This window comes from Lactuca virosa, chromosome 4 (genome assembly GCF_052849685.1).
Source record: "Lactuca virosa cultivar CGN04683 chromosome 4, Lactuca_virosa_CGN04683_v6, whole genome shotgun sequence".
Taxonomy (NCBI): Eukaryota; Viridiplantae; Streptophyta; class Magnoliopsida; order Asterales; family Asteraceae; genus Lactuca; species Lactuca virosa.
The window spans coordinates 35491788-35563876 of NC_136429.1; the positions used below are offsets into that span (position 1 = coordinate 35491788).

The 72089-nt window shown below is 41.4% G+C and overlaps 1 protein-coding gene across 1 annotated transcript; it reads left to right on the forward strand.

The window, feature by feature from the left end:
• The first annotated feature begins 20836 nt into the window (after positions 1-20836).
• On the forward strand, positions 20837-21202 carry LOC145104285 (putative mitochondrial protein AtMg00860). The gene has a single exon (XM_079041549.1). The coding sequence runs from the start codon at positions 20837-20839 to the stop codon at positions 21200-21202; it is 366 nt and encodes a 121-aa protein (XP_078897675.1).
• Positions 21203-72089: the final 50887 nt, after the last annotated feature.

A 72089-nucleotide genomic window follows, 5' to 3' on the forward strand; every position in this document is an offset into this window, starting at 1 on the left:
TATTAATAAAACATAAATATCCTCTCCTTATAAGTCCATCCTTACAAATTGTTCCGATGCCATGCAACCCAAATGGACCATGCTACTCTCGGGTCAAGTGCATACCAGTTATAGTTATGGGCTTAGACACTAAATCCAACAATATTTAGGGTTTGCACCCTATTTAAATGCCTTATCTTGTCCCAACCCAGCCTCCATCGTCTCTCTCAGTCCATAAAATCCCTAACTCGAAACCCTAAACCATTTGGAGTGTTCTTCAGCCATTTTGTGTGTTTTTTTGGTTGTTTTAAGCTTGAAGAAGGAAGTAGAAGCTTGGGGGTTCCAGAAGAAGCAAGTAGATCCAGAGGTTTTGCTTTATTTTCAGTTCATTCAAGGTAAAAAGCTTCAACCTTGAACATCTATCTTTTAGATCTCTAGTTAGGGTTCATTTCTACCTTTTCTAAGATTTAGTAGAGCCATATTTGGTATTTTGTGGTGCTAAGGGGTATTACTTCAGATCTGGAACCATTGAGGGTTCCCATGGCATAAAGGTGCCAACATTATGGCTATGGGAGACCCATTTTTGAGCCAAAAACCCCATGCATGAACGTCAAGTTTGTAGCTTTACGTATAAAATGGACCCTAAGAGGTCAGATATATGTTTTGGATGCTTTAAGACCATCTGAAATCGACAGAACAGTTTTAGACATTGAGGGACTCGACGAGTCGCTTATGAGACTCGGCGAGTCAGGTAGCATTTCCCCCCAAAACCCTTCTGATATCGAGCAGTGTGTGAGTTGGAAGAGAACTCATCCAGTTGGGTCCATTATGGACCTGAAGACCAACGTACTCGACGAGTTCAAGGATGAACTCGGCGAGTTCAAGGCAATATCCCAACCATATGAAGATGAACTCGACGATTTCAAGGATGAACTCGGCGAGTCAGGACCGAACACCTTAGAACGGATGAAGATGAAATCGACGAGTTCAAGGATGAACTCGGCGAGTCAGTTGTAGAAGGTCCCGAATTTGTATGAAGGATAACTCGGCGAGTCAGTTGTAGAAGGTCCCGAATTTGTATGAAGGATAACTCGGCGAGTGCGTGCAAGACTCGGCGAGTAGGGTCGAGGTTCTAGTGTTTTGAGGATTTGGGAACTCGGCGAGTTGTTGGGTCAACTCGGCGAGTTAAGTCAACCAGACGTTGACTTTGAATTAGAGTTGACTTTGACCAAGGTGTTGACCTTGACTTTGACTTTGACCAGGAAATGGTAATTAAGGAAGATTGTTATGTGTAGGTTCTGAGAGGAGTTGATTCCGGCAACAAGTACAGTTCAGACACTTACGACATTGAGGTGAGTTACCTTCCAGTAGCGGTGAGTCTACGGCCACAATGCCGACCCACTAGTAGGAGTTGTTGATTAGATGATTGTCTTTGTGATAATTATCTAGGTTTGCTACTACTTGATATGTTTTATGTGTTAGCATGATATGATGATATGTGATAGTAGTAGTAAGGGGAAATGTCCCCGTGTCATGGTCGTAAGGACCGAAGGGTAGGTCGGGCACCCCAGAATTGCCTGGCAGTATGTTCATGCTATGTTATTATATGGTAGTAGTAGTAGGGGTGAAATAGTCCCCGTAGTCGGTTCAGATGAACCGATGGGTAAGTCAAGCACCCCAGAATGGCTTGACCTGGGTAAGTTAAGCACCCCATAATGGCTTGACATGAGTAGGTCAGGCACCCCAGAACTGCCTGGCAGTATGTATGTTGTATGGTATGTGGTATGATGGGGGAACTCACTAACCTCTGTGCTTATAGTTTTCATTTTTGTTTCAGGTACCTCATCAACGAAGGGGAAGGAGTCGGCACGGTAGCAGCGCATCGCACACATATGATTTCCGCATTTTGAGATCCATGGGATTGTACTCTGACATTATTATTATTTCATGACATGTTTTTATGACACTTGACTTATGGGTTATGAGTTTGATAAGACATTGAGGTTGTTTTTCAGTGAATGGTTTTATAAATTACTTAATAAAAAACGAAATTTTTGGTCTAGAAAATTGGAATGTTACACATTGGTATCAGAGCCCTGGTTTGAGGGATTCGGACACACATTCGGGGGTGTCTGAACTCAAATCGAGGGTATGAAATATTTTTACAAGAAAATAGTTTTCTAAAAGTTTAAAATAAGGAGTTTTGAGAAAGAACAAAGTATGTGATGCGTGCGACCGGCAGAGCTCAAGTAAGTTTTTCCCAAGATACCCATACATGTTATGTTATGATATGATTATGAGAACTGCATGCTAGATTAGGGTTAAGGATCTAGGAAGGATGCCTTGTATTCATATTATATGTGTATGAGAACTGCATGCTAGATTAGGGTTAAGGATCTAGGAAGATGTCTTATATGCATGTTATATGTTCCTATTGAGTTACATGCTAGAACTGATTACTTAGTAATATGATGACCGAATAGGACATGCTTGGTATGGTTACTCAATGCACGAATGCTGCTTGCTTTGTGCTTTTAGGAGTTCTAGTTATCTTTAACTAACTAGTAAATGAATACGTTAAGTTACATATTGCAAGGACTAAGTAAGTTCAAAAGATTAGGTCTAGCCCTATTTCGCAGCTCTTGTTTGAGTCCAACCGTTGTAGGGTAGGACCTCTCATTCGAAGAATTATCTGGTCTTGGTGATATGTAATGGTATTCGGTAGCTAGTTAGGTAAAGGTAGTAGGGATTCCTTATGCAGCTGATGGCGGAGAGTAAGACGGAGAGTTACCCTAGGGTAAGCCTAGGATGAGATTAGTGCAGAGAGCAGTGGAAATAGAAGGGACTTGGTAAAGCCAAGGCAAAACTTGAGGAAAGTACGGATAGATGTGGAAGGTAGTATGGGCCCGTACTACTGAAAGCAAAGGATCCGTACTCGAGTCAAGGAGGGCCAAGATAGAACCAGGGAACTTCTAGTATGTGAGACCTTCTGAGGTTACGTATGACGCTGACGATTATGTGTTTGTTTCAGAATGGTGATGATTACGTGACACGGAGGAGGTTCAGGGTCAGGATCAGGTTCAGGATCAGGTGTCGAGCCCGTTAATGAGGGACTACGTGAGTTCATTGCTTCAGAGATCACTAGAGGAATCCTTGAGTCGACCCCGGTGATTTTCGGGTCGATCAAGGAGGGGATTATTGAGCTGATGGAGGATCGCCTCAGGGCGTTTAGGAGTGACTGGGCCGCTAGCCAGTCAGGGGCACGCACACTGTCCTTTAAGGACTTCAGGGGATGCGGTGCACCAGACTTCCACAGGGTGAAGGACCCCATTGTTGCCAGGAGATGTATTGCAGACATGCAGTCTGCTCAGTTGACTAGCTTCTGCCCTGAGGGGTCAAAGGTTCGGTACGCTGCTGGATGTTTGAGGGACAGGGCTAGATTTTGGTGGGAGTCAGTTCGTGATTCTTTGGGAGCCTTAGCCGTTGAGGCGATAACCTGGTCTGACTTTGTGACCAGGTTTAGGGCTGAGATTGCGCCGACTGTGGAGCTTCAACATCTGGCCAGGGAGTTTCTTGACATGAGACAGACCACTGAGACGGCGGCGGAGATTACCGCCAAGTTTCGGGAGAGGGCCTTACTGGTGCCTTAGTATGCAGGAGATGAGGAGATGCGGAGGACCCGCTATCATGATATGTTGAGAGCTGATATCTGGGAGCATGTTAGCTACTTAGCATGCCCGACCCTGGATTCCATGATTGACAGGGCGAGGGAGAGGCATATCGAATTAGAGCACATCAGGGAGATTGTAAGGGTCGAAGTTATATTGCAAGGTGTCGAAATGTAATGTTATTTTACAAAGGCATTTGGTGTCGAAACTAAAAAGCTTAGTCCATTGTAATTTTTTGTATGCTTTACTGTTTTCCTATAAATAGGAAATGTTACTGTTAGGTGCATTTTGTGCACCTTTTTGCACACCTTTTAGTCCCATTTCATGCATCTATTTAGCATAATTGTTCTTCCTTTTCTTGCATTTCATCATATTCATGTTAGTCTCTAGAATAACCTTATTTGCACACTTTCATGTCTTTTTCAGGTAATCCGGAGCTTGGAATGCGCTTTGGGAGGTGCCGGGAAGCATTGGTAAAGATTTCGGGATGATCGGGCGAAGAACGAAAAAGTTGAAAAAATCAAGTTGGGAGTCGGAGTCAGAAGGGTACACGGGCCGTGTTGGATTTACACTGCAAAATCAACACGGGCCGTGTCGACCAAAAAGGAAAGCTGTTGACCAAGCTGAACACGGGCCATGTCCTTTTTGCCCTATGCTGAACACGGGCCGTGTTCGACCCAAGAAAACTAACTTTTGGCAGTTTTTCTATTTTTCATATTACGGGAAATTGGGTCATTTGGGGACACACACAACATATCAGAGCATATTTTGAGAAGGGAATTCGAAGGTTATTGCAAGGGATTGATCAATAATCATTTGGAAACATTAATTCTAGCATTTTGTAAGTTGTAATCACACATTTTTCCATCTTTTGTTCTTGTGATTTGTTCTTAGTCATGTGTGGCTAAGAAACCCTAGTTTCTAGTTCTTGTTCAAAACATGTTGATTGCTTGACTTGAAGCATATGATTTGATGTTTGATTTGTGATTCTATTCTAGTGATTATGTTTCTGTTTAAACTAGAACCCTTAAATTTGATTTGTGTTTGATTGGCCACTTTCATGAATTGAATTTTTGTGCAGTTAATTAACTTTTAGGGCACCTAATCGTTCTATTAAGTTAATAATCGGTAACAAGCAATAAGTTTTCTTATTGTAAAACATATATCACATGTTTTCACACTTCCGAGCGTATGAGAAGAAATGAACATTGTTGGGAAGCTTGTATAAAGCTTAATGCCGTTTTTCAATACAATCTAAGAGCGTGTTTAGGTTGAATTAGTAAAGCTAGGTTTAGTCAAAGAGCGTGTTTTGGTTAGATAATTTGGCAAGCGAGAGGTGTTAGAGCATGTTAATATCTTTCAGTACCAACTTAGAATAGAAATCTTGAATTACATCAAGTCATAATCAAGTTGAACAACAACATTGAGAACTAGAACTGGAAGCACTTTTACAACTTGTTTACAAATCTATTTCATTTTCTGCGTGTTTCAAAGTCGATTGTTATTTTCATTATTTGACCTTTGCAAAACAAACCCCCCCTTTGTGACCAAAGTACCTTACGCAAAGAGGTATAGAATTTTATCCCGTGTCTCTGTGGTTCGACCCTGCTTTCCCTATACTACCTTTTTAGTGCATTAAAGCAGTGTATTTGGAGTCTGTTGTACCCCTATTATTTGTTGGGTTTGACACGCCTAACAAATTGGCGCTGTTGCCGGGGACACGGTGTTACTAATTGTTTATGCCTAGATCTTTCCGTACATGTACACCATTTCCAATTGACTCCGAGATAGAGAAGACTGCAAAGAAGCTACGGAAGCAAGCAAAGCTTCGAAAGAGGCAACCGGTTTCCGGAACTTCTTCATCATCTACCCCTCCGGTCATCAACATTTGGGAGGAGATACCCCTCTCAAGTGTGTCCGCATCCGAAACAGAAAACCCCTCATCATAATTATCTCAACCATCCTCACCCATAAATACCACCCCTCTCTCTTCATCTACTCATAACATCCCAAACACTACACCCACAGAAACCTCAATTCCTACTCATACCATGGGAGATAACCATGGAGGGAATCCACCTCCAAACCCACCACCCGAGCAAACTCTCCGTCAATGGTCGAGGCAAGAGGTTACTCAACAACCTCTTTGCATCACATATCCAGCAGCCACAAATCTTGAACTTAAATCTGGACTCATCCACCTACTCCCTACCTTTAGAGGTTTGGAAAATGAAGATCCTCACAAGTTCCTCACTAAGTTCCATGTTGTATGCGTGGGCATGAAACCACACAATGTCACGGAGGATCAAATCAAGCTTAGGGCATTCCCCTTCGCAGTGCAAGATGCAGCCAAAGACTGGCTTTATGACCTCCCACCGGGGACGGTAACTACTTGGGTAGATCTTGCAAGGTTGTTTTTGGATAAGTACTTTCCCGAGATGAAAGCTTCAGCCCTATGGAGGGAAATCATTGGAATCAAGCAACACAAGAGAGAAGCTTTTCACACATATTGGGAAAGGTTCAAGAAACTTTGTGCTCGATGCCCAAAGCATGGAATCACCGAATACCAGCTCCTCTAGTATTTCATTGAAGGCATGAATCCAATGGAAAGAAGGCTTCTTAATGCCTCCAGTGACAGATCTTTACCCGACAAGACTCCCACTGAAATCCGGAACTTGATCAAAAACATGGCTGAAGATTCTAAAGATTCAAGTCATGATGAAGAATGGTACACGGATGCACCCCGAGGTGTAAAGGAAGTCCAAACTCCTCAAATTGAAGCTCAATTGTCCGATCTTACTAAAGTGGTTATGATGCTAGCCAAAGACAAAGGTGTGCAGCCCACACCCCGCCCGTGCGGTATTTGCACTGTGACAACCGTCAATTTTTGACCAAGTCAAAGTCAACCAAAGTCAACGAGTCAAACCGGTCAACTCATCTAACCCTTGTACATTAGGGTTTCCATTATGTTTCTTATTGAACAACTCGCAATCTTAATACAAAGTATCACTTAGAGTTTTCACGTGTTCGGAAATTCTAAACCCTAATCAGGGCAAGTGATGAAACTACTCGATAAAACATTATTCCTTAACCCTCAGGGGCATATAACAATCATAACGAGACTTAACGGGATGTACAAACCTTGCGTTGCGAAGCCAAACACTCAAAAAGGTCACAAAAGAAGTCTCTCCCAATCTCTTTCACTCTAACTCTCCCAAAACTCTCTAAGTAGGAGAAATCGCTACAAGTGTGTGTAATCTCTCCCAAATCTCTCCAAGTATGTGAAATCTCTCCCAAATCTCTCCAAGTATGTGAAATCTCTCCTAAATGTCTCTCTGTATGAGAAATCTCTCCAAGTATGTGAAATCTCTCCCAAATCTCTCTCTGTATGAGAAATCTCTCCAAGTGTGTGAAATCTCTCCCAAATCTCTCCAAGTATGTGAAATCTCTCCCAAATCTCTCTCTGTATGAGAAATCTCTCAAAGTATGTGAAATCTCTCCAAAATCTCTCTCTTTATGAGAAATCTCTCCAAGAATGTGAAATCTCTCCCAAATCTCTCTCTGTATGAGAAATCTCTCCAAGAATGTGAAATCTCTCCCAAATCTCTCTCTGTATGTCAAATCTCTCCAAGTATGTCAAATCTCTCCAAAATCTCTCTCAAAATCTCTCTCAACTCCATATAATCACTCGAGGCATCCCGGCCCTTAAATTAGTCGAAAACCGCTCGAAAACGGAAGTCTACGCGAAAAACAGCCTTAAGGAGCCGAAACCCCTCTTAGGAGCCGAAACTCCTCTTAGGAACCGAAACCCCTGTTAGGAGCCGAAACTCCTCTTAGGAATCGAAACTCCTCTTAGGAGCCGAACCTCTTAGGAGCCGAACCTCCTGAGAACCGAAACCCTCTCAACCGAAATGGACCGAGCGCTCTGTCTATTTCGGTCCCCTGAAAATTTCGAGCCGAGACTTGACCTTCGGCTCTCCCTTCCTACCTTCGGTCCGAGAAGACTTCCCACCTTCTGTCCGAAGAGCGAGCCTGCGCAGCCGAACCCCTCCACTCTCGGTTCCTCTTCTACTCTCGGTTCCCATGCACAACCGAGCCTCACCTTCGGTTCTAAGCTCCTAAGGAGCCGAACCTTCGCATCCTCGGCCTGAATTTCGGAATTTCGCATTTTTGCCCGGTTTTCGACCACGACTCCATTTTAAGCCCGTTTTTAATTATTTTAATGCGAGATTTTCGCCCAAACTCGTATTTTAACATAATAAATCCCAAATATTCATATTTTAACTATATTTTGGGGAAAATCATTGCCTAAGAATAAAATCTAATTGGTGAGATATTTAGGTGGAGCGTTGACTTATCCTTTGAACAAGGACACAAGCAACCTCCCCATACCTTAATAGTACAACCCCTAGTCACTATTCACCCATACCTAGTCAATCATTGTCCTTTTCCCACTCTTTTTCAGCCATAATCTTGAACAAAAGCTGGAGATATCATCCTCTCTCCTCCCACTTTATTCACTATTTCTTAAGAAAAACAAACACATCTCTCCCACTTTCTCTCTCTAAAAATTCGAGATTCAAAGGCTGGTCTTGGGTTTTTCCTCCGCATTTGGTAAGTATCTTCCTCCTACACTTAGATATTCTACTATCCTTCATCCAAATCATAGATTGCTTACACAAATATCGTCATATTTGTGTTAGATCTTCAAATCTTCAAGCATCTCCCAAGTATTCTTGAGTTGAACACTACCTTTCTCCATCATCCATCTACTGAAATCACTCAAGGTGAGTTCATACCCCTATCTTTTCATGTTTTTCTTAAGTTTTAAGGGGGGGAATACAAGTTAAAACACCAAGAAGACAACTAAACTCATTTAACAGCCTTCATCAGAAAAGTTCAACTCCATTCACGGACTGTTTTGGTCAACTTAAACATTTTAGTTTTCAAAACTGTATTAGGTGCACATAGTTCAGGTTCATACCTTTAAAATGACTACTTGCACATCACCAAACGATTTTTCTACGATTTATGGTGATTTTTACAAAACTGCCTATCATTTCAAAAACGAATTCGGACCAGTCTGTGAATATGAACATTTTAACACAAGTTAAAGACTTCCAAAAATCATAATAAAAATTATGAACAAACTAGACACATTTTATGAACTCTCAGGATTTACGGATTCAGTTTTCGACTTCGTATGATTTTTCTAAAACAGTGCAGAACGGTTAAAAACTAGTTAACAGCTTATAACTTTCATAACACTTTGTAATATGTTGAGCAAAGTGTATAACCATAAGTTCTAAATATTGAATGTATTATCTTGTTAGTTTATCATCTTAAACTGAAACTTAGTCATTTATGATAAGGTTTACTCATTCATTTCGAACACATATAATAAACTTCAATAAGTATAGTTTATGGATTTTACTACACGAAAAAGGTTTTACTCTCAAAACAAATGGGTTTTTCATATCCTACGTGATAAACTATAATAGTAATAGTTTAAGGATTTCATATCACTAATTTATTCAGAAAAAGTGATTTTTCTTCCTCCACGGAAGAGGTTTTAATATCAAACTATGTGTAAACTAGTTAACTTAGGTTGTGAGGCAATTCTCTCCCCGTACGTCCGAGTACGGGATCCCAATTCCTGTAAGTTATAACCAGAGTCTCTTGTAGGGAGAGCATGATAATTGTGTATAGATCTATATTGGGTTTGACACCCCACACCTTGCTGCTAGCTACAGTGGGACCTGCAGGTCTACGGGTGACAAGAGTCATAGTATCTTAACTTCTGAAAAACGTTGTACAGGTTATTTCTCATCATAGTATGGTTATAGCGACTCACATAGGTAGTTAACAATCTTTTAAGTTTACATGGAAACTTCTACTTTGAAAAAGGGTTTTACTTCTAAATTAAACGAGTTTATGCGGATTTAAACTTGCAAGAATTACTTTAAGTATGGTAAAATACTTGTTTATTTTCGGTCCTGGGATTTAGGACTACCTAACTTTAAAAAGGGTTTTATGTCGATTTAAAACCACTTTTATATCTTTAAGTATGGAAAATACTTGTTTATTTTCGGTCATGGGATTTAGGACCACATAACTCTTATAAGAAAAATATAGGATTTTCTTTGGAATCATATCTCTATTAAAAACTATATTTCATCTAGAATTGTTAGACTTCAACTATAATTGCTAAGTGTATATGCTAGAGTTATATAAGAATCTAGTCATAATCGACTTAGAATTGGTGGGCCCGCCTTACTTCCTGTTCCTTGTTTGGTTGTGGACCTAGGGCAGACCCATTATATTCGACAGTTTATTTAACTTAAATTTTATATAACTTATATACATTGGGCGATTATAGAAGGAATTTATGGGTCTTTCTAGGGTTCATTATCGCATAACATAGAAGCATTCATGTCACTTAATAAAGAAAATATTGGATTTTCTGGAAACATACTTTGTCGCTTTTACAAGGAAAACGGTTTCTTTCTCAAACAAAACTCTTATGAACTCACCAACTTAATTGTTCACACTTTTTCAAAACTCCTTGTATTCTCAGGAAATCAGTGAAACAGGAAAACCAACAGCATTTTGAGGATGGGACGATAAATCGTCAAATAGTTCATTTTGTCATCATAATGTAATTGATTTTGAAACATGTAAACTTATTCTATGGTGTAACCTTTTCAATTATATTTATGATGGCTGTATTTACTTTGAGCACTATTATACTCGTTGTTGTGATACTATACATGAAGTCCTCCACCCCCGAACGTTTCCGCCATCCTTGGTTTGTTGGTGTGACATGCACTCTAGTGGGGCACCCAACCGATATGTTCCCACAACTTCAAGACGAGGATTATGCGGAAGCAAATGCGTTAGGAGGATATTCCGGGTCAAACCAAAGGGGATTTGAGCACTCACGAAATGACCAAAGATGGAACAACAATCAAGCTTGGGGAGGAAATCAACAGGGAAATTATCAACCTAATCAACCACATCAATACCAACAAAGACCACCATTTCCTCAAAATCAACAAAGACCACCTTTTCAACCTCAAAATTTCCATCCAAGGCATCCACCACAACCACCTCCACAAGCGGGTTCATCAAGCATGTCACTAGAAGATATTGACAAGAGCCTTGCCACTAGCACTCAAAGCTTCCAACAAGAAATGAAAGCAAGCATAAAAAGCTTGGAGCAACAAGTTTCACAACTTGCTCAATCCGTGAGTAAGATGGAATCACAAGGCAAGCTACCATCTCAAACCGAGAAGAACCCGAAACACAACGCATGTGCCATTACCTTAAGAGGTGGGAAAAGCTATGAAGGTCCAAAGATGTCGGATGAAGAAGAGGAAGAGAAAGAGATTGAGGTGGAAGAAGCTGTCAAAGAAGAGGAAAGGAAAAATACTTCCGAGTCAAAGAAACCAAGAGAGACCGAAGTGAAACTCACACCAGCTCCATTTCCTTCAAGGCTAACAAGTACAAAGAGAGAACGGGAAGATGACGAAATCATGGCAATGTTCCGAAAGGTTGAAATCAATATCCCCCTTTTAGATGCTATTACACAGATTACTAGATATGCTAAGTTTGTTAAGGAACTTTGCACATCTAAGAAAAAACTTAAAGGAAATCAAACTGTAAAAGTAGGGGAAACGTTTCAGCCGTGTTACAAAAACGGCTACCAAAAAAATGCAAGGACCCGAGTGTTTTCACGGTTCCTTGTAAAATGGGTAACCTTTTTGTACCACGCGCCATGCTAGACCTTGGAGCATCAATTAATGTCTTACCATATTCAAGCTATAAGACAATGGGAATTGGAACTTTATCAAAAACCAGAGTTATTATTCAACTTGTCGACCGGTCTTTGGTACACCCAAAAGGTGTATTGGAGGACGTGTTAGTGCAAGTCAATGAACTTGTATTTCCTGCTGACTTTTATGTTTTGGATATGGGTGAGGACAACACCCCACAATCGAGCTCCATCCTTTTGGGGAGACCCTTCATGAGTACTGCAAAACCAAAAATAGACGTAGCAAATGGTACTTTGTCTATGGAGTTCGATGGTGAGGTGATCAACTTTAATATCTTTGAAGCTATGCGTTATCCTAGTGATATTCATTCTTTAAACTTCATAGATGTTATTGATTCATATACTAATGATTGTTTCGAGTTGTCATGCCAAGATGTGCTAACCACCATCTTGAGCAAGCATTTTGATGAAACAGGGATCAAGAATCTGGCTGATAAGTATATGTTGGAGGATGAGTTGATTGAAGCAATCAACTCCTTGGAAAAAGCACAACCTTTGAGAGTTGAACCAACCCGCATGAAGCTCAAAAATCCCGAGTCGAAACTCCTTCCATCCATAGTACACCCTGATGGGTTTTAAGCATTCTAACACTTCCTAAGTGTACATGCAACCCTAATAACCTTGGATCTATGTTTGTCTAATTATCATGCAAAGTTGAAATTCCAAGGTTATATTCCTATCTAGCATACATGGGGAACATTTATAACTTGAATGAAAGATAGAATAACTTACCTTGTTGTTGATTATGATCCTTGAAACCTTGTGAGCCTAGCACCCCAAGTGTGATGCCTCAAATGCTTCACACAACACCAAATGCAAAGGAGTAAACTTTGAGAGAATCTTACACTTGCAAAATCGGCTCTAGCCCTCTTGTTTCTTAGTGTGGCCGATTTTGGGGAGAACACCTTTGTTTATATAGTGTGTTGTATTAGGTAAACCCTAATGTAACATGACTCTTCATTTCTTGATCCATGGGTTAACTCCATGGAGCATCCATGGAGCATCATATGGGTGGAACCCAACTTGATAATCCATGGAGCCTCTTAGCCCACTATATAAGATATGGAAGATTTACATAATCTACCCATATATTTAATTAGTTATCTTTTGATCACTTAATTAATTCTAAATTAATTCTTGATCAAACTAATTAAATAATATTATCAATATATTAGAACTTATAATATATTAATAAACCATAAGTGTTATTTCTCTCATTTTAGTTTATCCAATTGCATGGTGCCATGCAACCCAAATGGACCATGCCGGGTCGGGTCAAGTACATACCAGAAATAGTTATGGACTTAGACACCTTATCCAACAGTCTCCCACTTGGATAAGTCTAATAACTATAACTGCAATACTTCAGGAACCGATCGGCAATCGTAGCTCTTTCAAGGTCTCTCAGAACTAAGAAGATGATGATACGCCATTTAAGATAAGTGATCATATAATCCTCTGTTCTAGATATCAGCCGGACAAATACATGGAACAATGTCTTACTTATTGTCCAGCAGTTTGTTTCCCGATTTCCGATTTGTTTGACAAAGAACTTAATTGAACACATCAACTTAGTTCTAACGGGGCCCGGTACATAGGTCAAAACAAAATCATCGAGGGGCCCAGATATCAGCTTCTAATCCAAGAAGGAACAGATAAACTTCGACTCATATGTTTGTTCTACTACTCATTGAATTATACACAAGAGCACGTTTTATAACATCGAGTTACCAATGCGTTTTCGTACAATCAATGCATAATCAACTCATAAGTAACAAATCATATCTCTAGGTTTGAAGACTTATATGATATTACCGTCTCACGATCACTCGAGATAAATTCCATGAAGTGATTCCAGTGAGCGTGGGTTGAGTCCAATGCTCAGAACTTATGAGCACTCATGAGTGTTGTAGCCATGTCCAACAACTTAGACCTCTGCAACCAATCATGACAGTCTTGATTCATACCTACTTCCGACATATGACCGACTGTGGAGGTTCGAATAATATGATATAACAAACATAATTATTCTGGAAGTCAAAACATGTAAAAGAAATATAGTAAACGATCGACAAGAGATAGCAACACTTTACTCATAAATAAAACACCTTTTATTCATCATTTAATGTCAATTACACTTTACAAATTTCAAGGTTATCTAACTACTAAATCTAATATCATCCTTCAGCCCTATGCTCTGAGCATGCTGGAGATGCTTAACCCGAGTCAGTCCCTTCGTGAGGGGATCTGCTGGATTCTCATCCGATGATACCCTCTTTGCCACGAGGAGTCCTTCTTCTATTCGATGTCTGATGAAATGGTATTTTCTGTCGATATGTCTGGATCTCCCGTGATCCCTTGGTTCCTTGGCTAAGGCAACTGCACTTTCACTATCACAGAAAATTTCCGTTGGCTCTTTAATAGATGGTACAACTCCAAGGTCTCCAATGAAGTTCTTCAGCCATATCGCCTCCTTTGCTGCCTCGCTAGCTGCTATATACTCTGATTCGCAAGTTGAATCAGCCACTATCTCTTGCTTGGAACTCTTCCAAGAAATTGCTCCTCCGTTTAAGGTAAAGACCCAGCCTGACTGAGAGCAGAAATTATCCCTATCAGTATGAAAGCTAGCATCACTATACCTACAACTCTCAAGTCTTCACTCCCTCCGAGGGTAAGGACCCAGTCCTTAGTCCTCCGTAGGTACTTGAGGATATTCTTTACCGCAGTCCAGTGTGCCTTTCCAGGGTTCCCATGATACCTGCTAACCATGCTCAAAGCAAAGGCTACATCAGGCCGAGTACACGTCATAGCATACATGATCGATCCTACAGCCGAAGCATAAGGTATTCGACTCATTTCTGCTATCTCAGCCTCAGTACTAGGACTTTGTGTCTTACTCAATCTGGCGTTACTCTGGATGGGTAACTCTCCTTTCTTGGAGTCCTGCATGCCGAATCTCTTCAGCACCTTATCCAAGTAGGTACTCTGACTAAGTCTAATTAGTCTTTTACTCCGGTCTCTCAAGATCCTTATCCCTAGAATATAGGCAGCTTCTCCTAGGTCCTTCATAGAGAAACACTTCCCAAGCCAGGACTTAACTTCCTGCAGAGTTGGGATGTCATTTCCTATGAGTAGTATGTCATCCACATACAATACCAAAAAGCTAACTATACTCCCACTAGCCTTGACATATACACAAGATTCATCTTCACTCCTAGAAAAGCCAAATTCTTTGACTTTCTCATCAAAGCAAAGATTCCATCTGCGAGGTGCTTGCTTTAACCGATAAATGGATTTCTCAAGCTTACACACTCTATTAGGGTACTCTGTATTGACAAAACCCTCTGGCTGACTCATGTAAACATCCTCAACCAACTTTCCATTAAGGAAAGCGGTTTTGACATCCATTTGCCATATTTCATAGTCATGAAATGCAGCTATGGCTAACAGAACCCTAATAGACTTAATCTTGGCCACTGGAGAAAAGGTCTCATCATAATCAACTCCCGGAGTTTGTGAGAAACCCTTTGCAACCAGTCGCGCCTTATAAGTGTGTACATTACCATCCATGTCGGTCTTCTTCTTGAAGATCCATTTGCACCCTACAGTCTTACGACCTGGTACATTCTCAACCAAGTTCCAAACTTGATTGTCATACATGGACTGTATCTCGCTGTCCATTGCCTCTTTCCACTTGGCTGACTCAGGGGCTGCCATGGCTTCCGCGTAACTGTTAGGTTCATCCAGACCTATCAGTGTCTCATCACTGATAAGTGTATCACCTTCCGCAGTAATATGGAATCCATAGTAATGCTCAGGTGCATTCCTAACCCTTGTGGAACGCCTCAGACGTACAGACTTGTCAATTGGCTCAACAGGAGTTTCCTCCACAAGTTGAGTGCTAGGGTTTGAAGTTCCTTCACCACTTGACTCTTGAATTTCTTTAAGGTCAACTTGCCTCCCACTGTCGCCTTGGCTTATGAACTCTCTCTCTCTCTCTCTCAAAAGAAAGCCCTCCTAGCTACAAAGACCACATTCTCACTAGGTCTGTAGAAGAGGTAACCAAAGGATTTCTGTGGGTAGCCGATGAAAATACACCTCTTACTTCGAGGTTCAAGCTTATCATGAGTCTCGCGTCTCACGAAAGCCTCGCAACTCCAAATCTTAATGTGGTCTAGTTTGGGTACTTTACCAGTCCACATCTCATGAGGAGTTTTGGCAACTTTCTTTGTGGGGACTAGATTAAGGATATGGGCGGCAGTCTCTAAGGCATACCCCTAAAATGAGATTGGTAGCGAAGCTCGACTCATCATGGAACGCACCATATCCAAAAAGGTTCGATTACGCCTCTCAGCTACACCATTCAACTGCGGTGTCCTGGGAGGTGTCAATTGTGAGACAATCCCACATTCCCTAAGATAGTCGAGGAACTCTGAACTAAGATACTCACCACCTCGATCAGATCGAAGCATCTTAATGTTCCTGCCCAATTGATTCTCGACTTCCTGTTTAAACTCTTTAAACCTCTCAAAAGTCTCTGACTTATGCTTGATTAAGTAGACATATCCATATCTACTGTAATCATCAGTAAAAGTCAAATAATAACGATTAGCATCCCTTGTGGCATGTTTGAAGGGCCCACACACATCTGAGTGTATAAGATCCAACAAACCTTCACCCCTCTCACAAGAACCTGTGAAGGGTGACTTTGTCATTTTTCCAAGTAAGCATGATTCGCAACTATCATCTGACTTTAGGTCAAATGACTCCAATACTCCATCCTTTTGGAGTTGGCCTATATGTTTCTTGCTTATATGTCCAAGACGACAATGCAATAATGATGCTTTATCCAAGTTATTATCATTAACATAATCAATACACAATACATTATTTCCTAAGTTATCAACCACAGATACAGTTTCATACACACCATCACAAGGTAATGCTTTAAAATAAAGAACATTATTAAATAAAAGCATTAATCGAACCAACTTCATTATCAAATGAAAAGGTGAAACCTTGTTTATACAATGCATGAAAGGAAATAATATTTCTTGCCATTTCTGGCGAATAACAACATTTATTCAAATCTAAACTAAACCCACTACTTAGCGATAAAGTATAAACTCCAATCTTGGGGACAGGTAAAGCTTTCCTATTCCCCACGATTAAGTTTATTCTTCCATGCTCCACATTCTCACTTCTTCTTAGTCCCTGCAAATCAGAACAGATATGAATAACACAACCGGTATCAAGGACCCAAGAGTTAGAATGGGGTGAGTTATTAGATAAGATAGTGTAAATACCTGCATGGTTGGGTTTAACTTTCCCATCCTTCACATCTTGCTGGTACTTTGGGCAGTTCCGCTTCCAATGTGACTTTTCATGGCAATAGAAGCATTCAGCCTCTTTTGGGTCAGAAGAAGGAGTGACGAAACCTTTCTTGGTTCCACTTGAAGAAAAGCCATCAAGGGTCCTAGCCTTGGTACCCTTCGAAGAGCTCTTCCTCTTCTTCCCTCGACCTTTCCCGATTGCCAAAACCGGGGCGGAGTTTGGAGTAGGAGTGTTAACAACCGACTTACCCTTAAGACCTGTTTCTGCGGTCTTGAGGAGTCCCTGAAGTTTGCTGAGTGTGACCTCTTCCTTATTCATGTGATATGTCATGCGGAATTGATCATAGCACGATGGTAAGGAGTGCAAAATGATATCTATTGCAAGCTCCTCAGGGAAGTTCACATTAAGCTTCAGCAACCGATCCACATACCTTTGCATTTTCTGCATGTGGCTCGTGACGGATTCCCCATCCTTCATCATGGTTGTTATGATAGAGCATATGATTTCATACCTCTCTTGTCGTGCACTTTGATGGTATCTTTCCATCAGATCTTGGTGCATTTCAAAAGGGTAGAAGTCCTCATAGGACTTTTGGAGTTCCGCTGTCATGGTGGCCAACATGATGCATGCCACTTTTGTAGCATCCCTTTCATGTGCCCGAAAGTCAGCGATCTCCTGGGGAGTTGCAGTGGTCTCATCAATCTCCTTAAGCTCCTTGTCAAGGACATATTCTTTGTCCTCGTAGCGGGTAATCATCCTGATGTTTCTGATCCATTCATTGAAGTTGGATCCATCACAAATGACTTTCCCACACAAGTTCATAAGGGTAAAGGAGCCATTAGGATTAGAGCCAGAAGCAGCATTGTTTGAAGACATCTGAAAGAAGAGAACAATATTAGTTTAGATATTAAGAGAGTCCTTAATAAAACACCCAAATGTAATATTAAGGCTAGGATCCAATCACAATATATTATAACTTAGAAGAGGTATGCCGTAATCCAAGCTATAACATATTTGAAAGGTAGGTGAATGACGATTCACCAATTTCCACCATGAAAAACGAAATATAGATATTAGGTTTTTAATTGGTTCTTAGAAATTCCTAGATTCTTTTGAGATTCAATGAACTTTTCAAAGGCATGTTTCGATCTCGAGTGTGCCCTCCAAGTTTTGTGACTGGGATACCGAGGATCACAAAACGAGGTGTGAAGTAACCATGCAAATCACTTGGTACACTCAATGTTTATTACTCAATCGATGTGCCGGTTAACCACACGAGCTCCACCGACCTATAATAAACTTTAAGTCACCCTTTACCTACCTTGTTAAGTCCAAGTTAGTGTGCCGGTTAACCACACGAGCTCCACTAACGACTTAAACAAAGTGTAAAGTGTAATTTCATGGATTAGCACCTTATTCACATTTTCCTAAAGTAACTAAGATTGGGAATTTAATAAAAGTATTTAGTTACTTTATAATATTCATCATACTTTTAATGAGAATTTATAAGTCCTTGTCCTACCCGTTCGGCTAACGACCCTCCACCGATCAAGGAAGCGGTGGGTGAGAGTGGACATCCATTAAGTTGCCATTTTATAGGCAACTACCTTATACCCTCCTTATAGACCGGCTTCGTGAATGAGGCGTACTAGCGGTAAGACGACTTGATCTTATACATATATATATATTAGTAACTTATAATATTATAAAGTATAAGGGTTGAATTTTAACTTTTAAAATTCTAAGGGTTGGAACTAAAGTTTTAATCAAGACTTTACTTGTTCCAAAACTTGAGGGCAAGTTTTGTAAACTTCCAAAACTTTTCATTTCTTATAACTTATGAATTAATTGAGTAATAAAAATGAAGACTCTTCATTTCATAACTCTTGTGTTCTTTTAATGGCTTTAATAAAAGTGAGACTTTTGGTTTTCCATAACTTGAGGACAAGTTATGGACTCCATTAAAACACATTATGATCATGAATTAAACTACCAAGAAGGTTACAAACAATTCCTATGATCATCTAATCTTCATAAGTTCAAGAACATGAATATGAACACTTTCAAGAATCAAAAATTACACTTAAAAACTTGTAATTTTGATAATTGTCATTGTAAATGGATTAGCATAAACATTACACCATCTAAAACAAGTTTTAAAACACCAAAACAGTTTAGGGTAATGTTTCTAGTCCATTTCCAGCAACAAATGTCGAAATTCTGAAAACTGCAGCCTCTACTCGTCGAGTGCAAGAACAGACTCGACGAGTAACTTGCATTTGTTCATGGACTCGTCGAGTCCCCCCATGGACTCGGCGAGTTCATACGAGCAGAAAACAGAAAAACAATTTTTTCAAGCAGTTTGCACAAAAAATCAACAAACAAACCTGGCTCTAATACCACTGATGGGTTTTGAGCATTCTAACACTTCCTAAGTGTACATGCAACCCTAATAACCTTGGATCTATGTTTGTCTAATTATCATGCAAAGTTGAAATTCCAAGGTTATATTCCTATCTAGCATACATGGGGAACATTTATAACTTGAATGAAAGATAGAATAACTTACCTTGTTGTTGATTATGATACTTGAAACCTTGTGAGCCTAGCACCCCAAGTGTGATGCCTCAAATGCTTCACACAACACCAAATGCAAAGGAGTAAACTTTGAGAGAATCTTACACTTGCAAAATCGGCTCTAGCCCTCTTGTTTCTTAGTGTGGCCGATTTTGGGGAGAACACCTGTGTTTATATAGTGTGTTGTATTAGGTAAACCCTAATGTAACATGACTCTTCATTTCTTGATCCATGGGTTAACTCCATGGAGCATCCATGGAGCATCCTATGGGTGGAACCCAACTTGATAATCCATGGAGCCTCTTAGCCCACTATATAAGATATGGAAGATTTACATAATCTACCCATATATTTAATTAGTTATCTTTTGATCACTTAAGTAATTCTAAATTAATTCTTGATCAAACTAATTAAATAATATTATTAATATATTAGAACTTATAATATATTAATAAACCATAAGTGTTATTTCTCTCATTTTAGTTTATCCAATTGCATGGTGCCATGCAACCCAAATGGACCATGCCGGGTCGGGTCAAGTACATACCAGAAATAGTTATGGACTTAGACACCTTATCCAACACACCCACCAAGTCTTGATTTGAATACTCTCCCTGATCATCTCAAGTATGTCTATCTTGAAGAGGAAGAGACATTACCGGTGATAATTTCAACCAAGCTAGCAAAGGAAGAAGAAAAAGAGCTGGTTGGAATTTTGAAAAAGTACAAGGAGGCTATTGGTTGGACCATTGTGGACATAAAGGGGTTGAGTCCATCATTATGCATGCATAAAATATTGATGGAAGAAGACCTTTAAGCCAACCCGTGAAGCCTAAAGGAGATTGAATCCACCTATGATGGAGGTGGTTAAAAAAGAGATGATGAAGCTCTTGGATGCACGTGTAATCTACCCCATTTCTGATAGTAAGTGGGTAAGTCCCGTACAAGTTGTCCCGAAAAAAGCCGGAGTCACCGTTGTCAAAAACTCCGAGGGGGAATTGGTACCCACCCGTGTGCAAAACGGGTGGAGAGTTTGTATCGATTATAGGAAGTTGAATGCTTCCACCCGCAAAGACCACTTCCCTTTGCCATTCATCGATCAGATGTTAGAACGATTGGCTGGGAAATCCCACTATTGCTGCCTTGATGGTTTTTCTGGTTTTCACCAAATTCCGGTTGCCCTGGAAGACCAAGAGAAAACCACATTCACATGTCCCTTCGGCACCTTTGCGTATAGACGCATGCCCTTCGCCTTGTGCAATGCACCCGCGACCTTCCAAAGATGTATGGTGAGCATATTTTCAGAATATGTCGAAAATATCATAGAGGTTTTCATGGACGATTTTACCGTTTATGGAAATTATTTTAATGAATGTTTGCAACCAAAATCTTACAAAGGTGCATTGACACGAACTTAGTCCTTAATTATGAAAAATGTCATTTTATGGTTGACAAGGGCTTGATACTTGGACATGTGGTGTCACAAAAAGGTTTAGAAGTTGCCAAGGCCAAAACAGATGTTATTAAGAGCTTACCATACCCGACAAATGTTCGAGAAGTGCGTTCTTTTCTTGGCCATGCAGGTTTTTATCGGCGGTTTATAAAGGATTTTTCCAAGATCACGGTGCCGATGTGTCAACTTCTACAAAAGGAGGCCGATTTTGAGTTTGGTGATGCATGTAAAAGTGCATTTGATCGCTTGAAGGATTTGTTGACATCCGCCCCCATCATCCAACCGCCAAATTGGGATCTTCCATTTGAGATCATGTGCGACGCTAGCAACACCGCGGTTGGGGCAGTTTTGGGATAAAAGGTGGACCGAGCCCACCATGTCATCTACTATGCATCCAAGACTTTGGATAGTGCACAAAGCAACTACACCACAACAGAAAAAGAGTTGCTTGCTATTGTGTTTGAACTAGAGAAATTCTGGCAATACCTCCTTGGAACTAAAGTGATCATATATTCGGACCATGCAGCCATAAAGCACTTACTTACAAAGAAAGATTCGAAGCCAAGGTTAATACGGTGGATGCTGCTTTTGCAAGAGTTCGATATTGAGATCAAAGATAAAAGCTGGAAAGAGAACCTAGTCGCTGATCATTTGAGCCGAATAGTCCAACCCGAAGATGCGACTCCCATTCATGACGCATTCCCAGACGAGTACTTGTTTGCTATCCAAACACCACCTTGGTATGCGGATATATGCAACTTCATGGTCACGGGAAAATTCCCACCCGATCTCACGAGGTCATAGAGAGATAAGATCAAGAAAGATGCAAGAAGGTACATTTGGGATGAGCCGTACCTTTGGAAACATTGTGCAGATCAGGTAATAAGAAGATGTGTTGAAGAGCATGAGGTACAATCTATCCTCAACTTTTGTCATAGTTATGCTTGCGGAGGGCATTTTGGTCCTCAAAGAACTGCCAGGAAAATTTTAGACTGTGGATTTTATTGGCCTCGACTCTTTCATGACTCTTACACTTTTTGCAAAAGTTGTGAGAGATGCCAAATGACAGGTTCTTTGAGTTCCCGAAATCAAATGCCCTTGACCCCTATCTTGGTTTGTGAAATATTTGATATATGGGATATTGATTTTATGGGTCCTTTTCCTTTATCTTTTGGGAATTTATACATCCTTTTGGCTGTTGACTATGTTTCCAAATGGGTAGAGGCAAAGGCAACAAGAACTGATGATGCTAAAGTTGTTGTAGATTTTGTCAAGGCTAACATTTTATGTAGGTTTGGAAATCCAAAAGCCTTGATCAGTGACAGAGGCACACACTTCTGCAACAAAACTCTTGGATCGTTTCTCAAGAAGTATGGAGTCCAACATCGGGTGTCCACGGCTTATCACCCGCAAACAAATGGACAAGCTGAAGTGTCAAACAGAGAAATCAAGTCCATACTTGAGAAAACAGTGAACACAAACCGCAAAGATTGGAGTTTGAGATTAGATGATGCTCTTTGGGCATACCGCACTGCATATAAAACTCCAATTGGGATGTCACCTTACAGACTCGTGTTTGGCAAAGCTTGTCACCTCCCTGTTGAACTGGAACACAAAGCTTTCTGGGCTATAAAAAAGCTAAACATGAAGATTGATGAAGCGGGTGTTCACCGAAAGCTAGAGATTCAAGAGTTGGAGGAGATAAGAAATGAAGCATTCGAGAGTTCACGCATCTACAAAGATATAACCAAAGCATTCCATGATAAGTACCTCTCCTGTAAGACCTTTCAAATTGGTCAAAAGGTATTACTCTATGACTCTCGACTTAAATGGTTTTCCGGTAAGTTACGGTCCCGGTGGGTGGGTCCGTTCATTGTTACTAATGTATTTGATCATGGTGCAGTTGAGATTAAGAGTAACAAAACTGGAAAAGTGTTCAAAGTTAATGGTCACATGTTAATGTTTTTCTATGAAGGTGTGACAACCCGAAATTTCTATTCTGTACAACCATTCACTTCAATAGAAGTCAGAACAGTTTCTGCTAACTTTTGAGCTGTGTAGAGTCAGTTTGAGTGTTCTAAAGCCTAGTACTTCAGGAGATAACAGGAGAGAGGATGCCCTAGGGTTTATTGTGCACCAATAAAGTTCCAAAACTCCAAGGGTTTGGAGTTTATGGCCTAAACAAGGTGTTTACGGCCGTAAACCCCAAGGGTATAAATATGGCACTTAGCCATTTTATTCACTTTTTCACAATTTCAAAGCTAGAACTCAAATCCTCTCAAGTATCATCCGACTTTTCCTTCTTGATCTTCAACTTGTAAGTGTTTCTTACCCTAATAAGTTGATATCTTACTTAATCTAGTGATCTTACATGATTCCATCCGTGAAATCATTCCATATGTGTAGATCTTCAAGTTTCACCAAGAACACACACTAGTGTTCTTGGACTTTTAACACCCTTTCAAGCTTCTACATAGTAAGTACTCTTACCTTGGCTTGTTATAAGGCTTGTTACACTTCTTAATCATCTAGAAAACACAAGGAAACACAAGATCAAAGGTGTTTACGGTCAAAGATGTTCTTGGACCGTAAACCCTAATGAAGGGGCCAAAGTGTGCCCTAGTCCCTTACCAAGCCTTGGATACTAGTCTAGATCATATCCTTAAAGTGCTTAGGACCTTAAACACCAAAAATACCATAAACCATATGGGTTTACGGCCATAAACCCAAGGAGAAATGGTCCATGGACCGTAAACTCCACAAAGGGGTGAAATGGTGCCCTAATCACTTCCAAAGGCTTAGACTTGAAGTAGGAATGCTTCTTATGACCTTTAAAGCTTCAAAACACAAAATGGTAAAAGTACCATGAGTTTACGGCCGTAAACTCATGTGTTTACGACCGTAAACTCAATAAGAGTTTGTCCCAGAACCGTAAACTCATAAAGAGTTTACCCTTGGACCCCAAACTCAATAGCCAAGTCCTACAACCCTTAGATGCAATCCTTAGGACTTATAGCACTTAAATCAAGTGTTTTACATATCTTAGGATGTCTTAACTTGGTTAATTAGTTGTTAAATGACTAATTGGATACATATATGTGTTATTATATGTTAACTAGGATCCTTGTGTGTGTTCAAGTCTTCACTTGACACTTAGCATCCTATAACATCCGTTCATCCAAACCACTCACTACAGGTGAGTTCATACCCCTTAATTAACCTTTTAAATGTTTTTAAATGCTTTTATGGGGGTAATACAAGTTGAACTATTATAGTTATTATATCAATCACATGTGATTAATAACTACCAAACAAGTGGATTTCTTACTTTTCAAACTGTGTTACCAAACTGTTTTACAAACTCTTTTACATACCAAATGCTTTTATCAAACTCTTTTACATGTCAAACACTTTTACTTAAACTCTTTTAAACTTATATTCTGTTAAATGTGTATCTATATAGATATAGTTATATAAGTAGGATTGAAAGGACTTAGGACTGATAGCTCACCTTACTTCCTGTTCCTTGTTTGGTTGTGGACTTAGGGTATTCAGGTTATTTGTCTGAAGGTCGTTTGAATCCTAGTTATATATTATGTATATGTATATAGGTATAAATGTTCCTTCGTGCATTCAGTTCAATACCTTTGGGTAGCAAAGGTATACACACATGTTCATACATACAAACAACATTACTAGTAAACTATAATAGGTATAGTTTAGGGAGATACTAATACTATTACTAGAACAGTGAAACATACAAAGAGTCAGTTCATACATGAGTCAATACCATACAGAGAGAACATACATACATGCTAGACAGGGAGAGAACACACAATACAACTAGCACATACATATACTAGAACATTACTACAGTTATGTGAGCCACGTAACGGGGCATGGCATTACCTGTCATGGCCGTTTTGTATCCAGAATCTCCTTAAGTGGGGAGCGTATGAGTTTGTGTATAGATCTATACTGGATTGACTATCCTACACCTTGCTGCTCGCTACAGTGGGACTTGCAAGTCTACGGGTGCCAAACGTCATTTCTTCCGACGTCTTACATCGTCGCGTTTATAGTCGGTAGCAGGATACAGGCCGATCACATGGTACTTTAAATAACAATTGGTTTAAGGTAGTTAGTACAACAATAGTTACTTAATACAACACTACAGTACTATTTCATTTTCCCATTGCATTCAAATTGTGATATTCACACAATAAACAGTAATGTAAAAACTATATTTTTGGTAAATGATAGTCAGATTTGGGAAAATACATACTCTAACAAGAGACACACACACATACACTAGATGCCTTGGTAGAAGGCTACTTTTAGTAGAAAACATAGGGTTTTCTAGGAGAGTTCAAACAATTACAAACTTTTACAAACTTATACATTACAGACTTACAAACACTTTCATACAAATACAGATACTAAAATACTTATGAACTCACCAACTTTAAAGCTGATAAACTCTTTCAAAATAACTTGTATTCTCAGGTCACCAGTAGACAGGTACCGGTGCCAGGTTTTGAGAAGATGGAGCTCGTTCAAGACTCATCTTTTATTTTGATTCATATTTTTGGTGTCTATATAACTTGACAGAACACACTTGTATTAAATTATATTATTAATGCAATGGATGATGTTGTTGCTTGTTTACTACTTTTCATTGTTGTGATACTATACATGACGTCCTCCACCCCCGAACGTTTCTGCCGCTACGCTTTTTTGGGGTGGATACACTAAGGTTATATGTAACTAGGATGTCATAGACTTAGAATCTGTGATCTTGGCTTTACTTCCTGTTCCTTGTTTGGTTGTAGGCTTAGAGTTAGGGTCACTTATTCGAAGGTCTATCTATCTTGGTTACATATGACTAGTATGCACTACGCAAATGTTGAAGTAACTGATAAAGATCATCTTATAATTATCTAGATAGTTCGTCTATTAATTATTTCTTTATCCCTTTTCTCGCGTAGATATAATGGTTGGATTCCATCTTCCCGGAGACCCGTACTATCCCAACCACGACAATGCAGGATGGCTTGGAGAAGAGCCAGAAGATGATCACCCAATCCCATTGGATGATCACGAAGCTGAAGGCTTTTCTGATGATTCTGACTCAGAGCCAGAAGTCAATAACCTACCCCCAGCTGCTCAAGACCCAAACCCAAACCCCCGTCCAGCATTTCAAGGACTCACGCCTCTGTGGGCCACATACTTGAACAGATGGAGTCAGGAACAGGGACAACCCATTCCCTACAATGGAGACAGAAGCTTCTACAACCTCACCGAGGGAGGTTCAGCTGACAGGGTCCTACCCATCATGGTTCGTAGGATTTTTTGGAACACGGAACAAGCTCGAGCGACTATCGACCGGGTCATAGAGATTGACGTCAACTCTAGCGTTAACACAGTCCGCATTCGCCAGCTAGAGTCTGCTCATGAAAGGACTCAGGTCCGCAATGCAGCCCTACAGAGGGAACTTGCTGAAACCCAAGCTGAAGTCAGAGAACTTCGAGCTCAGCAAGCAAGGTCTGAAAGGCGTATGAGGGACATAGAACGTCTTCTGTCGGAGTCAAGAACTCACTCTAGTAGTTCTCGTCGCCGATAGAGTCTCATCTACTTCTCTCTTGGATATAACCTAGTTTGTGTAAAAACTCTAGTCTAATTTCCTATCTTTGTAAATCTTAGACCTGTTAGGTCTTGATTAGGTCGTAGTTCTGTCAAAATTTTCCCATCTCGGTTGATGTAAGGCCTACTTCTAGGTCATTTTTCCCGAACTCATTACATCTTTAATTCCAGTATTATTGACAGATATCTAATCTCATGGAAATTATTATCCAAATGCTATCATCTGTTAGTTCTAGATCTACATTCAATCGTGCTATTCAATTGTGCTGTTGGGCTATGGAGAGTTAGTCCATGAGTCATTTTCATCAATTTTCCTATTAAATTCTTATCAATATCTTCATCTTTGTAAACTTATAGTTGAAAGATGCCTCCACGTCGATCAATGAGACGCGATCCTCCGATAACTGCAACACCACCTGCTCCTCAAATCGATACGACAGCTCTGAATGCTGTTGTAGCTGCGGCTGTGGCTACAGCCATGGCACAATATCATTCTTCTGGTTCCACTAGAGGAGGAACCCCGGTTCAATCTACTCTTGGTGAAGCTCCTGTGCGCTTGAGAGAGTGCTCCTATAAGGACTTCACTAACTGCAAGCCCAAGTCCTTTAGAGGGACTGGCGGAGTCATTTCCCTCTCGCAATGGTTCGAGAAGACCGAATCGGTTTTCGAAATCTACTCCTGTCCAGAAGGGAGCAAGGTCAAGTTCGCCGCTTGCACCTTTGAAGACAAAGCCCTGACATGGTGGAATAGCCATGTCAAGTCACTATCTCTTGTGGTGGCTAATGCTATGGGCTGGGAAACTTTGAAAGACCTCATGATTGAGGAGTACTGCCCGAGGGGCGAAATCCAAAAACTAGAGGAGGAACTGTGGAGCCTAACCATGAAGGGCTCCGACATAGTCTCCTACACCGCCAGGTTCTGTGAACTGGTGGCCCTCTGTCCCAACATGCTTCATACAGAGGGGAAGAAGATAGAGAGATTCATATGGGGGCTGGTGCCTCCATTCCAGGGAAATGTTTTGGCTTCAAACCCCACTACATTCGATAGTGCCAAACGATTGGCACAGCGGCTTATAGACCATGGGGTTCGTACCCCGGCCGCAACAACAACCCTGGCCATCTCAGAACCCGCCAGAACCGCTGATTCCAAGCGGAAGTTCTGGGATGACAAGAAAAAGAAGAAGGTTGCCAAAAAACAGCAAATCATGGCAGTTCATGCTGCGTTAGCACCTGCCACTGATGCTGCTCCGGTAAAGCAGTACGCTAGAAGTTTGCCTAAGTGCAACCAGTGCAACTTCCACCACATTGGAGCCTGCCGGGAAATGCAGTGTTCGAACTGCAACAGGAAGGGGCACACCGCCCATTTCTGCAAAGCTCCGGCGAGGCCACTCAACCAAGTCCCCGGCGCAGGAGTGGGCCAAGCTTGCTACGGTTGTGGTGAGGTGGGCCACTACAAGAGGGACTGCCCTAAGGCAGGGAATACCGGTAGAGTGGGAAGGGTTCTGGCCATAGGCCACGAGGAAGCAGTTGCCTACCCCACAGTGGTCACGGGTACGTTTCTCCTCGATAACTCTTATGCATGCATACTGTTTGATAGTGGAGCGGAGAGGAGCTTCGTGAACCAAAAATTTGCTCATTTACTTAAGCAAAAATCACGAGCCCTTAAAGAACCGTTCACTGTAGAAATGGCTAATGGAAAGACAGAGAGCACTAGCAGTATATTCATAGGGTGTACCCTAACACTAGATAGCCATTCATTTTCGATCGACCTCATGCCGGTCTCAATTAAAAGTTTCGACGTCATTATCGGCATGGATTGGATGAGTCTTCATCGTGCCGACATCATGTGTTACGAAAAGGCTGTACGCCTTAATCTGTCGTCTGGCGAAACTCTAGTAGTATATGGCGACAAACCCGGCACGAACCTTCGTATCATCTCGAGCATTCAAGCTCAGAAATTCTTACGAAAGGAATGTCGCGCATTCCTTGCTCATGTGGTCGATGTGAGCCAAGAAACGAAAGACATTCAGAACATTCCAGTAGTACGTGACTTTCCCGATATCTTTCCAGAAGAACTCCCAGGATTACCTCCGCAACGACAAGTCGAGTTCAGAATCGACTTGGTTCCAGGGGCTACCCCCGTAGCCAAATCGCCCTATCGTCTAGCACCTGCAAAGATGCAAGAACAGTCCTGTCAATTTAATGAACTGCTCAGCAAGGGCTTTATAAGACCAAGCTTCTCACCCTGGGGAGCTCCAGTCTTGTTCGTCAAGAAGAAAGACGGATCGTTTCGTATGTGCATCGACTACAGGGAGCTCAACAAACTGACCGTCAAAAATCGTTATCCTTTGCCTCGTATTGACGATTTATTTGACCAACTTCAAGGGGCGAACTTCTTTTCAAAAAGCGACTTAAGGTCCGGATATCACCAACTACGAGTGCTAGGGGAGGATGTTCCGAAGACAGCCTTCCGAACTCGTTATGGGCACTACGAATTCGTAGTGATGCCGTTCGGATTAACTAATGTGCCCGCAGTATTCATGGATTTAATGAATAGGGTGTGTCGTCCTTACTTGGATCAGTTTGTCATCGTCTTCATCGATGACATACTTATCTACTCTCGTAGTAAGGAGGAACATAGTCAACATCTGCGACAAGTCTTAGAAACACTGCGTTCAGAGAAGCTCTATGCTAAGTTCTCAAAATGCGAATTTTGGATCCGAAGAGTCGAATTCTTAGGGCATGTGGTTAGCGAGGAGGGAATACATGTGGACCCTTCCAAAATCAAGGCCATTGAGAGCTGGTCAGCACCAAAGACGCCTACAGAAATTCGTCAATTTCTAGGCCTCGCTGGCTACTATCGCAGGTTCATTCAGAACTTCTCCCGCATTGCGAAACCTCTTACAACACTGACCCAGAAGGGCATGGCCTTTGACTGGGAAGAGAAGTAGGAGAGAGCGTTCCAAACGCTCAAGCGAGCCTTGTGCACCGCACCTATACTATCCCTCCCCGAAGGGATAGAAGACTTCGTTGTCTATTGCGATGCGTCAAATCAAGGGCTCGGATGTGTTCTGATGCAGCGAGGTAAGGTCATCACCTATGCCTCGAGACAGCTGAAGACACATGAGGTCAACTACACTACCCACAATCTTGAGCTAGGAGCAGTTGTGTTTGCTCTGAAGATCTGGAGACACTACCTGTACGGTACAAAAAGCACTATCTTTATAGACCACAAAATCCTACAACATATATTCGACCAGAAGGAGCTCAACATGAGACAACGACGGTGGGTCGAGCTACTCAGTGATTACGAATGTGAAATTCGTTATCATCTGGGTAAAGCTAATGTAGTAGCTGACGCCCTAAGTCGGAAAGAATATTCTGGTCGTAGAGTCAAATCATTGACTATGACTATCCATTCACACTTGTCCACATAAATTAAGGAAGCTCAGTTCGATGCTTTGAAACCTGAAAATGTGGCGGGTGAATCTCTGAGAGGGATGGATAAGAACTTGGAAGTTAAGGGTGGCGGAGCTTATTATCTCATGGATCGGATCTGGACCCTAAAACATGGTGGTTTCAGAGACTTGGTCATGAACGAGGCGCACAAAACTCGTTATTCCGTCCACCCGGGTTCAGATAAGATGTATCTGGATCTTAAAAAGCTATACTGGTGGCTTAACATGAAAGCAGAGATTGCTACCTTCGTGAGTAAATGCCTTACTTGCGCTAAGGTCAAGGTCGAATACCAGAAACCTTCAGGTCTTCTACAACAGTCGAAGATACCGGAATGGAAGTGGGAGCGGATCACTACGGACTTCATAACCAAGTTTCCCAAGACAACGGGTGGACTTGATACCATATGGGTCATCGTCGACAGATTGACCAAGTCCGCACACTTCCTGCCTATCAAAGAAACATACAAGATGGAGAAGCTTACAAGAACTTACATTCAGGAGATTGTACGACTGCACGGTGTTCCCATATCCATTATCTCGGACAGAGATAGTAGATTCACTTCGAGGTTCTGGCAGTTGCTACAAAGTTCCCTAGGAACTAGGCTGGACATGAGTACAGCCTACCATCCACAGACCGACGGACAAAGTGAGAGGACTATCCAAACCTTGGAAGATATGTTGCGAGCCTGTGTGATCGACCTTGGGAAAGCATGGGATACTCATTTACCCCTTGTCGAATTTTCCTACAACAACAGTTATCACACGAGCATAAAGGCTGCTCCATTCGAGGCCCTCTATGGCCCAAGGTGCATATCCCCTCTGTGCTGGGCTGAGGTGGGTGATACCCAGTTAGCTAAAGGACGAGTTCCTGAAAACACTCTCACGGGTCCGGAGATCATTCGGGAAACGACAGAGAAGATCGTTCAGATTCGTGAACGATTGAAAGCCTCTAGAGACCGACAGAAAAGCTACGCAGATAAACGAAGGAAACTGTTGGAATTCCAGGTGGGCGACCGTGTTCTATTGAAGGTCTCACCCTGGAAAGGCTTGATACGCTTTGGAAAGCGTTGAAAGCTAAATCCAAGATACATAGGGCCTTTCGAGATTCTTGCCAGAATCGGCCATGTAGCTTACAAACTTAACTTACCACGCGAAGTCAGTAACGTACATTCTACTTTCCACGTCTCGAACTTGAAAAAGTGTCTGTCCGACGAGACTCTTGTAATCCCACTCGACGAGATCGAGATCAAGGAGAACCTCAACTTCGTGGAAGAACCTATAGAGATCATGGACCGGGAGGTCAAACAAACGACACAAAGCCGTATCCCGATAGTGAAGGTTCGCTGGAACAACAAGCGAGGACCTGAGTTCACTTGGGAGCGAGAGGATCAGATGAAACTGAAATATCCTCGTCTTTTTACTAAGTTATTTGTAACTACTTATTTGCTTAAACTCTAATTTCGGGACAAAATTCCTTCTAACGGGGGGATGATGTGACAACCCGAAATTTCTATTCTGTACAACCATTCACTTCAATAGAAGTCAGAACAGTTTCTGCTAACTTTTGAGCTGTGTAGAGTCAGTTTGAGTGTTCTAAAGCCTAGTACTTCAGGAGATAACAGGAGAGAGGATGCCCTAGGGTTTATTATGCACCAATAAAGTTCCAAAACTCCAAGATTTTGGAGTTTACGGCCTAAACAAGGTGTTTACGGCCGTAAACCCCAAGGGTATAAATATGGCACTTAGCCATTTTATTCACTTTTTCACAATTTCAAAGCTAGAACTCAAATCCTCTCAAGTATCATCCGACTTTTCCTTCTTGATCTTCAACTTGTAAGTGTTTCTTACCCTAATAAGTTGATATCTTACTTAATCTAGTGATCTTACATGATTCCATCCGTGAAATCATTCCATATGTGTAGATCTTCAAGTTTCACCAAGAACACACACTAGTGTTCTTGGACTTTTAACACCTTTTCAAGCTTCTACATAGTAAGTACTCTTACCTTGGCTTGTTATAAGGCTTGTTACACTTCTTAATCATCTAGAAAACACAAGGAAACACAAGATTAAAGGTGTTTACGGTCCAAGATGTTCTTGGACCATAAACCCTAATGAAAGGGCCAAAGTGTGCCCTAGTCCCTTACCAAGCCTTGGATACTAGTCTAGATCATATCCTTAAAGTGCTTAGGACCTTAAACACCAAAAAGACCATAAACCATATGGGTGTACGGCTGTAAACCCAAGGAGAAATGGTCCATGGACCGTAAACTCCACAAAGGGGTGAAATGGTGCCCTAATCACTTCCAAAGGCTTAGACTTGAAGTAGGAATGCTTCTTATGACCTTTAAAGCTTCAAAACACAAAATGGTAAAAGTACCATGAGTTTACGACCATAAACTCATGCGTTTACGACCGTAAACTCAATAAGAGTTTGTCCCAAAACCGTAAACTCATAAAGAGTTTACCCTTGGACCCCAAACTCAATAGCCAAGTCCTACAACCCTTAGATGCAATCCCTAGGACTTATTGCACTTAAATCAAGTGTTTTACATATCTTAGGATGTCTTAACTTGGTTAATTAGTTGTTAAATGACTATTTGGATACATATATGTGTTATTGTATGTTAACTAGGATCCTTGTGTGTGTTCAAGTCTTCACTTGACACTTAACATCCTATAACATCCGTTCATCCAAACCACTCACTACAGGTGAGTTCATACCCCTTAATTAACCTTTTAAATGTTTTTAAATGCTTTTATGGGGGGGGGGAATACAATTTGAACTATTATAGTTATTATATCAATCACATGTGATTAATAACTACCAAACAAGTGGATTTCTTACTTTTCAAACTGTGTTACCAAACTGTTTTACAAACTCTTTTACATACCAAATGCTTTTATCAAACTCTTTTACATGTCAAACACTTTTACTTAAACTCTTTTAAACTTATATTCTGTTAAATGTGTATCTATATAGATATAGTTATATAAGTAGGATTGAAAGGACTTAGGACTGATAGCTCAGCTTACTTCCTGTTCCTTGTTTGGTTGTGGACTTAGGGTATTCAGGTTATTTGTCTGAAGGTCGTTTGAATCCTAGTTATATATTATGTATATGTATATAGGTATAAATGTTCCTTCTTGCATTCAGTTCAATACCTTTGGGTAGCAAAGGTATACACACATGTTCATACATACAAACAACATTACTAGTAAACTATAATAGGTATAGTTTAGGGAGATACTAATACTATTACTAGAACAGTGAAACATACAAAGAGTCAGTTCATACATTAGTCAATACCATACAGAGAGAACATATATACATGCTAGATAGGGAGAGAACACACAATACAGCTAGCACATACATATACTAGAACATTACTACAGTTATGTGAGCCACGTAACGGGGCATGACATTACCTGTCATGGCCGTTTTGTATCCAGAATCTCCTTAAGTGGGGAGCGTATGAGTTTGTGTATAGATCTATACTGGATTGACTATCCTACACCTTGCTGCTCGCTACAGTGGGACTTGCAAGTCTACGGGTGGCAAACGTCATTTCTTCCGACGTCTTACATCGTCGCGTTTATAGTCGGTAGCAGGATACAGGCCGATCACATGGTACTTTAAATAACAATTGGTTTAAGGTAGTTAGTACAACAATAGTTACTTAATACAACACTACAATACTATTTCATTTTCCCATTGCATTCAAATTGTGATATTCACACAATAAACAGTAATGTAAAAACTATATTTTTGGTAAATGATAGTCAGATTTGGGAAAATACATACTCTTACAAGAGACACACACAGAGACACTAGATGCCTTGGTAGAAGGATACTTTTAGTAGAAAACATAGGGTTTTCTAGGAGAGTTCAATCAATTACAAACTTTTACAAACTTATACATTACAGACTTACAAACACTTTCATACAAATACAGACACTAAAATACTTATGAACTCACCAGCTTTAAAGCTGATAAACTCTTTCAAAATAACTTGTATTCTCAGGTCACCAGTAGACAGGTACCGGTGCCAGGTTTTGAGAAGATGGAGCTCGTTCAAGACTCATCTTTTATTTTGATTCATATTTTTGGTGTCTATATAACTTGACAGAACACACTTGTATTAAATTATATTATTAATGCAATGGATGATGTTGTTGCTTGTTTACTACTTTGCATTGTTGTGATACTGTACATGACGTCCTCCACCCCCAAACGTTTCCGCCGCTACGGTTTTGGGGTGTGACAGAAGGTTTCCAAGAGAAATACATGAAGGTTGATAGCTTGGAACACCCGGACTACATTGAGTGAATCTAAAGGGCAAAGTCGAGCCAACGACTTAAAACAAGGGCAGCTTATCGGGAGGCAACCCGGGGGTATTTCTGTCTTTTCTTTAAAAACGATTTCCATTTCTTTGAGTTTTTGGTTTTCAATGTTCCAAATGCATTTAAACATGATTTAAAATCACCAAACGGACCTTGGGATGCAAAAACATTTCATTTGAATGAGAGGGAAAATTTTTGGTTCAAAAAGTGGAAGTGGCAATCAGAGGCTAACACGGCCCGTGTTACTCTTGCCTTATAATGAACACGGGTCGTGTTCATCAAAGGGAAAACAACTCCGCAATCAGAGGCTAACACGGCCCGTGTTACTTTTGCCTTACAATGAACATGGGTCGTGTTCATCATAGGGCAAACAATTCCGGAGTCAGAGGAGTACTCGGCCCGTGTTCCTCTTGGCTTATAATGAACACGGGTCGTGTTCATGCATATCTCTGGCATCATGACCCCAACACGGGCCGTGTTCGCGCAGCAGAGCCTGTGGGTTTTAATGCTAAAAATCGGGATTTTGCCTCATTCTTCCACACATTCATTCCCAAACAGCCTCTCTCTCCCAAGAAAACCCCAAGGTCCGATTTTCATCAAAAATCCCTTGATTCTTCACGATTTAGGATTAATTCTTCAAAGAGGTTTGATTTTCATCTTCCCCACTTCATCTCCTACATCTAATACACCATCTTCTTACACTTTCATGGTGGATTTGGGGGTTTTTGACAAACCCTAGGTCTGAAATTTTCTAAGAATTTTGGTGTTTTTGTGCTTAAATCTTCATGTAGGCAAGCTTAGGGAGGTTGAAGAAGGTCTTTCTCATCAACAACAACGCATTTCCACTAACGATTCGGTAAAATATTTCCAACTCTTCACTTGTGGATTTTGTGTTTGTATGGTCAAATTGCACTCATTTTGGTTGTATTGGACTTGACAATCACTTAGAAATCACCAAGAACCGAATTTCTCGCGAAATTTTGGTGGTCAAATTCGTGTTGACTGGACCCGTTGACCAGTTGACTTTTTGACCAGTTGACTTTTTGACTTTACCTCTAAATTTTGCATATGGAAGGTGAGAGTTCTAAACGACCTCGGCACACCAAATCGTCGGCCCGCCGTCGTAGGTCCCCATCACCGCCGTCCAGGTCCCCGTCACCCCCACCTTCATCTCCACCCAATCCGACACATTGTGGTGTGGTTTGTCGTGGCCCAATTCAAGCCGCCAAACTTGAGGCCTTTCTCCAACGCGTGCACACTACCCAACAATTCGCGCATGTGCCATCTCTCCATGAGTTGCACATCTACAACCAAGTCCACACACTGTTCCAGCACATTGAATGGCAGGGGTTGTTAAAGGTCCACGAACTCAGCTATAAAGTTCCAACTGTCGAGTTCTTATCTTCATTTGATTTGGACCACGGTGTCCTAAGCTTCCGACTTATGAACCAAGATCATGCCCTGTCCTTATACCAAATCAATGCCATAGTTGGAGCCCCCACAGAACACACCTTTGGCCCCTATGACCCAATCCCAGGATACAGTGATCTTACGTGGTGGACCGACCTTACGCGTTAGCTCCCCTATGTCTCAAGTTCTGCTAAGGCCTCATCTCTCATCCACCCTGTGATGAAAGTGGCCCACATGATCGTTGCTTCACTTGTCGTCCCTAGAGAAGAAAGAAGCACCATTAGCGCCCTTGAGCTCAAAATACTCTACGCGATGGCCCACCCGGACGATAATCTCATTCCTCACTATGGCTCATTCCTTTGTAACAAACTCACCCGCCTCAGTACATCACGGTCCGGAAAAATATCTTGTGGTGGCATTGTCAGTTTATTGGCCAAAAGTGCTCCATTCCAGGCCCCATACCTCGGAACTCACCAACCCCTGCTCGTTGAAACCTACCTGACCACGGGAGTTTTAGAATCTATGAGAATGTTTCGGGCGGAGGACGGGAACCATAATTGGACCGTGGGTCAAAACCACGATCCAAGGCTCCTCATCACCCCGGAGAACAAAGACATCCTTGCCCTCAGGCGTCCTAACAATTTCACTGACTGGAAAATCAAGCCATATCTCTTCCCCGGAACCTTCACGGAAGAGGAAGAGGAGGAAGATAAGGAGAGTGACGGGGCGACACCACAAAACTCCCCTCCCATGGGTGGTGCTACCTCATCTCATCATGCTGGATACCTATCATATCACCAGCAATATTTGGATCAATTCCAATCGATCCATGCCCACCTCGACACCAACCATCAAGATGTCACGAACCTAACCCAAAGTTTTTCCGCCTTCACCACTCAATACGCTCGAGATCAAGAGCGTCAGCACAAACATTAGGAGGACTTTTGGGCTTGGACCTGAAATCCCAGCTACTATCCTCCTCCTCCTCCGCAATAGGTTGTTCCGCCCTCTCCAAGCATCGGGGACGATGCTTATATTTAAGCTTGGGGAGGGGTAGAGTTGTACATTAGGTGCATTTTCATGTTGCATTTTCATGTTCACATCCATATTCATGCATGCATTGTTTAAAAAAAACTTTATACGAGATGATGGCACTCTTTACATACAATAGCTCCATGAAGTGGGAAATCGAGAGCTCAAATGAGAAAAAAATACTGAAGTGACCGGATAGTTGCCGGAAGTGTAGAATCAGCTATCATAACTAGGGGACCCAAACACCGTAATTCGAGACCCCCGCCTTAGATAATAAAAAAAATGGAATACTGAAACGTTTTTGTGGGCGGTAATAACAGCTTTAGGATGATTTGCTTCTGAATGTTTAAAAATAATCTTTATCTGCAACTCTGGACCCACAGAACACGGACCTATTTGTTGACACGCGTTACCCTCGCGGTGACAGAGAGCTTAAGTATCAGATCCACACAGTCAAGAAAGAAGAAAGGGTACAACTGTCACATCCAGTACCCCAATCAGAATTTCAAGTGCCAAAACGAAGAAACTTTCAGAAATTCAAAAGTTGATTGAAGAATTCAAAGTTCAAAATGAAGATACAAATCCAAGTTCAATCAAAATCAAAAGCCGCCTCAAAGTCATATCTGGCGAATGAAGAACTGTGTGATATGATACTTGTGGCTCTCAAAAAAGTGAAAGCAAAGGAGCTGGGCCCCTTCCGGTGGGCTCACTGTTTCAGCGAAAGCTGATTCGTCGTGACGGGTTCTTAAGGATGCGTCGATCCTGATTCTTGGCCATCTAGTCTTAAAGACATGAGATCCGGACTGTGTTATTTTCGCCCATTAAGCTAATTAAGGTATGAAGTTTAACTAAAACTGTGGTTGGATTATTGGGTTACACCGTTTAGGGTCTTCTTCACTTTGGGAGTCTGTGATATGTGGAAGGTAGCATGATGGTCGCTTAGGTATTAATGATTGGAGCCCCACTGATGTAAGGTCTGATCGTATATGTCCATATTTATAAAAATAAAAAAAAATGATTACTTGTGTTCTTAAATTTTTCTTTGGTTCATTTTTGTCTGTAAGTATCCTTTGTACATATGTTTCTTTTTCATAGTTTTCATTGCATGCATTCATTCCTAGCCTTTAGGATCTTTCTGTCCCTTTTTGTTCTATGTTCCTTTTTGTCATCTAGAAATCGTCCTGTTTCGTCTGATTCTTGTTCTTCCTTGAGGACAAGAAAGGTCTAAGCTTGGGGAGATTTGTTAGGTGCATTTTGTGCACCTTTTTGCACACCTTTTAGTCCCATTTCATGCATCTATTTAGCATAATTGTTCTTCCTTTTCTTGCATTTCATCATATCCATGTTAGTCTCTAGAACAACCTTATTTGCACACTTTCATGTCTTTTTCAGGTAATCCGGAGCTTGGAATGCGCTTTGGGAGGTGCCGAGAAGCATTGGTAAAGATTTCGGGATGATCGGGCGAAGAACGAAAAAGTTGAAAAAATCAAGTTGGGATTCGGAGTCAGAAGGGTACACGGGCCGTGTTGGATTTACACTGCAAAATTAACACGGTCCATGTTGACCAAAAAGGAAAGGTGTTGACCAAGCTGAACACGGGTCGTATCCTTTTTGCCCTATGCTGAACACGGGCCGTGTTCGACCCAAGAAAACTAACTTTTGGCAGTTTTTCTATTTTTCATATTACGGGAAATTGGGTCATTTGGGGACACACACAACATATCAGAGCATATTTTGAGAAGGGAATTCGAAGGTTATTGCAAGGGATTGATCAATAATCATTTGGAAACATTAATTCTAGCATTTTGTAAGTTGTAATCACACATTTTTCCATTTTTTGTTCTTGTGATTTGTTCTTAGTCATGTGTGGCTAAGAAACCCTAGTTTCTAGTTCTTGTTCAAAACATGTTGATTGCTTGACTTGAAGCATATGATTTGATGTTTGATTTGTGATTCTATTCTAGTGATTATGTTTTTGTTTAAACTAGAACCCTTAAATTTGATTTGTGTTTGATTGGCCACTTTCATGAATTGAATTTTTGTGCAGTTAATTAACTTTTAGGGCACCTAATCGTTCTATTAAGTTAATAATCAGTAACAAGCAATAAGTTTTCTTATTGTAAAACATATATCACATGTTTTCACACTTCCGAGCGTATGAGAAGAAATGAACATTGTTGGGAAGCTTGTATAAAGCTTAATGCAGTTTTTCAATACAATCTAAGAGCGTGTTTAGGTTGAATTAGTAAAGCTAGGTTTAGTCAAAGAGCGTGTTTTGGTTAGATAATTTGGCAAGCGAGAGGTGTTAGAGCGTGTTAATATCTTTCAGTACCAACTTAGAATAGCAATCTTGAATTACATCAAGTCATAATCAAGTTGAACAACAACATTGAGAACTAGAACTGGAAGCACTTTTACAACTTGTTTACAAATCTATTTCATTTTCTGCATGTTTTAAAGTCGATTGCTATTTTCATTATTTGACCTTTGCAAAACAAACCCCCCTTTGTGACCAAAGTACCTTACGCAAAGAGGTATAGACTTTTATCCCATGTCTCTGTGGTTCGACCTTGCTTGCCCTGTACTACCTTTTTAGTGCATTAAAGCAGTGTATTTCGAGTCTGTTGTACCCCTATTATTTGTTGGGTTTGACACGCCTAACAGTTACTTAGAGTTAGATAAGAGTTTTGGGAGTCTGTCTTGTCTATTCTCTCTTTGTAATTGCGAAGCATAATTGAGCTGAAACAAGATCTTATTTAATCTCGGTGTTCTTAATTCTCGTTACTCTGATTCTACGTTCATTACTCGATTCAATACTTCATCACTTAGGTGCCCATTAATAGGCTTGATAGGTTCCGAATACTATTTATTTATTTATTGGGCCTCACTGACCCATTAACATGCGCGACAGACCTTGGATACTAATTGCGTGCTATTTGGGCTTGTAAATACCTTTCATGTGAAATGGGCCTTAGTTGTCCTTTTACATGTATTTTGGGCCCATGTTATATAACCTCATTCCTTTCGGGCCTAAAAGTGACTTACATGCTTCGTGAGCCTTAGTTGCTCGCTTACATGGTTCATTGGGCCCGAAATGAGTTTTATATGTTTCTCTTCGCGCAAAACTCGATTAAGGATCTAGTGAGACTTGTCGGTTGACACCTATTGAGTGTACGATCGTAGCCTGTAGTTATAACCAGAGTCTCTTGGAGGGAGAGCGGGGTTTTGTGTATAGATCTGTACGGGGATGACACCCCACACCTGAGCCGTTCGCTACAGTTAGACTACATCAGTCTAGGGTGACGATAACCTTATCCTATTTTTCCGTCGGCGTTCACCAACGCCAAGACAAGCGAAATTGTCATTATTTAGTATGGTTATGACGGCTCACTTGGAGGAATTAACGTTATGAAGTTTGTGGAAGACCATTCTCTTTTCTCTTGGATTACTCGAAACCTACTCACACTGGTACTAAACCTCGGGGTTGGTACGACAACATTCTCTTTTCATCTTTTACAGGCAACATAGGTTTGTCTGGGGGCATTCTATTTACATTCTCTTCATTCACTTTTGGCATTCTATTAATCAATAACACACATGCATTAATACAAGATAGGACACAAACATACTAAACTATTTTAAGAAAATACAGGATTTTGTTGTGATTACAAAGTTATACAAATCATTTTCTCAAACATGCTTATGAACTCACCAACATTTTTATGTTGACATTTTTAAATTAACTTGTATTCTCAGGAAACCGTTGAAGCAGGGTGGACTGAACAAACCTATGGATGTTTTGTTATATTTTCATTCCTCGGACTTTAATTATTTTGGCATGTAATATTCAAACACGATACTCGATGTAAACAATGAATGTTATTATATTACATGTGTGGTGATGATGATGTTATGTTTCAATTATATACTTTGTGATGATACTTCAAGGATAAAGTCACGCGCAAGCCCCCAGACGTTTTCGTCGTCTGGTTCGGGGGTGTGACAGATTGGTATCAGAGCATTGTTTATAGTGAACTGACATATCTAATCATACAAGATATGCAACTATAAATACAATGGGACTAAAACACTCTGAATAAAATACATACCTAGGTGTGCATTAATGCTACAACCCTAAAGGTCTATGGAGGAAATTGAACACCATGATTAAACGTGGACAGTTATGTAGTTGTATTTGGGATAAAATATAGCCTGATCAACTATATTTATTCAAAATACAACCAACATGTGGCTGTGAGTGATCATGTTGGGAAATGAATCTAGAAACTTACCTCATATCCAAAAAGCTTTTAGAGAACTCAAACATAAACAAAATTAAAATACTATAGGAGTATTTGGTGTGCTATTTGTTTCTAGTATATATACACTTTCGTGCAGACACTATGGTCGGGTATCATTAGCCAGGAGACCCCTATCTCCCTAGGCAGGGGAATACAGGGTGGCTTGACCCAGAGGAAGACCCAGAAAGATACTCGGGGGAAGAATCAGGGGACGAACATGAAGTAGAACTTGCAGATGGACCCTTCGAGTTAGTGGTGGACCTCGAAGAGGGAGAGCTCGAGGGCAATGACGATGATGACTCGGGTATAGAGTCCGAGGTCATCAATCCTCCATACATGGCCAGAGTACCGACTTATCGTATGGGCCCTGATTTCCCCACGCCTCATGGTCATACGATATTGGAAGATGGAGTCACCAACAGGGGGTACGACCGCCCTACGATATGAACCAAGGTCCCTTCGATCTTAGTCATGGAGGACCAGCTGACCGGGCCCTCTCAAACATGGTCCGGCGCACCCGAGATATTGATAACCAAGCTCAGGACACCCCAAATCAAATGGACCAAATGTAGGCTGCTGTTGAGAGAGAGATGAGAGACAAACACAGGGAGCGATCGGGCACTTCCAAGCGAGACATTCAGTTTGGGAGGCACGAATACGAGACACCGAGCGACAAGTAGCACATCTCCAGGGTGCATCCACTTCATCAGCACCACCACCAGACACTTTCCACCACAATTAGGATCAGCTCCCCCCCCCACTACTACCCGTTATGACTCTCTTTCGTGTACTAATATGGTACTCACTAATGAAACAACTATTTGTTCTTCTTATTTCGTGTTATTGCATGAGTCCACTTATATGCACAACCGAACCCCCGAAACCGCTAGATACTCAAGGGTCTCGAAACCAAAACAACCTATATACTTTATGGATAGACTTAATATTTGTGCCAAATCTACGATTACCCACTACCATAAATACATCATAGGGATGTAGATTGGATCATTGTGAATCATACGACGAAACGCGAAGTTTATAGAGTACAACCAGAAATGACCATCGTTACTTACGATCTTGCTTATCATCATGCATCAGAAAATGTCATCCCACAGAAATAACAAGCACACCCGTGAGACACCGATCCTGCACATGGACTCTGCTACATTCCAAGCTGCTGTAACAGCTGTCGTAACCGCTGCTATGGCACAACTCATCGCAAACAACACCAACAGAGGTGGAAATAGTGTCGACCACTCCAGCCGAAGTAACAACCCTGGAAAGCAATGAGTGACAGCTTATCAAGGCACTCCAAACCCCAAACTTAAGAGCAGGAAGCGAGAGTCTGGGAGTACGAGAAAGGGACATCTAACTCAAGGGTCCTCGAAGAAACAACATGTTGTTGATGTCCATGCGGCCATGACACCTACTACATCAACACCAGCAAGACCATATGTTGGAAGCCTTCCGAAATGCAATAAGTGCAATTTCCATCATAAGGGAGGCTGCCGGAAGCCGTATTGCAATAGATGCAACAAGAAAGGACACACCGCCCGATACTGCAGATCTCAACCACGACAGAACCAACAGCCAAACTACAACAACAACAACAACAACAACAACAACAACAACAACAACCGCAACAACAATAACAACAACAACAATGTTGGGGCCAGTCACACTTGTTATGGGTGTGGAGGAGCTGGTCATTTCAATCGCGACTTCCCCAAAGCAAACAACCAGGGGCAGGAACATCAGGAAGAGTGTTGGCAATAGGTCCAGGTGAAGCAGTTCAGGACCCAGCAGCTGTTACCGGTACATTCCTACTTAACAACACTTTCGATTGCATCCTATTCGATAGTGGAGCTGAGCGAAGCTTCGTTAGTAACAAATTCAAACACTTACTAAAACAACAACCCCAGAAGCTAAACGAAGCCTTCACGGTGGAGATGGCTAATGGGAAAATCGAAACAACCAAAGATGTTTACGTAGGGTGCACATTAACAACTTAATGATAGGTCTTGTTTTCTATTACTTGTTACTTTCATATTGATATCTGTTTGAATCTATCGATCTTAGAGAATATTATTATCATCAATTGGTATCAGAGCAGGAGGCTGTGTAAAACATACGCATCTCTTCTGTTTGAAGAATTTTCTTAGGATTTCCTCTTTTATTGGATCTGTTAAGCCATCATTGTTGAATCATGAAAAGTGACCTTCTTGAACTTTAGCTACCGCAGCCTACAAGCACCCGCAGTCAAGCTCCCTCATCAGCAACCGCATCCGGAGTCATAATCTACCGCAGTCACTTTTACTAGATTACTTTACTTGTCTAATTTTTGTAATACTCTCTATTGTCCAGTATGCCTTGCATGGCTACTCTTAGAGACGTAATCTAGTGTATTTCCTGAGACTCTATAAATAGAGCTCATTCGTTCTTATTCAATATAACTTGGATCTTATCTTTTCAATCTCTCTATCTTATCACACATCTCTTCTTACTCTCAAATCTTACTAGAATATAACTGATTATAACCTCTCTTCGGAGCAAGTCTTTTGTGACTTAATCACTAAGTTTGATCTTCCTTATTAACTTGGTTTGAATGCATTCCTTGTTATGAATCAACTTATGTGTATACTTGATATAACAATTGTTGTCATTTCCATTTCTTTACTTTTCCACAACTAACTCTCTAACTATCTAACTCTAACTTATTAATATTATTGTTGAGCTTTTAGATCCTTTGAGATTAACTATTCCGCAATCTACTTGTTCTAACGTTTGTTCAAGTGTGTCTCAAAGTTTTTCTCTCAACAATTGGTATCAGAGCCATAGTGGTTGCTTTTTGAAAAACAGAACTCTGATTTTCAAAGGGCCTTCTATACCACTGAAGCTCATTTCTTAAAAAAAAAAAAACTTCAATTGTTGAAAAACGGAACTCTGATTTTCAAAGGGCCTTCAAAGGGCCTTCTATACCAATTGGGGTTGGTCGAATGGATATCCTACCGCAATGGATTCCTCACCCCGGTTTAACAAAGATAGACTGTATGTCCCTCCAGACCGAGAATTTCATTTCCCAGTCAATGACAAGACTTTTCCCGAAGACATCAGAACACACTTTGGTAGACTCCATAATCTAAGCAATAATTGTGTCATTGAGGAAATCGTGCCTGAGGTTTCGGGTCACACAAGTGATCAAACTCTTATCTGTGGCACCATATACCCAAATTCTCAAACTTCATCTGAAGTTGATGAAGAAATTGTTGTTGAGGGTCCGGAAGTCTCGCAAGACTTTCCATCTCTACCCTCAGACCGCAGTGTCTCTCACTGTAGTCATGAATCACAGAAGTCCCATAAAAGTCCCATAAAAGTCCCACAACAGTCCCAACTAAGACTTACTCTGTGGTAGTCAAATCATCCCTACCGCAGTCCTCGAACAATAGTTCTGCAACTCTTCAACCGATTCATCACGAATTACCCATAGAAAACTTTGAAGTGGGTCAATGTTCTCAAATCCCTGAATCTTCAAGTTCTGATGACTCAAGCCCTCGTTTTCATAAACTTTCAAAGGATTCCAGGAAACCGCAGTTGAACAACAAAGACTGCGGTTCACCAAAATCCTTAGCTAAAAAGGATTTCAAAGAGGAAATTCGATCCCGAGGCACAAATAGACAAAATTTTTCGAAAAACAAGAAGCATGTCAGATTTCCAAAGTCCAAGAGTCCAGAAAAATTTGTTTTCTCACACTACTTTTCGAAAAACTCTCCCATCAAGAAAATATACAAAAAGGAATGTCCAGTTTCAACAGTCATTCCTAATTCATCTGACACAACCCAAAAGAGTGTAAAGTCTTTTCAAAACAATGGTTTTCAAGTCTATTCCTCAGATGATCCAAAATGGAAGGGTATCTTACCCACTCCAACACTTTTAAAGTCACGTCAAAATTTTAACAAGTGGAAGGGTATTCTACCAAATCCATCAAAAAGGACTCAAAGATCTACACGTGCTAAACCTTTTCAAAAACAAACTTTTTCAAAACCCAACAACACTCATGTCAAATATTACCAACCTCATACCGGTCACAAGTCCAATTCATCTTCTAGACCGCTGACCAAGCATGGTGTCAGAACAAAAGACAAAATCACAATCTGTAAATGTCAATGTAATTGCCAAAAAGATTCATCCTATGTCAAATCTAGTCGGAGTCAGAAACCTCGTAATTTTTCAAAAAGTCACAACACTCCAAAACTGCACAAACATCTAGGACTAGGATTGAAAGTTGACAAGAAACCCGTCCCTGCAACCTCGGTCCATGCATCATTCAGAAATTCACAAATTGCCCCGGGCTCCAAACTAGTTTGGATGCCTAAGCTAACCGTGTAATTCTCAGGCTATATGCAAGGAGGAACAAGAAGATGAATGGTTAATTGGCAGTGCCTGCTCCTTGCACATGACCGGAAGGTTAGAATACCTTCGGGATTTCAGGCCAATTTGCAATGGTGGAAATGTCACATTCGGCAACAATGCGAATGGGGTCATCCGAGGTTACGGTGTTCTCACTACGGGGAACTTCTCTATTCAGAAGGTTGCGTATGTAGAAAGCCTTAAACACAATCTCATCAGTGTTGGCCAACTATGTAAGGCAGGCCACCGAGTTGAACTTCAGTTCATCAAGGAGATAGAACTTCAGATCAAGCTTCCAGTAAGACGTATCCGCAGTGATAATGGAACCGAGTTTACTAATCATCTCCTCAACAGTTTCTTGGTTTCCAAGGGCATCACTCACAACTTCTCAGCTCCTTATACACCACAACAAAATGGAGTAGTAGAGAGAAGGAATCGCACTCTAGTAGAAGCAACAAGATCCATGCTCAACTTCGCACACCTTCCTCTCTACTTCTGGGCTGAATCAGTAGCCACCGCATGATTTGTTTAAAACCGAAGCATTGTGTGCAAACGTCTCAACAAAACACCATATGAGGGCCTTAACAACCGAAAGCCAAATGTCCGCTTCTTTCATATCTTTGGGTGTAGATGTTTTGTGATCAATAACTGAGATCATCTTAACAAGTTTTCACCGAAGTCTGATGAAGGCATCTTCCTTGGCTATTCCACTAACAAAGTTGCTTACAGGGTTCTCATCAGACGTACAAGGCTAATCATTGAAAGATTCGATGTAAAATTTGATGATTCTCACATCCGCAACGCCCCTCCATCCACTGAAACCACAGCAATCATGGAAAGCGATATTCCTGCCTCTTCAGGTCCTTTAAATCTAGTTGAAGTCAATTATGACGATCTTTTCGACCCTATTGAAACGGCGAAATTATTCGAAGTTCTTGTGTCTCCGGAAGCTCAACTGCAGCACGCTGATATATCTGGTCCATCATTATCCGAAGTAGCATCTCTCAGTACTTCCACCTCCCCGGTTGAGGGGGAAAGCTCTACTTCGGATCAAGCAACAACCGTCGAGGTTCTAGTACTTGATGTTGATCAAGTTCCCATCCGCAGAGAATCATTACCATCAAACGTATCCTCGAATTCGGATGATGAACACATAGAGAACATTGACACAAGAACTGACTCAAGGATTATCACTCTCCCATCCGCAGTCCAGGGGGAACCTTCTCAGGTTCCAGAGGAACTCCCATCAGCAATCCAGGGGGAACCTCTTCCAACTGCTCAAGAAAATTCCATTGTCGCTCCAACAATCCAAGATGATTCCGCAGCATGTTCTCAAATCCAGGGGGAACTGCCATCTCCAACTGGAGAGACTTCTGATATCGAAGACATTCCCTCTACCGAGCTGCTGATCATCAGCAACCTCGTCTACACGTATGGACGAAGGACCACCCACCAGGTCAAATCATTGGCAACCCATCCGCAGGTATTCAGACTCGATCTTCCAAGGACTTATCTGATCACTGCCACTACGCAACATTTATGTCCTCGGTTGAGCCCCGAACGATCAAAGAAGCATTACTTGAACCTGACTGGATATCCGCAATGCAAGAAGAGCTAGAAGAATTTCAAAGAAACAAAGTGTGGCAGCTCATTCAGAAGCCACGTGGTCACACCATTGTTGGTACTAGATGGGTATTCAAAAACAAGGTGGATGAATCTGGTGCGGTAGTCAGAAACAAGGCAAGGTTAGTTGCAAAGGGATATAGTCAACTTGAAGGCATTGACTACGATGAAACGTATGCTCCGGTAGCACGCATGGAAGCTATCCGAATCTTCCTAGCATACGCAGCCCACAAGAATATCAAGGTTCATCAAATGGATGTAAAAAGTGTCTTTCTCAATGGTGAACTAAAAGAAGAGGTTTATCTTCAGCAACCTCCGGGCTTTGAAAGTGTTGAATTCCTATACCACTGCTACAAGCTTGAAAAGCAGTCTACGGTCTGAAGCAAGCCCCAAGAGCATGGCACGAGACTCTTTCTGGATTTCTTGTCTCGTCCGGTACAAGAGAGGAGTGATTGACCCCACTTTATTTAGAAAAGCAAATGGTAATCACCTTATGCTAGTACAAATATATGTGGACGATATCATCTTCGGATCACCTGATCAAGGAATGGTGAATGAATTTGCTAAGCTCATGACAAACAAGTTCCAAATGAGCATGAATAGAGAGATTAACTTCTTTCTAGGACTTCAAGTGAAACAAATTCCTCAAGGAATATTCATTCACCAGGAAAAATACACCACAGAACTGCTAAAGAAATATTCTATGGACAACTGTTCTTCGGCTAAGGTCCCCATGGCTTTTGGATATAAGATCTCTGCTGATCCCTCAGGCGAATCTGTGGATCACAAGACTTATAGAGGTATCATAGGCTCTCTAATGTACCTCACCGCAAGCCGACCAGACATCGTCTTTGCAACTGGTGTATGTGCAAGGTATCAGGCTGACCCAAAAGTGTCTCACATGACCGCAGCCAAACAAATACTACGGTACCTTAAAGGAAGCAAGTCTCTTGGATTATGGTACCCCGCAGGCAATGACTTCAGCCTTCAAGTATTCACAGATGCGGATCACGCCGGATGCAGATTAGATCGCAAAAGTACCTCAGAAGGATGTCAATTTCTGGGAGGAAGACTCGTCAGCTGGTCATCAAGGAAACAAAGTTGCGTTTCTCTGTCTACCGCAGAAGCCGAGTATGTGGCCGCAGCCAGCTGTTGTTCTCAAGTCCTTCGGATGAAAACACAACTCATGGACTACGGATATAGAATGTTGCGGATACCGATCTATTGTGACTCTGAAAGTGTTATTGCTATTTCTCACAATCCAATTCATCACTCCAAGACTAAGCATATTGAGCTACGATATCACTTCATCAAAGACCACATCCTGAAAGGTAACATTCAACTCATCTTTGTCCATACTCATGAAGAGATTGCTGATGTGTTCACAAAAGCGCTTGACTCTACAAAACTTAACACCTTCCTGAAAATGTTAGGAATGATGAATCCGGACCCGCAATTCTTTTTGAATTGATAAGTACCGCAGACCATCCTTGGTCTCTGTTGCGGTCCTAACTGAAAGTTACTTATGATAGATGGTTTTGGTATATCCTGTGTACCGCAGTCTATGTACCGCAACCATATATCATACTTATCCTTCATGGGTCCTTATTGTTTGTTATTACTAACTTCTTGTACAAGTGTTCTCCTCAATTCCTCTACTGCAGACATTCATCTGTTCATCCGCAATGACATCTGGTTATCCGCAATGAAATCTCCATCCGCAACTGCCTTGATGGTTTGTCAACTGTTTCATTAATCTTTGATTCCTGGTGTGCTATTTAATGATCCTTCATTAAATAAGAAAACATTAAATAAAAAACATTCCTTGAGAAACTGTCCCCTCACCTTTTTGAATAAACCTTGTGTCAGACCTATTTTAGGTATGATGACAAAAAGAACGTTTTTCCATAAACAAATCCTTAATCTGTCTTTTCCTCTTAACCAGCACGTCCAATCCGTTACAACTTGTCTTTGCACAACGGATTAAACCAACCCCATCCACACGATCACCTGACGTGATGTTGTACGTCTGACAGTTCATTAAATGGAAACCCCTTTTTGGTAAATCTCAAAAAACATTTTTAAACTGTTTCATATTATGTGGCTGAGATTTAATCTCCCAAATCAAAAGAACCCCCCCAAACGTCCTTTTTACCTTATCCTTTTTTACCTACGGTAAAAATAGTTACTATTCAAATTCATCCCTATAAAAACCTTTCTTCTTCCCCAAGAACACTTTACGCTCTCTGAACTTTGAATCCTTTCTCCTTTTTTGCACTCTGTTTCTACACTTTCTCTCAAACTCCTACAATGGTGAAATCTGGTGTATCCAAGAAACACTCCAAAGCATCTAGATCAGTGAACCCTACTGGTTCAGACTCTGCTTCAAGACATCCCACACCTACAATTGCCTCAAGCAATTTCAGAGCCGTGTTTGAAGATCATTCATCCTATAATGCTCCGATCAAGCTGATGATCAAGTTTCTGAAAAATCACCCCCTGTTTGGCCCCTTCGATTCGTTCACAGACGTTTTCCCGCTTTCAACCCTATTCAAATGTGCCTTTTCAGCCTATCGACCACTCGAGAACCCACAAGAAGTGCATCTTAACCTTGTTAACGATTCTTTGGTCATTCTGTCTAAAGAAAAGTTTCTTTCTGCCATTAACCTTCTTGTTCATCCCTCAATCAAGATTTTTACTCTATCCATGGCGGACATCACTTATTCACTTTACCAAATGGGATATCAGAAGAAAATTAAAGGGATTGGGGAATTCAAGAAAAACCAACTGCCTGCGGTCTGGCAATTCATTTGCCATTTTGTCATCCGCAGTCTATCCGGCAGAATCGGAGGCACGGATAACATGGGACTCAAACTCCTAGAGTTAGTATGGAGTATCTTCACTGGCCATGACGTAAACTACGGTCAGATACTATGGGACGATTTTCTGCAATACATTCCCAAGGAGAGCCCAAGGGAGAACCCTACTGAACTTACATTTGCAAGGTTCTGGTTCCTCTGCATTTCAGACCTCCATGCGGATGCAGGAATCAACATGGGCAGCGACATCAACTTCTTTGTCACCAAGGATCTCAAAAGGTACAATACCTCATCTGATCAATCTGTTTTTGGACCTATTCGAAGACTTCCAACCCACATTCTTTCCACTCTTGGTCTTGAGACTGCTGATGTCTCAGATCATATTGAGGCTACGGAAGGTATTGCCCCATACCTTCCTACCCCGCCTCTTCAAAACCCATCTGCAATCATTACCCCTGGAAGTACCGCAGTCCCATCTTCCACTACTCTCTCCAATCTTTCTCAAAGAAGAAAGAAATTAGCCTCAACCCATCAAGTCCCCTGCAACGTCTCCAAGAAACAAAGAACCCCAAAGAAGGATGCGCCCAAACCAACCGCACCCACAAAGAAACGTAAAATCACCCCAACCGCACCCACAAATGATAGTGACTCTGATGAGGATGTGCAACCAATTGCCATCCTTAAGAAAAGGAAAACCAATCCCACTGGCCATATGCGTGACCGGACAAATACCGAAGCCTCTCAAAAGGCCCCGGTAGTCCTTGGGGTGGCTGTAGACCCATTCAACACCACTATCCTCTTCCAATCAGACTCAGAAAGTGAGTCTGATTCACCGCATCATGGAGACTCCCCCCTAGTTCACTCCCAAGAGGATGACACTGGTTTACGCCCTAAGGTCTCCAAGGCTTCCCGACTTCATTTCTTTTCTCCCGAGGAGTTGAACTCCATCCTCTTGAACGTAACCCAAACACTACAAACACCTTCCCAACCGCAGGACATTTCTTCCGCCCTTGCCAGAACTGAGCCGAGGCCAAACTTGACTACGGGTCAAGGAGACCGAGGAATCTCAGGAAATCCTACTCTGCTTACATCAGTAACAGGTGGTTTAGGCACGGTGAGCACAAATGTGCAAGGATCCGTGGACCCGAAGGACACTTCGGTGCGATTTCAAGGATTTGACGGAGAAGAATCTAATGACTCGTGGTTGCACTACACTCCGGTGTCCGAGTTAGATATCAAGAAATATGCCGCTTTCCGTAGGGCATTCCAAGCACGCAAAGAACAGCAAATCAAGCAACAGCAACAGAAGGAACAGGAAATCCAATCAGTGGCTAAGTATTGGGCAGACGCAATAAACAATGCCAATACCGTAGCCACCATACTGAAGGTTCAAGACTGGATGACTGAAATGGCTGAGACAATCCTAAAAGCTCAATCCACTGGTGAAGGTGCAGGCCCCTCCAAAGTCACTCCAACTCCAACTCTAACTCCAACTCCAAATCCAATCCCAACTCCAACTGTTCAAGAATCACAAGACGAAGGAATCGCAATAGAAGTCAGCTCTGCTCCAACCTTCGGTTTTGATGATGTTGATCTTCAGGAGGTAAATAAGCCTAGTCCTTCTGATGATGATCTCATGATATTTGATGAAGAAGAAGAATCCAGTGGCTCTCATCATTCAACTTCTAAGCCCAAAGAGAAGAAGAAAAAAAAGAAGAATACGGTCACAAGAAAAGAATTTTTGAGCCTGCAAGCAAAGGTCGATCAAATTCTTGCTGCGGTCAAGCCAACTCAACCGCAACCAGAAGACATGCCCGGACCGCAGTCGTTGATCGAAAGGATAGAACGCTTGGAAACTCGTGAGCGATTGGATGCAGAAAGAATTTCTCTCAAGGTAGAAATGGGAATTCGGTCCCTGGATAACAATCGTCAAGCAGATCACAAGGCATTCATGGCTGCTGCGGAACGCCTCATCTCTGAGGTAACCGCAATCAAGAAAGACTTACAAGCAGCTGTGACATCCCCTAATTTCTCGGCCAGAAAAGACCGATTTCGTTTATGCTTTTTAAAATAAAAATCAGAGTAATCCTTTTAAAAAGGGTGTTGCGGAATTTGCTCCCATAAAAACATGATAATTATATTATCAAATCATTTCCGAAGAAATGTATTTTATTCACTTAAACCATTGGGATGTCATCGTCAATACAGAAACATAAGCATAAACAGAACTTACACTTACTTACACTAGTGATCTACATCTCTTTTAATCTCTCAGTGTAAAGTAACTTCGTATCGATACCTGTGATACAAACAAACTGAGTGGGTCAGGCTTGGGAGCCTGGTGAGCATATAGGGTTTTCAACCCACAATAAATAATTTATAAGCTTAAACATCAAACAATCAACCCAATTAACCAATCCCCATTATCTTATTTATTTCTTAAGGATTTACCCTAAGAATCAAATCTCACTCATTCCTAAGGATTCATCCTAAGAAATAGGCACGAAGTCCATCGCTGCCCAAGGTTTATACTACAAGCACTAACAAACCTCGATCAAGAATCGACTATCCTTCATCCAATCATTCCTCAGGATTGACCTAAGGAATTTATCCAAAGTCCATTGCTACCAAGGTTCATACAACAGGCACTACGTCACATAGTCGCCAGGGTTTATACAATAGGCACTACGTCTCATAGTCGCCAAGGTTTATACAATAGGCACTACGTCTCATAGTCGCCAGGGTTTATACAATAGGCACTACGTCTCATAGTCGCCAGGGTTTATCTAATAGGCACTACGTCTCATAGTCGCCAGGGTTCATCTAATAGGCACTACGTCTCATAGTCGCCAGGGTTTATCTAATAGGCACTACGTCTCATAGTCGCCAGGGTTTATCTAATAGGCACGAAGTCACATCGTCGCCAAGGTTTACGCAACATGCACTAAGTCCATAGCTGCCAACGTACTAAATCCATAGCTACAAACGTACATATATACTGTACTAAATTCACAGCTACTAACATACATCTATACTGTACTAAATTCATAGCTACTAACGTACATCTATACTGTACTTCTATCCCTCATACTTTATCTACCCATGTTTTACCCAACATATTCGAAGATAAAATATATATACACTTTAAATCATTTTTAACATGTATAAAACATTCATTCAACACCCATCTCGAATAAACAAACAACATATATACACATAGCACGTATTTTATATAAAATACTTCATATCTATGTGTAAGATGAAAGTGACTATACACTCACCTGATTTAATGAAAACCGGGCAGCAATTCGTTTCCTAAAACGATCGTTTGTAATAAAACCGGGAGTTTTATTGAGAAACCGGGCTCTGCGAAAGGTCGGGCTTCAAAACCGAAAAGATAAATTTTCCGGGCTTCTCGGGAATCTCGGGGCGTGTTTCGGGCTTTGGAATAAGTACCGGGGCTTCGGGGGATGTCGAGATAGTAAAAATATGGAAAAAGGGGTCAAAAATGGCAAAATCCCATTTTTACCCGGGAGGGTTCGCAAGTCTCCTATTTATAGGAGGGGAAATCCGAAGGTCGGCCGAGAAGGGACACGCGGCAGCGAGGGGTTCGGACACGGGGTAGAAGCAGCAAAGGCCAGCGAGGCTCGGATGCAGCAGCTGGCGCGCTTCCATGCGAGGAGTCATCGGCTTCGGACTCGTCATCGGCTGGGTCTCCGGCTCGGACAGCTGGAGGCTTCTTAGCGGACCCAGCTTCGGTCCAATGGGAAAAAAGGGTGACGACTTCGGACCAATCAGAGGGTGACACGCGTACTGCGGTCCAATCAGCAGCGAGCACATATCCGACACGTGTAAGCCTCGCATGCGAGGGTGACGTGTCCAAAGATGACTCATCTGAAATTTCTCGAAAATTGTGCCAAATCTTGTAAAATCCATAACTTTCTCATACGGGCTCCGTTTTTGACGTTTTTTATATGCATGCGTAGAGAAAATTATGCTCTACAACTTTCGTTTAGACTTCGTCGGAAAATTTTGAATTTATTTTTATATTATTATTTTTAACAGACCGGGATTGGTAAATCCGTTAAAAATTCATAACTTCTTCATCTGACGTCTGTTTTCGTCAGACTTTTTACCGTTGTACTACTAATGACGAGACCTTCGATTCTCGTTTAGGTTGTGTCAGCTAAAAATCACTCGATCCAAAATTCGAGTTTTTAGCTGTCTACTGCTAAGCTGAAACTTAGAAAAATCATAACCTCCTCATACGAAGTCAGATTTGGGCGTTCTTTTTATCGAACTTCTCGGTTTAACGAATACTACGAGTTTCGTTTAGATTACTAAGGCTAAAAAGTAGTTTATCAAAAACTCACTTTTTACGACATTCGGCACCGTGCCGGTTTTGTCGCGAAACTTCGATAGGTCATAACTTCTTCGTTATAACTCGGATTTCGGCGTTCTTTATATTTTCGGAAACCTCGAGACATATACTAGAACTTGGTTAAGATTAATCCTTCTAAATAATCTTCCATCAAAAATTCATTTTTGATGCTTATCGTCTCTAAATTGACTAGCCCGGATCTACGGGCGTTACAATTATCTCCCCCTTAGGATGATTACGTCCCGGAATCATCAACGAAAATAGGACTTGTATAATGATTCCATACGTTATCTTTCCATCCTAAGTAATTACCATAATGCTCAATCTTACACCTGCTCATGGTACTAGGTTGGACTTTTAATCGTAACCTACAAGTTACAAAATAAATCCTTACTGAGGACTCCTTCTTCTTCTTAGGATAAGTACTTCCCCTTATCTATTGTAACAAATCGATGGGTCATGTTCTAATGACCTTCATCGGATGGTGCAACGTCTAGACTCAAGTCTCTTTGAGTCAAATTCCAGAATGGAATATACCTTCGTTCGTATCTTAATGTGATATAATCACATTTTAGCATATAGCATTTCCAGCTACAAGCTTTATTAACAACGAGCGCGATGTTATCGATCACATTAATTTCAACCTTCTGGCTTTAGTCAGATGCTACATCAAACTTGGTTCTCTGAACCACATAACAAACTCATCGTAGTCGGACTCAATTCGATATGACCACTAGAGTCAGAATAACAATCATCTTCTTAGTCATTACCGAAACGATGGTAACGACAGACTAGAATAAGACGGAATCAATTACGAGTTCCTTGGTAACCTTGTGACTTTCCCTGATCCAAGTGTGAGTCCTGTGATTCCAGTAGTATAGATCTCTATTACTATTCACACCTACTCATACTCGTCCCAAGTACTGTCTCGAAGTCCCCAAGTCCTAAAATCACAAAACAATTTAACACATACGAATGTGTCCAATTAATCATAAAATTTTCCTAGACTCTACTAGGATCTCTTTCATGCGTATCTTCAATCATCAATTCTACTTCGACTCGGTTGGTGATGGAAATTCCAAACAATGGGACAACTTCAAGAATTACACCAATCGTTCCATCATCCTGCCAATCGAAGCTGTACTTCAGACGTACCATACTCCTCTAAACGTTTCATTATTTTATCAAACATATTCTAAGACAAGATACCACTCTTACGATATCTTCTGATAGGTATCATTCACTATCATAAGCTTTTCATTTCCTCCATCTACTCAATTCTCTACGAGTCTTCACCATTTTGTACACCCAAGCAGACGTTCGGTGTACCAGGCGAGAATTTAAGATAGGAAAGCTTTATTTACGATAAACGTATAAATCTCCTTATCACTTCGAAACGTTTACATGTTAGTTCTAATCTCGTAATCATACGCTTAGAATCCTACACTCATAAGGTTTCCAGATCCGGTCGGCAGCAGACCATAGATCCGAATAAATAATAGCATATAAGGCATCCTTATAGCTATAACATAAAATATTTAACACATAAAACATTTTAGGCATCTTTCCTAAAATAAACTTGTGCTCGTGCCTAAATTATGGTAGACACTCATCTCACAATCATCACTTAGCATTCTAAGTTTAAGTCTAGAAATCCTACAAATTCCTAGTTCGCTTAAACTAATGCTCTGATACCAATTGTGACATCCCCTAATTTCTCGGCAAGAAAAGACCGATTTCGTTTATGCTTTTTAAAATAAAAATCAGAGTAATCCTTTTAAAAAGGGTGTTGCGGAATTTGCTCCCATAAAAACATGATAATTATATTATCAAATCATTTCCGAAGAAATGTATTTTATTCACTTAAACCATTGGGATGTCATCGTCAATACAAAAACATAAGCATAAACAGAACTTACACTAGTGATCTACATCTCTTTTAATCTCTCAGTGTAAAGTAACTTCGTATCGATACCTGTGATACAAACAAACTGAGTGGGTCAGGCTTGGGAGCCTGGTGAGCATATAGGGTTTTCAACCCACAATAAAGAATTTACTATGCTTAAACATCAAACAATCAACCCAATTACCCAATCCCCATTATCTTATTTATTTCTTAAGGATTACCCTAAGAATCAAATCTCACTCATTCCTAAGGATTCATCCTAAGGAATAGGCACGAAGTCCATCGCTGCCCAAGGTTTATACTACAAGCACTAACAAACCTCGATCAAGAATCGACTATCCTTCATCCAATCATTCCTCAGGATTGACCTAAGGAATTTATCCAAAGTCCATTGCTACCAAGGTTCATACAACAGGCACTACGTCACATAGTCGCCAGGGTTTATACAATAGGCACTACGTCTCATAGTCGCCAAGGTTTATACAATAGGCACTATGTCTCATAGTCGCCAGGGTTTATCTAATAGGCACTACGCCTCATAGTCGCCAGGGTTTATCTAATAGGCACTACGTCTCATAGTCGTCAGGGTTTATCTAATAGGCACTACGTCTCATAGTCGCCAGGGTTTATCTAATAGGCACTACGTCTCATAGTTGCCAGGGTTTATCTAATAGGCACGAAGTCACATCGTCGCCAAGGTTTACACAACAGGCACTAAGTCCATAGCTGCCAACGTACTAAACCCATAGCTACCAACGTACATCTATATTGTACTAAATTCACAGCTAGTAACGTACATCTATACTGTACTAAATTCATAGCTACTAACGTACATCTATACTGTACTTCTATCCCTCATACTTTATCTACCCATGTTTTACCCAACATATTCGAAGATAAAATATATATACATTTTAAATCATTTTAAACATGTATAAAACATTCATTCAACACCCATCTCGAATAAACAAACAACATATATACACATAGCATGTATTTTATATAAAATACTTCATATCTATGTGTAAGATGAAAGTGACTATACACTCACCTAATTCAATGAAAACCGGGCAGCAATTCGTTTCCTAAAACGATCGTTTGTAATAAAACCGGGAGTTTTATTGAGAAACCGGGCTCTGCGAAAGGTCGGGCTTCAAAACCGAAAAGATAAATTTTTCGGGCTTCTCGGGAATCTCGGGGCGTGTTTCGGGCTTTGGAATAAGTACCGGGGCTTCGGGGGATGTCGAGATAGTAAAAATATGGAAAAAGGGGTCAAAAATGGCAAAATCCCATTTTTACCCGGGAGGGTTCGCAAGTCTCCTATTTATAGGAGGGGAAATCCGAAGGTCGGCCGAGAAGGGACACGCGACAGCGAGGGGTTCGGACACGGGGCAGAAGCAGCAAAGGCCAGCGAGGCTCGGATGCAGCAGCTGGCGCGCTTCCATGCGATGAGTCATCGGCTTCGGACGCGAGGAGTCATCGGCTTCGGACTCGTCATCGGCTGGGTCTCCGGCTCGGACAGCTGGAGGCTTCTTAGCGGACCGAGCTTCGGTCCAATGGGAAAAAAGGGTGACGACTTCGGACCAATCAGAGGGTGACACGCGTACTGCGGTCCAATCAGCAACGAGCACATGTCCGACACGTGTAAGCCTCGCATGCGAGGGTGACGTGTCCAAAGATGACTCATATGAAATTTCTCGAAAATTATGCCAAATCTTGTAAAATCCATAACTTTCTCATACGGGCTCCGTTTTTGACGTTCTTTATATGCACGCGTAGAGAAAATTATGCTCTACAACTTTCGTTTAGACTTCGTCGGAAAATTTTGACTTTATTTTTATATTATTCTTTTTAACAGACCGGGACTGGTAAATCCGTTAAAAATTCATAACTTCTTCATCTGACGTCTGTTTTCGTCAGACTTTTTACCGTTGTACTACTAATGACGAGACCTTCGATTCTCGTTTAGGTTGTGTCGGCTAAAAATCACTCGATCCAAAATTCGAGTTTTTAGCTGTCTACTGCTAAGCTGAAACTTAGAAAAATCATAACCTCCTCATACGAAGTCAGATTTGGGCGTTCTTTTTATCGAACTTCTCGGTTTAACGAATACTACGAGTTTCGTTTAGATTACTAAGGCTAAAAAGTAGTTTATCAAAAACTCACTTTTTACGACATTCGGCACCGTGCCGGTTTTGTCACGAAACTTCGATAGGTCATAACTTCTTCGTTATAACTCGGATTTCGGCGTTCTTTATATTTTCGGAAACCTCGAGACATATACTAGAACTTGGTTAAGATTAATCCTTCTAAATAATCTTCCATCAAAAAGTCATTTTTGATGCTTATCGTCTCTAAATTGACTAGCCCGGATCTACGGGCGTTACAGCAGCCATTGCAGACCAAGCCACCCAATCTCAAAAGTTGATAGCTAAGACTCACACTGCATATGAGTCCACTGTCTCAGTTCTTCAAGCTACTATCAACCGACTTCAACGATCTCTGTCAACCAACTTCCATGGTCCTGAAATCCTTCAACTCACTAAGGAGATTCACAGGCTGCTCTTTAACCCCACCATCCCCGACAATCAACAACTGGCATATGCCCTTAAAGCCCAATTTCAAGAAGTTTATGCCAAAGTTGATGGCCTACGACAATGGCTTGAGGAAGCTCCTGGGTTGCATTCCTCAAGAGGGGGAAGTGAAGAAGAAGTCCATCACTCCAATCACTCCATCTCACAACATCAAAGTCCCCCCATCATTACAGAAAGAATTCCTACACCGCAACCCTCACCGCCACCATCTCATCAGACTCCACCACAAAAAGAAATCACTCTTGAAAAACCAAAGACTCCCCCTCACTTCAAAAATCTGGTGGATCACATGTCCTCTCCAAGTTCAAATGACTCCCCTGCCACCACCCAAAAGAAGAAAGACTGGAAAGCAGCTAAACTTGCTGAGCTTATATGGAGAGAATGCGGTTTTGACACTATCATGGATGAATCCTTGATAAACTCTTGGATCAATCCCCACCGCCGACTGCTGGATGACGACTACAAACCATATCTCACATATGCTGAACCCCCTTCGGATGGCTACTGGGATGTTCCAAACTCCCCAAATGCTAAATACTTCACAGTGTTTGAGCAGTTCGACCGCAGCCTTCCAGACCACAAAAGACTGCAAATGGAATTTGAGAGACTTACCCGATTTTATGCAAAGCATGCCTTTACCATTGAGAAAATATGGTCTAACGATAGACCATCCGCAGTCAAAAACTACAAGCCTCGGAAGTTCATGAAGGCTGACTTCATCCAATACACTCTCACTAGAAGGGAACACGACTATGTCCGCACCCAAGCTGACTTCCCCTGCATGAATCCTGAAGAAGTCTTTGTCATAGCTAGGGTGTTCCAGAACAAGTCGGAGAAGCACCCGAAGATGAAGATAGCGCTTGAAAGGGCTAGCACGTTCTTGAAGGAAACTGTCTGTGATTTTGCTAAAATCGATGCAGACATCTATCCCACAATTGCCAAAAAGTTCGATCTGCCACCACTCGATCCTGCACCAATGCCTACCGAAGGCTATCAAGAAAGATCCTTAGGTGCAACCAACTTCCCTGAACTCGGAGTCATTTTCAAAAGGAAGATCGATAAAGTCAAATACTTCATTCCTATGACTGCCATGCATCGCCTCACCAGGAAACAACTTGAAATCTGTCGAACCGCAGTTGAAAGATCAAAGCACACAACTGCCGAAGTCAAGTTCGAGATTTTAAGGAGGATCATTTGGTTGGAAAACATCAGGAAGTTTTGGTGGATCCTGATCAAGTTTCTTAAACTTGATAGCTAAAGAAAAGTTAAAGAGGTCACTTAGGGGGAAATTGTTGAATCATGAAAAGTGACCCTCTTGAACTTCAGCTACCGCAGCCTACAAGCACCCGCAGTCAAGCTCCCTCATCAGCAACCGCATCCGGAGTCATAATCTACCGCAGTCACTTTTACTAGATTACTTTGCTTGTCTAATTTTTGTAATACTCTCTATTGTCCTGTATGCCTTGCATGGCTACTCTTAGAGACGTAATCTAGTGTATTTCCTGAGACTCTATAAATAGAGATCATTCGTTCTTATTCAATATAACTTGGATCTTATCTTTTCAATCTCTCTATCTTATCACACATCTCTTCTTACTCTCAAATCTTACTAGAATATAACTGATTATAACCTCTCTTCGGAGCAAGTCTTTTGTGACTTAATCACTAAGTTTGATCTTCCTTATTAACTTGGTTTGAATGCATTCCTTGTTATGAATCAACTTATGTGTATACTTGATATAACAATTGTTGTCATTTCCATTTCTTTACTTTTCCGCAACTAACTCTCTAACTATCTAACTCTAACTTATTAATATTATTGTTGAGCTTTTAGATCCTTCGAGATTAACTATTCCGCAATCTACTTGTTCTAACGTTTGTTCAAGTGTGTCTCAAAGTTTTTCTCTCAACAGTCATTCCTTCATTGACGTTGTTCATAGATCTCGATATTACCCTATTCAATCTTTACAAGTCTAATTATTAGCACATATCTGAAAAAGGTCATCATGTCTCACGAAGATTCACAAACCAATCCGATCAATATCTCCAACAGCATTAGATCCACAACCAGAATCCCAATTCTATACACTCAAGATTATGAAGTCTGGATGCATCACTTTGAGGACTACGTCATTGGTTCCGAAGACAATGGTTATCTTATCTGGGAAGCAATAACATTGGGTCCTTTTGTTCATTCTGGAACAAATAGAACTATTAAGACTCAAAAGGAGTACAACAAACTCTTAACTGATGTGGAGAAGATTCCTCAAGACGAAAAAGATAAGTTGTTGTGTAATGTTAAAGCCATGAGAATGATCCGATTTGCTTTACAGTCCGATACTTTTCGTTTGGTAAGCCCATGCACCACGGAAAAAGAGATCTGGGATAGACTTAAAGAGCTGTATTCCACTGATGAAGACCTAGAGCATTCTATCCAAACTCTATTGCTCTCTGAGTTCGGTGCTTTCCAACAAAAGCCAGATGAAAAACTTATTCAGGCATTCGATCGTTTCAACCATCTTTTGAGCAAGATGATCAAGCACGGTATTGGAAGAGAAGTGATCGAACAGAAGGTCACATTTATGAATGGTTTAAGACCCGAATGGATGGCTGTGGTATCAACTGTGAAGGCTCACGAGCAGTTTAAAACCTATTCATTGGCGAAGATGGTAGGTATTCTCAAGTCTCATGAAAGTGTTGTGACAAAGGAAGCGAAAGTGGTGTCTGGTATGGGATCCTTGGCCCTTCTCTCTAAGGCGAAGAATGTGGAAGAAGATGAAGAAGAGTCAAAAATGTCAGAATGTGATATGACAAGCGAAGAGTATGCAATGATGGTTTCCAACCCAAAGTGGTTTTCTCGCAAAAAGTTCCCTATTGCCAAGAACCGAAACTGGAAGGGAAGATATAGCTCAGAAAAGGCGAAAGAGGAGATAAAAAATAATCCTCAGAAAGAAGAAGAGAAGAATGAGAGCAAACTGGTAGGAGACTCCGGATACGATTGCAACTTCTGCCATGGCAAAAACCACTTTGCCAAAGATTGCATGTTAAGAAAGCTATCGGAGAAGAAGGAGGGTGAAGATGATGAAGCATACCATATGCGCAAGCTGGAGGAGATAAAGAAGAAGAAAGCCTGTAACAATTCAATGAATGCTTTGATTGTGCAGGAGAACGCTGTGGATGATGAATTCGGTGGCGTAGAGGTCTGGTCTACAGACTCTAAAGATGAAGAAGTACGTAAACCCAAGCATGGAAAGGCATTTGTGGCGAAAGAAGATAGTACTGAGTTCACAGGGAGATGCTTGATGGTGATAGCTAGAGTGTCACAAATGAGGGTCTACACGACCGAAGGCGAGTATGATGAGGCGAATCAGAAGGAAGATAAGTGTTTTGCTGCCAAACCTGTGAGCGAGAGGATCAACGACTGCGATCAGTTGATCAAGAAGGTACAATTCATTCTCGAATCACTTAAAATACCTGTAACAAACTATGAAAAGGAATTAAACGATTTGAAATTCAAATTTTCTAGTTTAAGTGGTAGTCTAATGCAAACACGCCTCACAAATGCTAACCTAACCGATCAAATTAGCAGGGTGACATCCAAGAATGAGAAGCAAAGGATGTGGATTGAGAAGACGGAGTTAGAGTTAGTTAGGGAGAGAGATGAAGTTATTTATTTGCAACGTGATAACTTGAAGCTTATGAAACAAAGAAACATTTTTTGCTTGATTGCTAAACGTTTATATACTAATATCACTCAATTGCATTTAGACTGTGAAATCGGAAAAAAGATTCACAAAATGATTTTGCCCTTCCTGGAGTTAAAGAAGGACGAAGTTGATATTGATGGTTATAACTGTGAATCTATTGTTTCTTCAAATAAAATATCTGACGCCTACAAGGTTGGTCTGGACAAAATCGAGTCCTTTATCAAGTCCAAAGACCATAAGGACATGCTTAAAAATCTTTTGAACGACAATGATAAATTGAAAATAAAGACCGAAACCATGCAGAAATTTGACTCATTGAATGCCAACTTAAGTTCAGAAAACAAAATAAACGTTGAAAACACTTCTGAATTTGACGAAGACAGTGATATGAGTGAAATTTCTGTAGAGGATGTGGTTGACTGTTCAGAAATTGTCAAAAGCGAAACCGAACCTTCCAAAGGTCTTATATCTGAGAATTCGATTGAGTTCGCTCGAATGTCCCAAGATAAATCCAAAGTTCTGAAACCAAAGGCAGGTATACACCACGACAGGGGTTACTCAGAAACAAACAACCGAACTTACAGCCATAGTAAACGAAGATAACGCAGGTGGTTGTGATAATTATTTTTGGTCCGCCCCTATCGACAATGCAGATGAGACTGTCGGTTTATCAGAGAGAACCTCATGGAGGGTTGAAGGCAGATACGTGGAAGAACCACTCAACAAGCCTACAAGCTTTGATGTACCAAGCTCAAGTGGTACCAAAGAAATCCTAAGCGAACCAATAACGGCTGCAAGCGAAACCTCTTCATTGAAGAGTGAAACTCATGCTGAGAGACCGAAGCTAAGGGAAAACATACACAAGTCTCAAAAGCAGCTTGCTGAACAAAAACGCCAGCGAAACAAAAGATATCAAAAGAATCTTAATGAGAGGAAGCAGTTTTGGAACTCCCAAAACTCCAATTATGTTCGCACAGAAAAGGCGTCAAATCTCAAGGCGAAAGCAAGTTCAAAGGATAATTATGATCCATGCACTCACTGCCAATCCTGCAGTCAAGTGAACCGAAAGCCTAGTTTCGGTCCCAAATCTTGCAGCGAAAAGAACCGAAAGGCTAGTTTCGGTCCCAAGACTAGCCTTGATAAGAACCGAAAGACTAGTTTCGGTCCTAAATCTCATCCTCCTCATTCTCAACCAAAGCAGAATCCTAACAAGGATGTCAAGGATAGCAAGGGAAAAGGGAAGCTCGTCTCTGAAGACAAAACGCAAACAAAGAAGACGCCAGCTAACCCTAGGAAACACGAAAACAAGTTTGTTAAGAATCAAAACAAAAATCCTCAATATGTTTTAAACAAACTCAAAGTCTTTACCATCAAAAGGAAATACGAAACCACACTAATAAAAAGAACTTATATGGTTGATCTTTCTATCGCTATTCACTGTTCTGTAAAAGGCTCATGTGGACCCAAGCAACTTTGGGTTCCTAAATCTACTTGATTTTTGCAGGTTATAAGTGACGAGCAGTTCGACGACGGATGGTACATTGATAGTGGCTGCTCATGTCACATGATAGGAAGGAGGGAAGAGCTAAGGGAGTTTCGGGCTCTTAAGGATGGTGGATGTGTCAAATACTGGAATAATTCATATGGAACGATCAAAGGCTACAGAATGATCACAAACGGAAAATTCTCAATCCGGAAGGTAGCATATGTAGAGGGATTGCAGCACAATCTCATAAGTGTCTCTCAACTAGTTGTGGGAACTGGCTTGAAGGTTTCGTTCGATGATGAAGGTTCGGAGATTCTTGAAAAGAAAACGAAGGTTGTCCTGTTAAAATCCAAGCAAAAAGGAGAAATGCATCCTCTAAATCTTAACCCAATTCGAGGAAAGCCAGCTGTATGCCTTTTAACGAAAGCACACTCTGACAAAAGTTGGCTATGACACCGAAGGCTCTCACATCTCAACTTTAAGGATATCAACAAGTTGGTTATCGGTGATCATGTATGAGGACTTCCACTTCTCAAATTTGATAAGGAACACTTGTGCGTGACATGCGAGATGGGAAAGCAAAGCCGAAAGAGTCATCCCACAATTGTCAACACAAAGATAATCTAACCTCTTGAGCTTCTTCACATCGATCTATGTGGTCCTTCGGCCATAGAAAGCATCGGTGGTAGTAAGTACATTCTAGTTATTGTTGATGACTTTTCACGTTTCACCTGGGTTTTCTTTATTAAACAGAAATCAGAGGCAACTCCAAAGCTCAAAGCATTTATAAAGCAAGTGGAACTTCAATTAAGAAAGGTGGTTAGAAATGTCCGAAGTGACAATGGGCTGGAATTCAAAACCAAGAGTTTGAAGAATTTCTCGCTGAAAAGGGAGTGTCTCACAACTTCTCTACTCCCTATACTCCACAGCAAAATGGCGTAGTTGAAAGGAGAAACCGTTCGTTGTGTGAAGCGGCCCGAACCATGCTCAGTTTCGCTTCTCTACCTCTGTACTTCTAGGCTGATGCAATTGTTGCTGCCTGCTATACCCAGAACCGAACCTTCCTCAACAAGAGATTTTCCATCACTCCATACGAAATCTTGAATAATCGCAAGCCAAATGTCAAGTTCTTCCATGTGTTCGGTTCAAGGTGCTTTATTTTCAACTCCAAAGAGAACCGAAACAAGTTCGATGTAAAGGCAGATGAAGGGATTTTTCTTGGTTACTCGCTAACTTCAAAGGCATATAGGGTTCTGAATAAACGTTTAAAGAAACTTGAATAAACCTACTATGTCACCTTTGATGATGATTACGTGAAGAAACTTCAATCCAACCCATGTTATATAACCTCATTCCTTTCGGGCCTAAAAATGACTTACATGCTTCGTGAGCCTTAGTTGCTCGCTTACATGGTTCATTGGGCCCGGAATGAGTTTTATATGTTTCTCTTCGCGCAAAATTCGATTAAGGATCTAGTGAGACTTGTCGGTTGACACCTGATGAGTGTACGATCGTAGCCTGTAGTTATAACCTGAGTCTCTTGGAGGGAGAGCGGGGTATTGTGTATAGATCTATACGGGGATGACACCCCATACTTGAGTTGTTCGCTACAGTTAGACTACATCAGTCTAGGGTGACGATAACCTTATTCTATTTTTCCGTCGGCGTTCACCAATGCCAAGACAGGCGAAACTGTCATTATTTAGTATGGTTATGACGACTCACTTGGAGGAATTAACGTTATGAAGTTTGCGGAAGACCATTCTCTTTTCTCTTGGATTACTCGGAAACCTACTCACACTGGTACTCAACCTCGGGGTTGGTACGTCAGCATTCTCTTTTCATCTTTTACAGGAAACATAGGGTTGTCTAGGGGCATTCTATTTACATTCTCTTCATTCACTTTTGGCATTCTATTAATCAATAACACACATGCATTAATACAAGATAGGACACAAACATAGTAAACTATTTTAAGAAAATATAGGATTTTCTTGTGATTACAAAGTTATACAAATCATTTTCTCAAACATGCTTATGAAGTCACCAACATTTTTATGTTGACATTTTTAAATTAACTTGTATTCTTAGGAAACTGTTGAAGCAGGGTGGACTGAAGAAACCTATGGATGTTTTGTTATATTTTGTTTCCTCAGACTTTAATTATTTTGGCATGTAATATTCAAACACGATACTCGATGTAAACAATGAATGTTGTTATATTACATGTGTGGTGATGATGATGTTATGTTTCAATTATGTACTTTGTGATGATACTTCAAGGATAAAGTCACGCGCAAGCCACCAGACGTTTCCGCCGTCTGGTTCGGGGGTGTGACACCGAGCAGTTCACCTTGGGGAGCCCCGATCCTGTTTGTGAAGAAGAAGGACGGGTCGCATCGGATGTGCATAGACTACCGGGAGCTGAACAAGGTAACTGTGAAGAACCGTTACCCACTCCTGAGGATTGATGATCTTTTCGACCAGCTACAGGGGGCATCTTGGTTTTCCAAGATAGATTTGCGTTCAGGCTACCATCAGATGAGGGTCAGAGACGAGGGTGTACAGAAGACATCGTTTCAGACTCGCTATGGCCACTACGAGTTCGTGGTGATGCCCTTCGGGCTCACCAATGCTCCTGCCGCGTTCATGGACCTCATGAACCGCGTATGTAGACCGATGCTGGATCGGTCTGTGATAGTTTTCATCGATGACATCTTGGTTTAATCCAATACGTAGGAGCAGCATCAGGAGCACTTGTGGGAGGTGTTGGATACCCTGAGGAGGGAGATCTTGTATGCCAAGTTCTCCAAGTGTGAGTTCTGGTTGCGCGAGGTGCAGTTTCTGGGGCACCTTGTCAACCAGAACGAGATTTTGGTTGATCCGGCCAAAGTAGAGGTCGTGATGAGATGGGAGGTTCCGAAGTCTCCATCTGAGATTCAGAGTTTCCTAGGATTGGCAGGCTATTACCGGAGATTCATTCAGGATTTCTCCAAGATAGGCGTACCCTTGACCCGACTGATGAAGAAAGCCGTTGTTTTTTGCTGGGGGTCTGAGCAGCAGGCAGCGTTCGAGACATTGAGGCACAGGCTATGCGAGGCGCCGATTCTCGCCCTTCCAGAGGGCGTGGAGGATTTTATGGTATACTGTGATGCGTCCATCTCAGGGTTGGGCGTGGTATTGATGTCGAGAGGGCATGTTATCGCTTACGCTTCGAGGCAGCTGAAGCCTCACGAGGCAAACTACCCGACGCACGATTTGGAGCTGGGGGCGGTTGTCTTCGCCCTCAAGATTTGGCGACACTGCCTCTATGGGGTCCGTTGTACCATCTACACGGATCACAAGAGTTTGAGGTACCTCATGGATCAGCCGAATCTGAACATGAGGCAGCGTCGGTGGCTAGATGTGGTGAAGGATTACGATTGTGAGATCCTCTACCACCCGGGGAAGGCCAATGTGGTGGCTGATGCTCCTAGCCTCAAGGTTTCCCCGATCAGAGACATTTGCTTGTGGATGACAGTAGTGACTCCACTGTTGGAGCAGATCCGAGAGGCCCAACAAGAGGGTATGAAGGAGGAACATCAGAAGAGCGAGCGTATTGTGGGGTCAGGTTTCCTCCTTCGACTATGATAGTCGTGGGTTGTTGATACTACACCGTAGAGTGTGGGTTCCATATCATGGAGGGGTGCGCCGCATTTTGATGGAGGAGGCGCACAAATCCCGATTCTCGATTCATCCCGGGGCGACAAAGATATACAGAGATCTTCGTCCTGATTACTAGTAACCCTGCATGAAGCAGGATGTAGCCTGGTACGTCGAGAGGTGCCTAGCCTGCAGGAAGGTCAAGGCGGAGCACCAGCGGCCTCACGGCAAGATGCAGCCGTTGGACATCCCCATGTGGAAATGGGAAGATATAACCATGGATTTCATCACCAAGCTTCCTAGGACCGCGCGGGGAGTGGATTCCATATGGGTCATCGTGGATTGGTTGACCAAGAGTTCCCATTTCATAACAATCCAGGAGAGCATTTCGGCCGAGAAGCTGGACGACATCTAAATTCAAGAGGTTGTAGCTCGACACGGAGTGCCAGTCTCCGTGATTTCTGACAGGGATGTGCGGTTCACTTCCAGATTTTGGAAGAAATTCCACGACGAGTTGGGTACTCGTCTGCACTTTAGCACGGCTTTTCACCCGCAGACGGATGGTCAGAGCGAGTGGACCATCCAGACTTTGGAGGACATGCTACGGGCATGCGTTTTAGACTTCAGTGGTAGCTGGGATACCTACCTTCCCTTGGCAGAGTTTTCCTACAATAATAACTACCACGCGAGTATCGACCGTCCTCCCTTCGAGATGTTATATGGGAGGAAGTGCAGGACCCCGAGCAGGCTTCAGACTGCTCAGAGTCGGAGAGGATCCAGCAGGTCCGGAGCAGGCTTCAGACTGCTCAGAGTCGGCAGAAAAGTTATGCCGGCAAGCGCCGTTCGGACCTGGGTTCCAGGTCGGGGATATGGTCCTCCTAAAGGTGTCACCTGGGAAATGTGTCATCCGGTTCAGGAAGCGGGGACAATTGGGCCCCAGATATATCAGTCCTTTCAGGGTTGCATCCCGGGTGGGCAAGGTAGCGTACAGGCTGGACCTGCCAGCCAACCTTAGTCAGATTCACAACACCTTTCACGTCTCCCAGCTACGGAAGTGTCTGGTATACGACTCAGCGGTGGTACCACTAGAGGACATTGAGGTGGATGACAGCCTGAACTACATTGAGCGACTAGTGGCTATCCTCGATAGGAAGTCGAGGAATAAGAGGGTCGAGCTGGTGAAGGTGCAATGGCAGCATCACAAGGGCTCATAATGGACTTGGGAGACGGAGGACGAGATGAGAGAGCACTACCCCGAGCTTTTTACGGATGCAGCAGCAGACTTCGAGGACGAAATATGAAATAAGTGGGGGAGGGTTGTAACACCTGGTTCCCGGTACGTATTTTAAATTTAAAAATTGTATGTTTTTACACTGGGACTCGGCGAGTTGGAGGCCCAACTCGTCGAGTAGACTAGACTTTGGACGCGAGTTTTAAGTAACCTACTCGACGAGTCGGGAGCCCGACTCGGCGAGTAGGACTGTCTTGATGAAACCCTAATATTTAAGGTTTGCACCCTATTTAAACGCCTTATCTTGTCCCAACCTAGCCTCCATCATCTCTCTCAGTCCAAAAAAGCCCTAACTCGAAACCCTAAAGCATTTGGAGTGTTCTTGAGCCATTTTGTGTGTTTTTTTGGTTGTTTTAAGCTTGAAGAAGGAAGTAGAAGCTTGGGGATTCCAGAAGAAGCAAGTAGATCCAGAGGTTTTGCTTTATTTTCAGTTCATTCAAGGTAAAAAGCTTCAACCTTGACCATCTATCTCTTAGATCTCTAGTTAGGGTTCATTTCTACCTTTTCTAAGCTTTAGTAGAGCCATATTCGGGATTTTGTGGTTCTAAGGGGTATTACTTCAGATATGGAACCATTGAGGGTTCCCATGGCATAAAGGTGCCAAATTTATGGCCATGGGAGTCCCATGCATCATATAAACCCCATTTTAGAGCCTTTTGAGCCAAAAACCCCATGCATTAACGTCAAGCTCGTAGCTTTACATATAAAATGGACCCTAAGAGGTTAGATCTATGTTTTGGATGATTTAAGACCATCTGAAATCGACTGAACAGTTTTGGACATTGAGGGACTCGGCAAGTCGCTTATGGGACTCGGCGAGTCAGGTAGCATTTCCCCCCAAAACCCTTCTGATATCGAGCAGTGTGTGAGTTGGAAGAGAACTCAGCCAGTTGGGTCCATTATGGACCTGAAGACCAACGTACTCGATGAGTTCAAGGCAATATCCCAACCATATGAAGATGAACTCGATGAGTTCAAGGATAAACTCGGCGAGTCAGGACTGAACACCTTAGAACGGATGAAGATGAACTCGACGAGTCAACGACTAAACACTTTAACTCAGATGAAGGTGAACTCGACGAGTTTAAGGATGAACTCGGCGAGTCAGTTGTAGAAGGTCCCGACTTTGTATGAAGGATAACTTGGCGAGTGCGTGCAAGACTCGGCGAGTAGGGTCGAGGTTCTAGTGTTTTGAGGATTTGGGAACTCGGTGAGTTGGGTCAACCAGACGTTGACTTTGACCTAGAGTTGACTTTGACCAAGGTGTTGACCTTGAATTTGACTTTGACCAGGAAATGGTAATTAAGGAAGATTGTTATGTGTAGGTTCTGAGAGGAGTTGATTCCGGCAACAAGTACAGTTCAGACACTTACGACATTGAGGTGAGTTACCTTCCCGTAACGGTGGGTCTACGGCCACAATGCTGACCCACTCATAAGAGTTGTTGATTAGATGATTGTCTTTGTGATAATTATCTAGGTTTGCTACTACTTGATATGTTTTATGTGTTAGCATGATATGATGATATGTGATAGTAGTAGTAGGGGGAAATGTCCCCGTGTCATGGTCGTAAGGATCGAAGGGTAGGTTGGGCACCCCATAATTGCCTGGCAGTATGTTCATGCTATGTTATTATATGGTAGTAGTAGTAGGGGTGAAATAGTCCTCGTAGTCGGTTCAGATGAACCAATGGGTAAGTCAAGCACCCAAGAATGGCTTGACCTGGGTAAGTCAAGCACCCCAAAATGGCTTGACCTGGGTAAGTCAAACACCCAAGAATAGCTTGACATGGGTAGGTCAGGCACCCCAGAACTGCCTGGAAGTATGTATGTTGTATGATGGGGGAACTCACTAAGCTTCGTGCTCACATTTTCAGTTTTGTTTCTGGTACATCTTCAGCGAAGGGGAAGGAGTCGTCACGGTAGCAGCACATCACACACATATGATTTTCGCATTTTGAGATCCATGGGATTGTACTCTGACATTATTATTATTTCATGACATGTTTTTATGACACTTGACTTATGGGTTATGAGTTTGATAAGACATTGAGGTTGTTTTTCAGTGAATGGTTTTATAAATTACTTAATGAAAAACAAAATTTTTGGTCTAGAAAATTGGGATGTTACAAATAAGCTCTTCTCATTTTATCTCAAGTATGGCCAACCGCAGTACAAAATATGGAGCTTAAAGAAGATGGTCATTGTGAAAGTCTATGCTCCGTTTCCTACTGAACATTTCACTAATGTCAAACTTAAGGGATTCCGAGGAGCTAGTCGCATTGAAGAAGATTTCACTCTTGCTGATTCTCCGTGTATTAATCTGAATGATTGGATTTCATTGTTTATGATTTTGTCTAAGGATGAAGTAAAGTATGAGCCGATTGTTTCTCATTTGAAAAGAATATTGATGTGCTATATTCATGAAGTAGCAAAGATGGATATAGAAATTGTTGCTGTTTTATAGAAAAAGCCAGTTGTGAAACCTGAACAAGAACCGAAGGACTTCTGAAAGCTGAAGCTGGGTAAAATCAATAAAGAAAATTGGACTGTGGTGTACCAGCGAATGGATAGTGAAAAGGTTGTAAAAAACATGTTCTTCCTGCTCGACAAACATTTATACTCCACAACTGCTTTGAATCACATTTTAGGTCTGGTTGAAGCTACAAAGTCGAACAACGCTGATGATTTGAAGTGCTTTACTGACATGATCAGTTGGTATCTCGCGATCCGACATACCCTTCCGAGTATGATGACTCAACTCTTTAAGGTTGAAAAGAGACATACATGAAGAATCTCCTTTCTTTATTTGAAACAAATGGGGAGATTGTTGGGTTATTTAATGTGTTGTGTCAAATTGTTATGTACATAATTAGTCTTATGTTAACGGATTGGGACTGTCCATCCGTCTTTATGATTTGCTAGGGGTAGACTATTTAATGTGCATGCATGTATCGTTCTAGAGTTATCGATTGTATTGCCCTACTAAGCTTTTATAGAAAAGTTCACGTTGAACTCTTCTAAAGCTTTGATAATATTAACCATTCGACACATCTTTGATCATTGTTCTTGTTATTTGATTCACTTTACTGTTTAGAATCTATTGATCTTAAGTTAATTGTTCATACAATCAATATATATATATATATATATATATATATATATATATATATATATATATATATATATATATATATATAT

Excerpts from the sequence above, each read along its gene's own strand:
- LOC145104285 (XM_079041549.1), top strand. The coding sequence starts at position 20,837 with ATGGTTGACAAGGGCTTGATACTTGGACATGTGGTGTCACAAAAAGGT.